At 51.1% G+C, this 70,144-nt stretch overlaps 2 protein-coding genes across 2 annotated transcripts in view; one reads left to right on the top strand and one right to left on the bottom strand.

Moving 5' to 3' along the window:
- The window catches only part of KCTD10 (potassium channel tetramerization domain containing 10), a 28,950-nt gene extending 26,058 nt beyond the window's left edge, over window positions 1–2,892 (bottom strand). Inside the window, exon 1 of the mRNA XM_021007928.1 lies at window positions 2,810–2,892. Within this exon, the coding sequence (XP_020863587.1) occupies window positions 2,810–2,812 (3 nt within the window). The 5' untranslated portion in view covers window positions 2,813–2,892. The remainder of the gene's footprint in view (window positions 1–2,809) is intronic.
- Window positions 2,893–9,607: 6,715 nt separating this feature from the next.
- UBE3B (ubiquitin protein ligase E3B) lies at window positions 9,608–54,031 on the top strand. Its single transcript, XM_021007930.1, is given in 26 exon segments — window positions 9,608–9,774; window positions 10,124–10,247; window positions 12,302–12,361; window positions 13,571–13,675; window positions 14,288–14,384; window positions 16,727–16,812; window positions 17,624–17,710; window positions 18,849–18,953; window positions 19,678–19,802; window positions 22,369–22,545; window positions 26,292–26,464; window positions 28,699–28,866; window positions 29,556–29,727; window positions 31,953–32,071; window positions 33,581–33,695; window positions 34,881–34,980; window positions 36,739–36,858; window positions 39,397–39,573; window positions 39,672–39,782; window positions 42,005–42,142; window positions 42,734–42,799; window positions 43,785–43,843; window positions 47,270–47,452; window positions 47,806–47,917; window positions 50,205–50,297; window positions 51,700–54,031. Coding segments are annotated over 26 exon segments (3,225 nt in total). The 5' UTR covers window positions 9,608–9,613; the 3' UTR covers window positions 51,892–54,031.
- Window positions 54,032–70,144: the final 16,113 nt, after the last annotated feature.

A 70,144-nucleotide genomic window follows, 5' to 3' on the forward strand; every position in this document is an offset into this window, starting at 1 on the left:
GGCTTTATTTATCCCAATCGCATGGGCATCGTAACGAGTTCTCTTTTTTCCAGGGATACCATCTCCTCACTTTCTTATCTCTCCTGCCACCCCCCTCCCCTCCAATAACTCTGACTTGTCTGTTTTAATAATTACATTGTAATTAGCACCATGGGCCCTGCCCTCCCCATCACCAAACCAGAGTGATTCCGTGCTCTAGGATGTCCTTATACGTCTTACATTCCAGAACACCCAGAGATTCATTGCCTTTTTCCAAGAAGGTAACCCCACCGTCCAGTCTGGCCAATGCTTAATGAATGGGGCAGTGGGGGTGTCAGCACTGGGATCTGGAGTCCCAGCTGCAGCACATCCAGCCTGTGACAAGTCACTTCGTTGTGGGCTCCCCTGTAAGCTGAGGCAGCCAGACCAAGATGTTCCTAAAGCTTCTTTCAAGGCTAACCTCAGAATAACGTCTCCAATTCTATCAAAAGGTGCCTAACCATCCGGCCTCCCAAACTGGTAAATTCTCATGTTGTTTCTTCTTCAGCTATGACTTAAGATAAACTATAAGGAAGCCTCTCAGCAAGCATCACTTCTAGAACTGGAAATCAGACAAATTGGATCTACTCCCTTATCAGGGGATATTCGAGGCTTGGGTTCAGACAGCTGGGACTACTCCAAACCTCCCTATCATTGTCAAGGGCATCTCACACCTCTCAGTGCCCCGGGATGGCATGCTGGGTGGCCCCCACCCCCATCCAAGCCCTTGCCAAGGCCCGTGGATTTCACCTTTGTAATATCTCTATCAATTTCACCTGTGCAACATGTCAGCCTTACAACCCCTTCTCTCCTGCTACTGTTACCACTCCAGTTCTGTTCCTCATCAAACCCCTATTGCACTACTGGGCTAGCAGCTTCAGCCTCTTCCCACTCCAGTCCAACCTTCACTCAGCTATCAAAGTGATCTTCTTGAAGTAAGTGACCCCCTCTCCCCATTCAATACACTGCAGTGGGTCCCTATCACCCCTAGGCTCAAAGAGAAACTCTCTGGGCATTCAAAGCCCTTCCTAACCTGCCCCTCCTTCCCAGTATTTTTACTGCTCCCCTCCCCCTGCTCTGAGATCCAGTGACTCTGGCTTCCCTGACTCCTTGTATTTTCACAGGCTGCTTCTTCATGCCTGGGCTGTTTCTCCATGCCTGGAATTCTCTCCCTTTCCCTCCTGCCTTCCTTCAAGTCCCAGTTAAAATCCTACTTTTCACAAGAGGCCTTTCCCAATCCCCCTTAATTTTAAGCCGGTGCCTTCCCTCTATTATCTCCAATTTATTTTGTATATATCTAACTTGTTGGTGTGTCTCCCCCCTTTAAAGTATGAGGTCACTGGGAACAGGGGCTGCCTTTACCTTTCTTTGTACCCTAAGCACTTAGCATGGTGTCTGGCACACACAAGGTGGTAAATAAATGCTTACTAATGGGGCAGCAAGGTGGCACAGTGGATAGAGCACCGGTCCTGAAGTCAGGAGGACATGAGTTCAAATCCGGCCTCAGACCAAACACCTGACACTTACTAGATGTGTGACCCTGGGTAAGTCACTTAACCCTAACTGCCAAAAGAAAAAGAAAGAAAAAAGAAACAAAAAGCTCATTAACCTCAAGATTTTCTGTTTAACCCCTCCCCCCCCAGGCCAGACTGCACAGAAGGGCCCAGTCCCTTGGAGGACTCCTGGACATTCTGAAGCTTCCCTTGGCTAGTCACGGCCATTCAAAGGACATTTCAGCAGGGACAAGGCAGAAGGGATGGTGGGACGAGAACGGGAGGGGGCTGTGGCAAACAGTGAGGCACAGGACCTGGGCAGGCATCTTTATCTCCGGATACCCGGGCACTTAATAAACAAACTTGTCCATAAGATCCAAAGAGGAACGTTCTCCAGCCTCCTCACCTCAGACCTTGAGAAAAAAGGTTCCAATGGCTTTGAAGGAGGGCCCCCAGTTTACTCCTGTAGTGACCCTGACTTACCATCGCCCTGGCCCTCTTTCAGGGTCTCCTTCCCTGCCAGCTGGGTCCTCCCAAACCAGACCCTAATTCCCACCCCTTTTCCATAGCTCCTTCAAGCAAATGCTCTCAAAGACTCCTTGCAAAAGGCCTTGAAAACTGCCAACTGTCCAGGGAGCCCCTCCCCATCATAAAATTACTGTTTAGAGCAGAAAGGCACCTAAGCAAGCCCCTCCTCATAAGGAGATAAGGGGGGTCAAGTGCTTGGCCAGCCTTAAACTGCTACATATAATAAGTGCTAGCGATTGTTATCATTATGTGTTAAACACTCACACAGGAGATTCTGAGTAGAAAGGGACCGAAGAGATCGATTCACTACCGAAAGACCTGGAGCTACAGGGCCCTCAGAAGCCATCTAGTCCCACTCCCACATTTTACAGATGGGGAAACTGAGGCTCAGGGAGCTGACTGGTCCAAGCTCACACGTAATTACGGTCATAGTTCTAGAGCTGGAAGGGATCTGGGATGTCATCTAGACCACTTCCCTCATTTTACAAATGGGGAAACTGAGGCCAGGGAGGGGAAGCGAGGCTGGACCGCGGGCCGTCGCTTCCGCGTCGGGGTGGGCTCTCGCCCCCCGGCCCGCTCCGCCATCGGGCCCCTCCCCCCGCTCCGGTCCGGCATTTACGGGGGCGTAGGCTGCAGGGGCGCGGCGCCCGCCGGGGGCGCCTTCCCTCCCCTCCGCCCCGCGCCTGCCCTCTCGGGCTTCCCCGCACCCTTCCCCCTCCCCCGGGCCGGCCCGGCCCTCTCCTTTCCCGCCCTGCCCAGCCTCCGCTCACCATGAAAAGCTCGAGAGCGCCGAAGCCGCCGAGCCGGGACCGGGGCAGCCAGGAAAAGAGTTGGCGCAGGCGCACGAGGGCCGAACCGGGGCGGGGCGGGGAGGGGCCGGCACTTCCGCCCCCGCTGGCGGGCCGCGCTTCCGCCCCGCAAGGCGTCTCCGGCTCAAGCCTCCGCCGCACGCTCACTTCCGGCCCCCTCCTCGGAACGTCTGTGGCGTCGGGCCGCGTTTCCGGACGGAACTCCGAGGCGCGGACAGCCGTGGGGCAGGATGGCGGCGAGGCCTCGGCCGCTGTCCGGGGCCCGGCGGAGCGCGGGGGGATCGGGCTGAGGCGACCCTGGCCCCGGGCCCGAGCGGGTAAAAAGGCGGGCGGCGGGAGCGCGCGCGGCCTGGGTCCGAAGCGGGGCCGGGCGGCGGGAGCGCGCGCGGGGGGGTGGGGGAGGGGAGGCGCATCGTCGTCGTCGCTGTTGTCGTCGTCGTTGTCGTCGCCGCCGTCGTGGCCTGCCGAGGTCGGTCGGAACCCCCGGGCCCGGGTCCGAGCAGCTTCGACGTCGTCGAGGCCTCCCTCCCTCCCCCCTCCTCCTCGTGTGACAGCCGGGGAAACTGAGGCCCCGAGAAGGGCCTTCTCAGAGGGCCGAGGTCGGAACCAGGCCCAGGACGATTGGGGACCCCAATAATCAGCGCCCGGGGCAGGGCCCGCGTGGGGCTAAAACCCCGACACACTCCCCCGCCCCCCCCCCCCCCCCCCCGCGCAGGATCTCCCGAGGCCGAATTGTGTCCCCCATCTCACCTCCCCCTTCTCTCAACCTCTGGGCGCGGCCCGTTCACTCATTCATTCATTCATTCATTCGTTCATTCATTCAACATACACCCGTGCCCCCGACTCCGATCTGAAGCTAGTTAAGTCAACAAGCATTTATTAAGCGCCTGCTGTGTGCCAAGTGCGGGGAGGCACAGGAAAGGCAAAAGTCGTGGTCCCTGCCAGTCTGATGGAGAGGACACGGATGGAGACAGGACATACTGCAGGTGCTCCGTCCCACCTCCCCTCCAGCCTAATGCCACCCAGGCCTCCAAGAGGGGTGGACAAGCCCCTGACTTCCTTCAGGCCTCTCCATTGGGAAACTGTCCCCAGTTTGCTCTATCTCGTTTGTACACAATTGTTTCGGTGTCTCCTTCCACATTAGACTGGGAGCTCCACGAGGGCAGGGACCAAGACTGGGCCTTTCTTTGTAAGCCCAGCAGCACACAGTAGGGCCCTAAAGGCTTGCCCCCTCGCTTGGCCTTGACCTCGAAGCCCCTCTGCCGCTATGAAGGTTGCATCCACCTCAGGGAGAGCACACCCATTCCCCGCTTTGGGCAGCTGTTGTCAGTTACCAAGTGTTTCTTTACCTCAAACCCAAGTTTGCCTCTTTGTAACGTCTCCCCTTGTTCTACACTTTGGGGCCAAGCAGAGCAAGTCGAATGGGGGAAGGGGAAAGGCATTTATCGTGCCTACCTTATGCCGAGTGCTTTTAAAAAACGTTTACAATTATTATCTCATTAGAGCCTCAAAGGAGAGTACTTCCTACAAGCACCTCCTGTACAGGGTCAATTGAGATGATGCAATGCTTTACAAACATTAAATGCTACATAAATGTCAGTTACAAGCATCCACGCTGCTATTATCTCCATTTTAGAGTTGAGAAAACTGAGGCAAACAGAGGCTAATTGACTTGCCCAGGGTCACCCAGCTAGTAAGTGTCTGAGGCCAGATAGTTGCAGTCAGCAACTATCCCAGCCCCCTTCTGTTCAGTTGATCCTCATGTGACACTATAAGGTGTCACTGTAAGGTGTGTGCCTTCCTCTGGACTGTCTCCACCTTATCAACGTCCGTTCAGAGCTTTGGGTGCCCAGAATTGAACACATTACTTCAGATGGAGGCTGATAATAGTCTTCCACATATGATCCATTTGGCTTCCATCCCCAGCTACCCTTGGTTATTAGAAAGCTAAGCTCCTGAACTTTACAGCTGAGAAAGGAGCCCAACCTCATTGTCTAGAAGAGGCCCCTCAGCCTCGGGGAGGGGACCTGGCGTGCCGGAGGTCAGGTAGGCAGTGACGGTGCAGAGATTCCAACTTGGGTCTTCTGACTCGAGTCCTTGGCCTTTCTCTGGAGCTAGCTGGAGCGTAGCCAGGATGAGGCCCTAGGTCTTCCAATCTGTGTCCAGGGGCAGCCCGACCTAAATAGCATGTTGTGAACTTGGAGTCAGCACTCGATTGGCCCTGGTCATTCCCTAATCTTTGTGCGTCCCTAACTAGAAGATGAGCGAGCATCTTAAAGGCCAGGCATGGTTGTATGTAGGTGGCCCAGGAGCAGGCCATTCATTGAATGAATGAATGAAAAAGCTTGCTGTGCTTGTGTGCTAGACCCTGCCCGAACCTTGGGGAGAAAGAATAAACAGGCAAGGTCCCCCCAGCAGATTGTTTTAAATGCTCATTAACTGAAAAATAGAATTCTGTATTGAGTTTGGTAGATAACTCGTGTGGTGTAAATATCTGGTTGGTTGGTGAATAAAGCTTTACGAAGCATCCTTACAGTCAAGTATTGGGGAAAGAAAGATCGTTAGCCTTGCAGTCAGAAGCCCTGAGATTGAGTCTTGGCTCCAACATGTGCTAACGCACCAGTCCTGACTTCTCACTCTCTCTTAAGACTCCATTTGTAATTTCTTTTTAGTTCCTATGTAATGAGGAGGAAGCCTGGCCATTTGCCTCTGCTCATTAATACCTATGTGACCTTGATCAACTCACTTGTATTCTCTAGGCCTCCAGCTTGGAGGAGATCTCAAGGCTCCCTCGTAGCTCTAAGCTGTGATCCTGTAAGCCCACCCCCACCCCTACACCTGCTGGTGCCTGCTTGTGTCTAAGTGCTGTGCATTTATTTATGTTTCCTTGTTGTAGGTCTGTATGTGTGATTTCTCTAATGTTAGGATGTAAGCTTTCTAGTAAGGCTTGTTTCATTCTTTATACTTGTGTCCCCAGTGCCTAACAGTGTCTGAGATGTAATAAGTGCTTAATAAATGCTTCTTAATTGATTGATTTGAACCATGGGCAAGTCACTGTAGCTGTTATGAGCCTCAGTTTCCTCATTTGTGAAATGAGAAGGTAGTACCACTAGTACCTTCTTCAAAGGGTCATTGCCAGGATCTGGTAAGATAACGTGATGCTTTATAAACATTCAAATGCTATGTGAATGTCAGTTACTAGCCTCAGCCTGTCCCACAGTAGGTGCTTCTTGATGGATTGGTTTTCTAGGAAGGCACCTTGCAGAAGATGAGTTTTGAGGTAGGCTTGGTGGTCAGGAATGTGGTTTAGATGCCTTTCTTCTCCCCTTATCCTGAGGGATGGAAAATTGCTAGTCCCAGGAAGAAGGCCATCCTGATAGGGAGAGTCTTTGTGGTGGATTTCAATGGCTTGGGGCTGTGCTCTCTTAGTTGGCTTCGGCCCCACTTTTGAAGGGTCTCGACATGTGTGGATGTGAAATCAGCTCTCTGGGTGCAAGAGAGTTTGTGGAGGCTTTCTTATCTTCCTTGAAATCCTCGTGATTTCACTAATTCTGGGCTGCCATCCCTCTGAATACAGAGCACCCATTCTTAGATGGTTGCTTTCATGTTTCTCCAAACTGCTGGATATGGTCCTTAGCCTCTGTGGTGGTGAAATCCGTCCCATAAACCTAGTCTGACCTTTTGTTTTATGTTATTTTATTGACCTCTTTTATCATGCCACCTTCTTTTTCAGTCTCTCCTACCTAGTAAGCCATCCCTTTTAACTGAGAATTTGAGAGAGAGAGAGAGAGAGAGAGAGAGAGAGAGAGAGAGAGGGAGGAAGGGAAGTAATTCTGTTAAATATTGGTTCCCTTTAAATCAGAAATCCTGTTGAAATCCAACCTTAAATTTGGCCCAAAGAGGTTAATGAAAAGAGTATGGTGAGGTTTCTTTTTAGCCTTGGTCAGGAAAGTGAGTTATGGGGAAAAGAACATCAGAGCTTAATCCTGGGGAATCTGGACACTGACACCTCACATCCTTACTCTTGGTGTGGACAGTTCTCAGGGAGTGGACTTTTGCGTATTTATCAGAAACATTCACTTGTTTTTATTTCATTTTTTCTTTATTACTGGGAAAGGTTTAGGGAGTATCATTATTAAAATTCCTATCATACAAACACATTAAAGGCACCAACAAAACTTGGACTCAGGACTCCTTGGTTCGTATCCTGCCTCTGGCACTTCTTAGCTGTGTGACCTTGGATAAGTCACTTTAGCCTGTTTCCTTTTATGTAACATGGGGACAACAATAGATTTAGAGAGAGAAGACCTCTTGTCCAAGCCCTTCCCTTCATTGAGGAGGGTACTAAAGCCTAGAGAGATAAAGTCACTAGCCCCAGGTCAGACAGGCAGGAAATGGGAGAGTAAAAGTTTGAACCCAGGTCTTCTGACTCCTTTGCCACTGAACCATGTCCTATCTCCGAAGTTGTGGGGTGGGGTGGGAGTGGGGGAGGGGACTCAGGAAACCTCAAAGCTCTGTAGAAAGGGGAGTCAGGAAATAATGCTTAATGAATTGAATTCAGCCAGTCATCCAGAGTCTTTCTGTCTGGTTTCTTTAGTCTGAGACGACGCTAGAATCCAGATAAAGTGAGATGCTGCCTTAAGTCTCAAGCCCAGCGCTTCATCGAATGAACATCGGGTATTTCTGCAGGAAAAGCAGATCCTCAGGTGAGTTCCCCCTCTTTCACTGCGGGAAGAAACCCCCCCATTTAAAGGGAGCTGGGCGTGGGATTGCCCAGCCAGCTTGGCCAAGTCATTGCTACTGTCTCCTGGAGAAAACATGCCCCCTCGTTAACGCTAGAAGGGCTGCAATTCAGCTCTGCCTCCACAGGCAGAGATTTTTTTAATCCATAAGATGAGGAAACAGAGATCGTAGCATGAAACCTTTTACTTCGAGGTAAATTAGAATCTTTTTTGGCCTTAGTTGATTCAGTGTTGATTCAGGTCAAGGTCAAAGGTGAAGGCTTCTATCCCATCAGTGGGATGATTGCAGAGGGGGAGCCCCCTGGTTCTTAAGTGTGTCAAGTTCTCAATGGATTCAACTTTGTTGATTTGTTATTTTTTTCCTGTGTCTCTTATTTATGTTCCTCTTTAAGTGACTAAAATGGCCTAGCTAGAAAAACAAACGTAAAGAAGTCTGGAGAAACTGGGCAGGACCTAGTCTGAGGAGCTGGGTTCAAATCTTCCCGGTTTGACCTTGAACAGGTGACTAGCTGTTGGGGCCTCAGTTTCCTCTGTAGAATGATCTGGCTCTCTGAGCATCCTCTGATCCTCTTGGTGCACAGGAGGGGGTCTGGGCCTGCTGCCAGCCAAGGCCTGCTCCCTTCACTGGTCAGCTTTGCTTAAATGTTTTCCTTTGGTTTAAGAAAAGGTTGGAGGGGCAGGGGTGGGGAAGGAGTGTGTTGCTTAAAAATAAAAGAAGGCATCTGTAAGACATAATACAAATAACCTAAGCTTGACTCGGACTCTCAGTTTGCTCCCCAGGGATCCCGGCTTTGTTGTCCTTCCTGTGCGCTGTTAACAGAGGCATGCCCTTTGTGTGCATCATGGTGGGTGACTGAATTTATGGGCATCTAGAGCAGTGACTGTCACCTGGGAAGCTGTGCTGCCGTTGCATCAGGCTGCTAGCGCTGGCCTCGCTTTTTGTGACCTACAAGGGTGGCTTGCTTAGAGCTGCCCTTATGACAGCTTTTGGGAGCTGGGTGGTACAAGTCTGATCCCCATTTTACAGATGGAGGAAGTGAGGCTTAGAGATGGGAAGTGACCTAGGAAGCAGCTGAGGTTGGATTTGAACCCAGATCTGCAATGATCTATCTGTTACTCCAGGCTGACTCTATTTATTCTAAAGAATCAACCACTGGTTACCCAGAAGAGTGTAGGGTTACAGTGAGCATAGGGATCTCTTGGATCAGGGCAGAGTGGAGTGGGGCAGTCCCGAGGACCTAGTTCAAATCCTGCCTCTGGCACTTGACCACTTGTGATGCCAGCAGGCTAGTTGCTTTGCCTCTCTGAGCTTCCTTTTCCTCATTTATAAAATGTCGGCCAGAGCTGGGCTCGAGGGCCTTTGAGGCCCTTCCTGCTCTGAGTCTGTGAGGCTTCTTCTGACTCACTGCTCCTGTTTGTTTAGGTAAATAAGGCTGAAATCATAAGACTTTGAGCTGGAAGGGATCCTAGAAATCAGCTGGCCCAAGGCCCTCGATTTATAGATGGGAAACTTGGGCCCAGAGAGGGGAGGAAGCTGGCCAGGGTCCACCTGCTCATAGCCCTCAGCTAGGATTCTGCCAAGCTCTTCTCTCCCTCTCTGTGTTCTTCCACCTTAGAGATTGCTTGAGTTCCTGTGCCGTTAGTTGGCCAGCCTGTTTTATTTGGGCCCAGACCTTTGATTTTGTGATTCTGATATCATGAGTTCTCATATATATGAGAGAGAGAACAGGGTATAATATATATGTTATATACATTAATACATATGTAATGTATGTACTTCATGTGTAATAAAGCATGTGGAATAATGTATAAAGAGCAGGGACCAAAGGTGGGGCCCCCACGGGTCTGGCCTCCTGGTGCCATTATCACTTGCAGCTGGTTCCCTGGGCACTGACAACTTTCTGCCTCAAGCGTATTGACTTCCTGCCCTGCCGTTATGGGCCCTGCCCTAGCCACCTCACACAGCTGCAGCCCATGATGATGTGTTTTGTTTCTGTGTTTGGTTCAGGAAAGGTTTGCAACAATGTTCAGCACATCCCAGTCTGCCCGAGCCCAGTTCCTGGACAAAGCTCGTCAGGCGAGGGAAGAGAGGCGGGGGCAGAAGGAGAAGGAGCGGGCCGCCGTGCAGATACAGGCCGTGGCCCGCGGGTTTCTCTGTCGATGTCGCTTACAGAGAGACATCAGGTGGGTGTAAAATCTCTCTCAGCAGCCTCTGCCCAGCTCCTCCCATTGGTCCATTGACTTTTGGTTTCCCTGCCTCCACCAAAGCCCCCTTTTGATCCCTCACTGGGGTGTGGCTGTCACTCTGAGCCCTTCCAAGTTGTACCTGGGGAGTGGGTCTTACCCGATGTAGGCTTCTGTCATCTCAGGACCTAGCCACCCGGGCGATGAGGTTTTGGCCTTGGTTATACCCAAAGTCCACCTACCAAGCCATAGAGAAGGCGGGCCTCCACCAGCAAACCACAGATTGGAAGGAAAAGGCCCCAGATGTCTTCCTGCTCTGGTTAAACCTCCTCTCTTCCTCCTTTCCCAGGAAAGAGATCGATGAGTATTTTGACACCATTGACCCAACTGGAGCCAGTAAAAGAAGTGCACTTTCTCTTTTTAAGATCGCCCGGAAGCTGTTGTTCATATTCAGAGCTCGAGAGGATGAGCTGGTAAGGCAACCTCTCTCCTGCGTGCGTGCACCCAGCCACCGGCTGCCCTGCCTTCTCCCTGTCTGTGCTGGCTGGTTCTGGGCAGAGTCCTAGGGTGCTGCTGACAGCCTGAGCAGAGCGAGCTGGCTGGGGAAGCTGGGATTGCTGGCAGGCAGCTAGTGATTTTTTAGGTAGAAGAGTAACCTTTGCTGTTGTGTCCTTATCTTGGCCACGGTTCGCGGCCGTGGAGCTGCTCCAGGCCTGTCCCTCTCCCTCCTCTCTCTCTAGAGCAGCTCTCAAATCTGGCCCCTTCTCCCAGCTCTCGCCTCCACCACCCTCAGTGAGTTCTTCATTAGCCCTCCATAGCCTTGTTGTTCTCCCTGAATCGAGGCCCTCCTCAGTCCAGTCCAGCCTCCATCTAGCTCCCAAAGTCCAGGTTTGGCCGTCTTACTGCAGCCCCTCCCTCAGTAAGCATCAGTAACTCCCTGTTACCTCTGAGATCAAACAGATTCCTCTTTTTGTCCTCTAAGGCTCTTCACCAGCTGGCTCCCACTGCCTCTCCAGCCTTGCTCCATGTCCATCATTCTCCTTCCCCCACAGCGGGGCCCAGCCAAGCTGCCCACCACCCTCTTCTCGCACACAGGATTCTGTGTCTGTCTCCAGACTTTTGTGTGGGCAAAATGTGGGTCCACATCTGTAGTGTGTGCCCTCCTCACTGCCACCCCTTGAGACTAAGGCCTTTGACCTGGAACCTTCTTTCATCACACACCCTTATTGATTAAAAAAACCAGAAACCTTTAAGCCCTCATTGTCTCTGTGGGTGATCGTGTGCATTGTAAAACACAGGCCAAATATAGACATAAAGGAAGAGGTGGCAGTCACATCGTGTTTGTTCCTAGAAATGATGAGAAGCACAGGAGTTTATTGATTGGGGAGTAACGTGTGAGACCCGCAGCCCAGCTCCCCCAGCCCCAGTTGGTTGTCACCTGAGGCCCGCTTGGGGGCTGCTGTGTCAGAATCCCTAGTCGACTTCAGAGCCTGGCATGGATGCCACCTCTCACGAAAGGCCATTCGTTGCCTTACCACAAATGAATTTGGATTTTATCTATACGTGTGTTTATGTACATATATGTATGTTTGGTTTATGTTAACAAGCATTTATTAAGTACATTATGCTCTAGCCTGTGCTGAGTGGTGGGGGTACAGGGAAGGCCAAAGACAGCCCCTGTTCCCAAGGAGCTCAGTCTGGTGGCAGAGATGGTGTGAAAATGATATATGTAAGCTGGCTCTCTCTACAGGATCAGTCGATGTAATCACCGAGGGAGGGCCCGAGCATTCAGGGGGATTGGGAGGGACTTCTTGCAGAAGGTGAGATTTTAGCTGGGACCTAGAGGAAGCCAGGACACAGAAACGGGGAGGGAGAGAATTCCTTCGGATGAAGGTCTAGCCAAGGAGATGGAAAAGGAGTGGTCAGGCAGGCAGGAGGAGGACCAGCAGATGAGAGAGTGTCAGGAAGGGGTGACTGCAGGGGGCTGGGGCTGAGAAGGTGATTGTTGAGAAAAGGCCGTTAGATTTGGTGAGGAAGGGGTCGTTGGTAACTGGATATCTGTTTATATGGGGAAATGCTCTTTCCCCTCCTAGAGGCAGGACCTTTCATTGTTGTCTGGATCCCCAGTGCCTAGAACAGTGCCTGGCATATCATGGGTGATTAATAAATGCTTGTTGGCTAATTTTCCATCTTGAGGTGGGAAAGATAATCTGGCACCTGGTGGCTGGTAGGCCGGCAGTGTTAACGTCTGTTTGCCGACATTCTGATCTGACCACAGTGCTTCTCTTGGCCAGTGGATCGTTGAAGTCCTGCCCCGTCTCTGGCATGGTACTAGCCTTAGGCTGGCCAGGATGAAGCAGACCATTGGGTGGCCCTTGTTGGCAGCGTCGAGGCCCGGGAGTGAGATGAGCCTGTCACTTTGTCCTTAGCTGTGCATTGTTAGGAGCTGAGGTTTCCTTAGAATGGGAATGGGGGAGCATCGTCCTGGTCCTGGGAGTCTGTAACCTGTCCTGCTGGTTCTTTACAGAGGTTTGGAATGCTGTGCCGTTGCATCCTAAGCAGCATGGAAGCTGAGAATGACCCTAAGGTGAGTGGGAGGGGGCAGAACTTAGAAGCCAAACATCCTCCGGCCCTCTGGCTCACAGAGCACTTTCTTTCCAGTGGCCTGGAGAGCTGTTTAAGGGTTTCAGAGAATTCTATGCACCTGCTGCTGTGGGATCCTGGACAGATCCCCATCCTGCTCTGAGCCTCAGTTTGGACCAGAGGGTCTCCAGGTCCCATCCAGCTCTAGAGCAGGGATGCTTTGAGATGCAGTGCGCGTGTATCATCATCGTTATTATGATTGCTTAGATGATTGTCTCAGATTATTGATGGTAAAGTTGGGAGGGACCTTAGTGTTCCTTTAGCCTAAGCCCCTGGCTCTGCCCCCAGAAGGGAAGACAGAGAGACTGCGGTTCAGAGAGGAAGCCCATGGTCCCGATTCCCAGTCCAGGGCACTGTCCACTTGCTCAGGCGGCCTTGTTCGGGGCCCAGGGGCATGAGAGGGAAGGAAGGACGCTGTGCTCTTGTCCTTTTGAGGATTCCTTCTTACTGGTCTCTGAAAATTCCTCCTGACAGTTTGATGGTGATCCGTCACTTCCTTCATGGCTGTGTTTTGTTTTCTTTGGCCTGAAATGGAGGCCGAGATAAGCATGGCCAGGGACCCCTGTGGCTTCTCCCCAGGGAGGATGTTACCAGAGCAGGAGCCATCTCCTCCACTGTCAGCAGGCATGCTGGCAGTGCTTTGTCAGGGGTGTATCAGTGCAGTTAGCATTGCCGTGGGGATTTTCATTAGCCTCTTTAGCAGTCCCATGCTGAACGTCATTCTTTTAGGATTTTCCTTTAGAGAGAACGAGTGTGGAAATACAGAGAAGGAAAGAATGATTCTTTAGTCTCCTGACTGTGGAGGCAGGATATACAGTGGATAGATACCTGGACCTGGGGCTAGGAGGAGCTGGGGTCAAATCCAGCCTCAGATGAATTCTAGCTAGGTGACCTTGGGAAAGTCACTCCCTTGCTGGGCCTCATCTGAGAAATGGGGATGGCCACACTTGCAGTCCCTTCCTCCCAAGGGTCTTCCTACTCCTGCTGGCAGCCGTAGCTCAAAAGGCAGAGACTACTCAGGACCCCTCCCCTCGGGGTCTGTGCTGAGGTTGAGTCCTGTGCCAGGGCCACATTCCCTGAGCCCCAGGGCTGAACCCGGCAAGGGTGCTGCTGGCTGGCAGTGGTAGCACAGCAGACTCGCTTGTGCCCACAGGTGTGGTACGTGTCCCTGGCTCTTTCCAAAGAGCTCACTCTCCTCTGGATCAAGCAAATTAAAGACATCCTGTGGATCTGCTGCAGATATCTGAAGTACCTCAAGGTAAGGGGACTCGTCACTCCCACTTCCCACAGTTGAGCTCCGTGTTTGTAAAGCTCCCAGCGCTCAGAAGCAGCGGACAAAGCTGCGCCTGCAGGTGCTTCTGAGGCACGTCCTGGGTGCGGGCCTGTGCGGTGACCCAGGGGTAGGGAGCCTACACTGGGGGCTCCGCTCCAGGACCCACAGCCCTGCCTTCAGAGGCCACTGAAATCTCCTATTTGCTTTCCCTTCCTCCGGGGATCATTTGAAGTTGCTGTGGTCTGGGATATGAGTCCTCTGAGGCCTCAGCATGACAAGAAAGTGACCCCAAGTTCTCAGAGTCCAAAAGGTGTCGGAGCTTGTCATTATTTGTACTGTCTGGAGTGCTGGGGTGGGGGCAGTATGAGACATCCCCCACAAGCATGTAAGTGCCGTGAGGACCTGGCAAAGAGTGCTGTGCCCAGTAGGCATTCCAGAAACGGTGAACTAACCCCAGAGTTACAAAGATGAAGGGAAAAGTCTGTCTTGGTCTAATTTACTGGGATTCTGAGTTCAGGAGGCTCAGCCTAACTGTTTTTCTGATGACCTGGATTGAGAGCTGATCTTTCTCAATACAATTACTTCTGTTGTTCCCAGCCTGACATCTTACAAGACTCTAAACTGATCTCACTGTACCTCACCCTGCTTGTTAACTTCACAGACACATCAACATGGAAAATTGTCCGAGGAAAAGGTAGGGCACCCTTTCGTAAAATCTCTGGTGGCAAATGGTTCAGTACATACGGCTCCGTATACATTTCTTCATTTTGTGTGCACATGCGTGTGCGTGTGTGTGTGTGTGCGTGTGTGTGTGTATGTATGTATGTGTGTGTGTGGAGAGAGGTCCTCTATCCAAAGCCACATGGGTACCCGCATCCCATGTATGAGCGTGAAGTCAATCTCAGCCTCCAGATGAACTCTGCCAGCTGTAAAATTTGTAAGAAGTGCTTTGTCTCTGGTTGGGTTTGAATGTTAGGAGACCCTCCTGAGCTGGAGTGGGCTGCTGGGTTGGGGGGGCTCCACATCCCTCTCTGGAATTCTCCAGGCACGCCCCAGGGGCCCATTGGCTTGGGGGCTCCAGAAGACGTTCTTGGTCAGGCGTGGGGCAGCCCTCTGTGGGATTCTGTTTGCCTTCTTTGAGCAGATGTTTGGTGGAATAAGGTGCTGTCAGGGGCCTGAGAGCTCACTAGTCCACCTCCTACGTTTGACGAAGGAAACTGAGGCCCGGAGAGATGAAGTGTCTGCCAGTGTCCTTCAAGTAGTGACCGGCAGGCCTGGGGGCCTGCACTGCGTCGTACACTGGCTCATTCTTCCCACCCTTTTCCACCCCAAGGGGTTCTAGGCGATGTCAGCCTTGCAGGGAGTTGTGAGAAATCCTGGAGCAGCAAAGAATTCTGTTTGAGCCTTAGAGATTGCTTTCTGGGGCTCCCCTTCTCTTTGGGGGTGTCCTCATCCCCAAGTACTTTCTGCATCAGTGGACTCAAAGACCTCCAGCATCTCTCTACTCTCTCCTCCTCCTGCCTCTAACAGAACAGTCTGCTGTCAAAGTCAGCCCAAAAGGGAAGGTGAAGCCGTTAAACAGTCTTCCATTTCTCCTGGGCGTTGTTATAAATGAAGTGGCAAAAACGGCCTTGGATTGGGAGTCACAGACCTAGGCCTGACTCTTGCCTCTGCTCTGTGTAGAATGCAGAGTTGGCAGGAACCTAAGGCCATTTTGCCCAGTCTTGAGCCCCCTGAGATTCCCCAGCATAGTACCCCCCAATAACCGGTGGGTCGGGCTTCTGCTTGGAGACCTCGAGGGAAGGCTTCTGAGAGACAGCCCAGGCACTTGTGGGTAACGTCCATGACTAAAGTGGACTCCTTATTCTTCCTGTTAGGGCCGAGAACAGGTTGCTCTTCTCCCACCCCCACCGATAGTCCTCCAAAGACTTGAAGATAACTGTCATGTCTTCTCACACTCAGCCCTGAGCCTGCTGGGTTCTAGGCTCCTGCCAACCCTCTGGTGGCCAGGGCTCAAGGCCTTTCCCCGTTCCTGATGTATTCTAGCTTCACGATTGGTGTCTAGCCCTGAATACAATACAGTGGGTGTACAGAGGGCTATGGGGTCCTCACCTTTGTCCTCGTGGATGCTTTGCTTCTCTTCCCAAGTTCAAGACGGCATTTGTTTCTTTACTGCCTTACATGCGCGTGATTCCCTTGGAGCTTTCAGACCACCCCCCACCCCGTGAAAACCTCTAGATCTTTCTCAGACTTCTTGTCCCATCTCATACTTGTGAAGGTGATTTCTTTCTTTCTTTTTTTTTTGGCTTAAAATTAATGTTTATTGACTGACTGATTCCATTATACTTCACCCTTACACACTTGGGAAAGAAAAACAAAACCCTCATAAACATAAATCCATAGTCAAAACAGATTTCTGCATTGGCCGCGTCCCCAAATGCACATCTCATTAAGCCCACCTTGAGTCCACCACTCTTCTCTCAGGAGGTGGGCGTTCTCTGAAATCACGATTGCTCTTTGTGTTGAGCAGCGTTCCCAAGTCCTTCACGCTGATTGCCTTTATGACGTTGATGCTGTGACGTAGATTGTTCTCCTGGCTCTGGTCGCTTCACTTTGTGTCAGTTCTTACAGGTGTTCACAGGTGTCTCTGAAACCATTCCTCTTGCTTGTCCTTCATTCTCCGTCAAGGACCATGACATCAGGAAGGGGATGCTGTGACGTGCAAGTGAATTGGATTGAAGTGAGGCAGGGCTGTGCAAAGTCAGCAGCCTCCCTTTCTCCTCCGGAGCCATCTGGGTCCAGTAGCCAGATATAGATCAGGATGACTGGAGATGGCCCCCAATCCCTTTTGTAATTTCTTAGGACACAGTGGTGTTCCATCGCATTCATATATCATTATTTGTTCACTCATTTCCCAGATGATGAGCATCTCCTTATTGCCAGTTCTTTGCCAGTGCAGGTGATTTATTGAACTGTTGTAGCCTATTATGAGTCATGTATGACTTGTGATTTTTCTTAGACCTCCTATTCTTTTAGGGGAGTCCCTTCGGCCTACCATGAACCATCTCTGTGCAAATATCATGGGACACCTCAATCAGAATGGATTGTATTCTGTTCTACAGGTTGGTTGTTCCTATAACCTAATATTTCTCTGTACCCTGAGGTCCTAGAGGATGTGGCTCTGGATTTGAAGTGGGCGTCCTGGGGGCTTTGCTGATGGGACCCCAAGTTAACTATTAATAATCTATTAACTTGTTAACAGTTATTGATTTATTGATATTAATATTAATTAGTCATTATTACTCATTTGCAGAGAACCCTAAGTTAATTATTAAGTTCCTCGTTTCCTTCCCCTCAGCCTGTTGGGCATTCGTGTTCAGGGTGGAGAGGGGTGGGATTTTCTTACTGAACGACTCTATGTCCCACCTGTTGAAGCCTGCAGTTGATCCTATTCAGGGCTCCTGCTCCCGTTGCTGGAACCTGGGGAGCCCCACTTCTTGTGATCCCCTTAGTCGGTCAAGCACCTTGAATTGTTTCTAATTCTGTGACCCTGAAATTCATAGACCTACTCCGTGTCTCAGTCTTGTGCTTTGTGCCTTGGAAGAGTTGTTTGTGGGAGAGTGCCGGACGAGGAAGTGAGGGGAGAGGAAGGAAATGGGCCCAGGTAGAAAGGGGGGAAGGTCCTGTCTCCAGAGCCAGGTTCTCAGCCCCCTCTGGCAGGCCAGCGCAGGCAGGAAGTGGCACCACTGTACAGGGAGGGTTGTCAGCCTTCCACCAGAGGATGGAGGGCTTTGGTGGCCCCTGAATCCTCCTAAAAGTTTGTAGAGTGCCATCAGATCCTATCCCTTTGGTCCGTTTCTTTTATCACCTGAAAATGGTGCTCTTTGGTGGTAGAATCAGAACCCCCCTTGACACATGGCCATTTTCTTTCAGATCTTATTAAGAAATGGCCTGGCGAGGTCCAGACCATCTCTGACAAGAGGCATGTTGGCTGCAACCTTTACTTTGGCTTCACGGTGAGTCATCTGCAGTGCAGGGGCCGAGGGAGGCCTGGCCAGGTGAATGTGCCCACCCTTGGGAGACTTTCCCTCAGCCCCACCCAACAGGCTGGATTTGAAAGAGCTGCTGTGGGCTAACTCCTGAGGCCCCTCCTCACCAGGAAGGACTCTTGGCAATCATGTGTCCAACCCCTATCCCTTACAGGGGAGGCCACACAGCTAGGACGTGGCAGTTGGGAACTCGGACCCAGCTCTGGAGCTCCAGTCCCCTCCTCCGTTCGTTGCAGCACCCCTTCCACAACCCCCACTTTGAAATCACTAACATGGTCCGTCTGAAGCTTTATCTGCTTCTGATAATAAATAAGTGCTAGCGTTTACAGAGTGCCTTGAGGTTTGCAAAACACTCTACAAATATTATCTCATTTTATCTTAACAGCATCCCTGGGAAATGGGCACTGCTAGTATCCCTGTTTTACAGATAGGGAAACTGAGGCTGAGACAGGTAAAGTGACTGTCCAGGGTCACTACTCATTGTTGAACTAAGATGACGGGAGGAAAGCAATCCAAACAAACCCTCTTGGTTGAGGCAAACGTCCAGGTTCAGCCTTTTCTTTACATGGTTTTTAGGGACAGGCAGCAGCCTGGATGGGATGGTACCAGAGGCCCCTTCTGGCTCTAAGCCAGCACTTAGGTCCCAGAGTGGAAGGGGCTGCCCTCTGCAGCCAGGAGGCTTGAGACAGAAGTCTGGGTGGCCACTTGTCCCCTCCCCTCCCCTCCTGGATTAATGGGACATGGATTGTTGGTGTTTGGGATGCCGGACATTGCACTGACAGTGCCCGGAACGAGCCTCCCCAAATCGCGGCTTTAGCCAGATGATTGCTCCTAGGTGTGTTCTCATGGAAGTTTCCTGGGACTAGAAATGCTGACATTCTGTCGGGCACCTCTTCAGCCCCCTTGGAGCACACCATGTTTGCAAAGCACCGTTTCTGCTTCGGGCACCCCACCCCATTTCTCCCTGTTAGTTTCCCTGTCCTGTTGTGGCTGTCATTGACGCTCTTCTCGAGGAGGCCAGTGCAGGGGCTAGAGAGGTGGTTTTTGAAAAAGTGGGCGGCCCGCCACATGCAAGGCGGTGTGTGATAAGGGTGTCTGTTTGTGTCCAGCCCCGTGATGCTGCTCATTTTTCGGACAATCTCTTACGACCATTCCTCATCCACATTATGTCAGTGCCTGCCTTCGTGGCGCATCTCAGCATGCTTGCCCCCAAGGTGAGTGGACCCCATTGATCTCACCCATGTCGTCTCCTTGGCTTTGTACTGAATGGAAACTTACTTGGTTTTCACTTTCTCCTCAGAGTCTTTCTCCATATATCTTCTTCCCTTTATTGCATTTACACAAAGGCAAGCCTTCCTCTCTGTGTAATTCAGGATGCTAAACAGTCTGAGGTCCCCTGGGAAGGGAGGAGGCTGTCCTCTCAGCCTGGGAAAGGGAGACTGGCTGGGTGTCCCAGCAGCTGCCGTGCACCCTGCGAGGTGCAGTGGACTGACTGGAGAGGCTGCTGGCCCCCCTTGCTGCAGCATGCCTTGACTAAGGTGGTTGTGGCAGGGAGGGGTTAGACCAGGCGGCCTCTCAGGGCCCTTCCAGCTCTGGAATTGTAGGATTCTTTTCCATGCTCTGATCTCAGTCACCCTCCCCACCTCCCATTTCCGTGGTTCTTGGGGATCAGTTCCACTTTCTCTGGGTGATCTTTTGCTCCCTGCCTTGTGAAGGTCCAAATCGGGGCTTTTGTCCTGTGGCCCTAAGCGGGGCATTGGGGCAGAGGTGGCTCATTTCTTCAGAGCATCGTTGCCCCTTCTTCTTTTGGTGGGTGTTTGTGTGGGTTAGCAAAAACCTTTCACATGAAGGAATTGTGGCTGTTGGCCGGTCTTGTTTTTATTCACCCGTGCCTTTCAATGCCTCTATTCTCACTAGTGGTGATTCTCTCCCCGGCAGCGCCTCGTTGTGCTAGAATATCATGACTTTCTTCGCAAATTCATTCTGTTTCTGAGTCGCAAGGATCAATGCGCGGATGTCTGTGAGTGCTTAGAAGGGAGCCACACTCTCTGTTTGCTTGGTAAGTGCCGGGAGCCAGAGGTGGAATGTGTTCTGGGCACACAAGAAAGGCACTGAGTTCTTTGGAACAGCCCAGGAAATGTTCTGAGAGGTGGGCAGAATCACTGTGTTTTGAAGAGGGAAATGGGAGAATGCCATTTTACAGATGAGTAAACTGAGGCTGAGATAAATGAAATTAGTCCAGGGTCACGGGTGTAGGAAACAGCTGAGGCAGTATTCCAATGGAGATTTTCCTCACTTTGTACTTTAACAAGCACGTATGGAGCACGTACCGTGGGTGGGTCCTGTGCTAGGCACAAGAGATATAAAGACAAAAAAGCCATCTGGGCTTTGTCTGCTTTGTCCTGGGAGAAAAGAGCATTGACAGAGAAAGTTGATGACAGTATGTACTCATTTCACTCTCTGAGGGGATCGAGCACAAATCACCAGGGGAGAATCCAGAGAGCTCCCTGTATGAGGTGGCCCCGGAGACATCCTTGGAAGGAAGCTAGGGATTCTGTGAGGCCTTGGAGGTTGGGGTTGCAAAGACATGGCAGTGGAAATGGAATGTCATGTATGGGGCACAGTCGAGTGGCCTCTGACTGGAATGTCGAGTCCTTGAAATGGAGTGAAGGGAAAGCAGCCTGGGTGGCTAGATTGGATCCAGATGATGAGAGATATCACGTGCCTGGCAGAGAGGTCTGCATTTGATTTGGCCACTGAACCTTAATTCGAGCAGGGAAGCCACAGGACTGGCTCACTACTGTAGGACTGTCGATTTGCCATCAGTATGGAGGATAGAGTTCTGATGACTGCGTACAGGTACGTGGACCGTAGGCTCTTGCAGTCAACTCAAGGAGAAGTAGTAAGAGCCTGAACCCTGAGAGGGGGATGGCCTTGTGAGTGGGGAGATATCATGGGTATTGATTTTTAGAAAGTGATTGGATATAAGGACTGAGGGAGAGTAAAAAGGTGAAGATGACGCTGAAGTTATAAAACTGGGTGTCTGGCAGGCTGCTGCTGCTGCCTTCAAATGAAATAGGAGAGTTTGGAGGAAGAGTGCGTTTTGGTGGAGAGGTTTTCTTTTGAACACATTGAGTCTGAAATGCCCATGAGACACCCAGATGGAGATGTCTAGTAGGAATTTGTAACATAAGATTCGAGCTTGTGGGAGAACATTGATATATTAGATTTAGGGGGCAGCTGGGTGGCACAGGGGAGAGAACACTGGCCTTGGAGTCAGGAGGGCCGAAGTTCAAATCCGGCCTCAGACGCATAACACTTATTAGCTGTGTGACTCTGGGCAAGTCACTTAACCCCAATTGCCTCACAAAAAAAAAAAAGGTATGTAAGATTTAGGATCCATCTGCTTTGAGATGATAATTGTACCTGTGGGAGCTGATGAGATCACCAACAGAGAAAGGGAGAAGAAGTGAGGACGCAGGACTGGTGATCCAGCAAAGGACGTTGATAAAGAAGGTCAAACAGGGAAGAAGAGCAGTGAAAGGCTCTTCTCTCAGAGCAGGGCCTTGAAAACCCAGCTAGGAGAGCACATGTGGGAGGAGGGAGGGGAGTGCTCATTAATGTCAAAAACTGTCGAGAGGTCAAGAAGGGTGTGGACTGAGAAAAGGCCAGTGGATTTAGCCATCCCGCAGTACAGAACTCTGCTAGCCACGCTGCTTCCGGAATCGGTTAGTAGATTGGAATGCTTTCAGCCTTCTAACTAATGCGAAGATTCTGATTCTGCAATAAATGAAATAATTGATGTATATTTTGAAAAATATGAAATACTGTATCATTGCATGATGGTATCCTTCCTGTGACTATTTGAAATGAACAGGAAGGATAAAGCACATAGATAAGAGCTTAGCATTTCCCATCAGCTCATCTATAGTGACAGGAAGCATTTAGCCAGCAGCCAAGAGAGAAGCTAGACTAGGCCCTCTTTAAGCAGCCCCCAAGACTGGATTGCCTATGGTGTCCCTGTCCTCTTCTCTCACAGTATTGGGTTGTATTCTGTGTTGTGATGAGGGAGCTGAGGTTCTGTGGCTCTTCGTGGCTGCCCTCTTTTCTTGAGATGACAAAGTGTCTCTGAGAGTGAAGAATCATTTTTTTCAGAGGGTAAGATGCCTTGAGAGCCTGCTTGAGAGCCTTGAGAAAAGCAGTGGATTGAGTCAAGTGACCTGAGTTCAGCTTGAACTCTTGCTAGCTTTGTGACTATAGGACACGTACTCTAGCTTCCCTGAGTTTCAGTTTTGTCATCTATAAAATGGGAATACCTGCTCACATTAATCCATAAGGTTGTCATAAGGAATTGGCTCCTGTTTCTAGAGTGCTTTACAGCCTCACAGGCCTGATCACAAATTGTGAGACATTATAGAAATGTGAGTTATTCGGTTACTAGCACTTTAATTCCTCACCATCCCCAGGAAAAGGGGAGAGAGCGTTGCCACTTCCCAGCTCTGGTTACTGCCTCTTCCTGCTCCTTGGTGTTGCTTGGGCTGGAGCAAGAGTGCACCAGCGAGGCTCATAGATGTCCTCTGTCTGTCTGAGGGCATCTCAGACACCTTCCATTCTTCTTTTTCATTGCAGGCAACATCATACACTTGGGTATCTTTCAAGCAGAGTGTTAGAGGAGGAGACGAAGCATTTTGTGAAAGTGCTCATTGAAATGCTGTCCTACTGCCAGCAGTATGTGTCCCTGAAGAGGTCGAACCTCACCCACTGGCACCCTGTCCTTGGGTGGTTCTCTCAGTCAGTGGACTACGGGTGAGTGCCACAGAGTGAACCTCCTGGGAGCCGTGCACTGATTCTTCACTCGGTCAGTGAGCTGTCAGCAGGGCAAGGTAGTCAGCCTTAGCCTTGACTGTGTGCCAGGCACTATGCTCAGTCTGTGTTGGGTGTACAAAGAAAGGCAACAGGCCGGGCCCTGCCTGCAGGGAGCTCCCAGTCTGATGGCAGAGTTGACATGTGCATATCAAGGCCTGTGCAGAACAGCTCTGGGGTTATCTTAGAGGGGCAGCCCTGGTAGTTGGGGACTTTAGGAGAGGCCTCATAGGCGGTGCTTGAACTGCTCATTAAAGGAGATGAGAGATTTAAGAGATACTTATACAGCTAGGTGGTGCCATTGGGCATAGAGCACTAGGCCTGGAGTCTGGAAGACTTATCTTCCTTAGTTCAGATCTGACCTCAGAGACTTACTAGCTGGATGACCCTGGGCAAGTCACTTCACCCTGTTGGCCTCAGTTTCCTCATTGGTAAAATGAACTGGAGAATGAAAGAGCAAACCACTCTAGTACCTTTGCCAAGGAAACCTCCAAATAGGGTCACAGCCACAGTATGAGAAGGGGGAGCATTTGCATGAGGCACAGAGATGATATGGATTGCCATGTGTCAGACCAGTAAGAGGGCCCGTTTGACCAGACCGTGGAGTGTGTGAAGGCGAGGAGTGTGTAACATGGCCCAGGAGGTGGAGCTGGACTGTTGTGAAAGAGATTGTTGAGGTAGGGAGGAGTTACTGGGCTTCACCCCTGGGCTTTAGGAGGATCTCTGTGGCTAGTGGATGAGGATGGATTGGAGAGGGGAGAGGCTTAGGTCAGCAAGACTAGGAGGAAGCTGCAGCAGAAGTCACCGAGAGAAGTGAGGAGGGCCGCCTGCTCGTAGAGATGGGGGCAGAGGAAGAGAGGCCAGATGATGCCTGGGGCCCAGAAGAGGCCGAGGAGGGGAGGGGCAAGAGTCAGGCCCAGGCTCATTTTGGAGAGGATGCCAGAAGCAGCCACTGTGGGGAAGGGACTAGAGAAGAATCCTGTGAGTTTATCAGTGTCAGAAATGTCCTTCACCTTCTCGGCAGCCTCTCATCTCAGAGAGCTGCCTACAGCACTGAGAAGGGAAATCATTTTCCCAGGGTCACATGGCCAGGATGGGTCAGAGGCAGGCCTAGGTCTTTCTGACTCCCAGCTTTGCTTTCTCCCCACTGCCATGCTGCCTCTTCTAAAGAATCAATTAAAGTTAATAAGAATTTATTGAGTGCTTACTGTATACTAAGGGTTGGGCTAAGAGCTGGAAAGCAAAAGGAAAGCCAGCCCTTGCCCTCAAGGAGCTTGCACTCTAATGCACATTGGAGGGAGCTGGGGGTGCAGAGGTCAGTTGAGGAGGCAGTGCAGGGTTGGGCTTAGTAAGGTGTGAGTGACAGCAGGGTAAGGGGATCAAGGGATTTGAGAAGAGAGCACAGTGTGGAGGACAGTGGGAAGAGAGGAAGGTCAGATCAGAGCATGGGGAATGGCCCACGGAGCCACAGGGTGTTGGAAGGACTGGAGTCTCCATGAGGCCAAGAAGAGGCCTAGAAGGAGGGAGGTCCAGAGAGAGGTGGTGTGTTCCTTTTCTGTTGGTACTCCCAGCACTTGGCACTGTGCTTTGCACACAGTAAGCATTTAGCAGATGCTTCATTCATCCATTGTTAAGTTATGGTCGGGTTCACGACTAGTACAAATTCCCAAATCGTTAGGAAGACACCAAGTTGTTGAAAGCCTCAGGCCCTTGGAGCAGGTAAGTAGCACGTGAGTGTGTGAGTGAGCATGTGAGCGGCAGACAGGGAAGCTGAGGCAGTATTGGGCTACCCACCTAGGAGAGGCGTGGATTTTAGGAATGGGGGGGTAGCCTCTCTGTACCCTGCCTCCGTCAGACATCATTGGGAGCATCAGGTTCTGTTCAGGAAGAACATTGGTAAATGGGAGAACGGTCAGCATGCTGAAGGGGCCTTAAGCCCAACTCATTGAAAGACCCATTATGCTTAGCCTGGGAGAAAGCAGCTTCAGGCACCTAATGGCCTCTGCTGTTTGGAGGCACTGCTGTGTGGGAGAGGGGCAAAAGCTGTAAAGAGACTGGCTGTGGCTTAGTGCTAAGTGTGAGAGCCAGTCGAAGGCGGTCTTTAAGCAGAAGCTCGGGCGACCTCCTCTTAGGGGTGGATTCTCTGAGTGTGGGTCAGGTTCGAGGTCCACCAGGGTTTCTTTCGACTCTGAGATTTCATGAGTCTTTGCTGATTGTCTGCCAAGTGCCTTGTCCTTTTGGGGAGGAGTCTCTGCCTTGAGGAACCAGGAATCCAGGTGGGACGGCGAGTCAGTAATAAGTCTGTGCCTGTGATTGCTTGGACGTAGCTGAGGTCCTCTAAGAGAGCCTAGGAGAAGACAGGGAAGAGCTAGGCATTGGTCGAGGAAGGCTCTGGGCCTTGTAGAACAGGCCCAGAGGCGTGGCGACAGCGAGAAGTATGACATGCTCTTGGAATGGGAAGAGATCAGCTGATCTGAGGCAGAGTAGGGGTGTTGGGGAAGAAGTTGGGAGCTAAATCATAGACCGTAAGGGGGACACTGATAGGGAGCCGTGGAGGGACTTTGTGGGGGGAGTGAGCCAAGCTGCCTTTAAAATTAGTCTGGCTGCAGTATTAGGTTAGATTGAAAGACAGGGAGCCTGGAAGAAGGAAGGCCAGCTGGGTGGCAGGCGCGTTAATCTTGGCCTGTTATCCTCCTGGGCTGGGAGCCCCGTGAAGGCAGGGACATTCTTTTATTTAAACTTTGTATTATCCCCCGTGCACAAAAAAGTGAATGTTTAATTATTATTTGTCGAATGAATGAACTAATGAACAGATGGGTGAGTGTGGTCATCAAAGTGTGGACCAGGGTGGTAGCCCTAGTAAAGCAGATGGAGAAGTGTTATGAGAGCCCCTGCTGGCCAAGCTGCCCTCCTGTAAATCCTTTCTCATGATAGCCCATATCCTCATTCCTGTTAGCTAGAGAAACTAGATTTTGGGGGTGCCTTCATCACCTCTAGTTAAAAAGAAGAAATTCTCTTTGTAGCTCCTAATGTTATGACCAAAGGAAAGGCTTCCATGAGAGGGGAAGCTGAGGTATGGTAAGTTTATGGGTTGGTAATGGAAAGGAGAGGCGGAGGGAGTGGTCTGTCCCTTACAAGGGGACCTGAAGTTACTGCTGGGATGACCACCCATCAGAACCATTGTAGAAATAATCACGCACAGACGTAAGCTGGACCAGATCACTGCTGAGGTCCCTGAGACATTTCAAACAAGACTGACAAAGCCCAAGGCGTGCCTGGAGATGGGGGATGGAGTAGAGAATGGGCCCTCGGCCCACGGGAGAATGAGGATGCTGGCGACTCAGTAGGGAGTGGGGCTGCTTCGGTGGGGACGGGGATAACTTTTCAGTGCTTTGCACCCAGCAGGCATTTTCTAGGAGTTGGCTTGACTTGATTTTGAGGGTGGTTTCAGTGTTGGGCCGGATGTGATGCCATCCAGGGATTTATTGACTACACTCTGTGAAGAGACGGGCGTACACATACGAGGAGTAAAAATCCTTCCGTGCTTCCCTCAAGGAGCCTACATTCGGGGGGGGGGCAGCATTCAAAGGGAGGAGGGCCTGGCACAGTGTCTGCAGGGAGAACAGCCTGATGAGAGGTGGGGAAGTCCTCCCTGAACATAACTGCAGCCTGTGCCTCCTCTCTTTCAGTCTGAATGAGTCCATGCCTTTGCTCACCAAGCAGCTACAGTACCTGTGGGGGGTGAGGGTCATCCGCATCCTCTTCCGAGACATCCTGAGCAAGAAGCTGTTGGAGAATCCCGAGGCCAGCCACGCAGTGGCCACGCCGTCCACGTCCCCGCCCAACAGCCTGCCCGTGAAGAGTGAGTGAGAGCCCCCGTTCCCACCTCCCTCTTGGCTGCCTGCCTTTCCACTCTCTGGGCATCGGGGGTGGGCGTGGGGGCACTTTCACACACTGTGTGAATCAGTCCAGTTGTGTGTGAACACACACTGAACGTGGCTCTGGAGGGTCAGAAGAGCCACACGGACGGCTCTTCACACCAGCAAGCAGGGTGGGCTTGGAATTAGTAGAAGCCACCGAGGGGTGGTTTGTCCTACCAGCCTCCCACGTCTGTCTGTCTGTCTTCCACTCAGCCTGACGCCTCTCCTTGAGCAGATGGTGTGCCTGCATGGCTGACAGAAGCTCTCCTTCCCTCATGAGGCTGAATGCCATGTTGTCCATGGTCAGGCTGGGCTCACACTCTTGGGGGGAGGAGGTGAGCTTGTGCCCTAGCAACCTCACTTTGGAGAACCCTGGGCCAGCCCGAGGCACTAGAGTAGCATCGTAGCAGAGGGTACCTCAGGGCTTGGCAGACCTAAAGCTCTATGTGGATGGTGGCTTCAAACTGCTATTACTTACACTTGTCAGCCCCTTGTCTGCTGTGATTAACATTGGAGTACAAAACTCTCCTGCAAGATACTGATTTGTCTGGAGAGGTGCCCCAGCCTGACTTTTTGAGGTGCTTTTTGAGGCTTTGGGCTTTCTTTGAAAAATCTGCGTGGTTCATGTGTAACTCAAAATGTGCTATCAACATGTGGGATGTCAGAGTTGGAAGAAAGACATTAAGATATAGAATGTTCTGGCTGAGAGATCCCTTAGAACAGGGGATGTCAGACCTGGGAGGGTCCTTGGAACAGGGGATATCAGAGCTGGGAGGGTCTCTGAAACAGGGGATGTCAGAGCTGGGAGGGGCTTTAGAACAGGGGATGTCAGAGCTGGGAGGGGCCTTAGAACAGGGAATGTCAGAGCTGGGAGGGGCCTTAGAACAGGGAATGTCAGAACTGGGAGGGGCCTTAGAACAGGGAATGTCAGAGCTGGGAGGGGCCTTAGAACAGGGAATGTCAGAGCTGGGAGGGGCCTTAGAACAGGGAATGTCAGAGCTGGGAGGGACCTCAGAGATCCTCTGGTTCTGTCTCCTTGTTTTTTTGGACAGTGGCACTGAAACTCCCGAATAGGGCAGAGTGCTTCCCTACAGTTAGTGCCAGATCTAGACCTACAGTCTTGGCCTCTCAGATTCTCTGCAGAAGACAAGAGAGCTGCCTGGGAAGGCCATGTCTTTCATTTGCCTGCACCATACATGGCATTTAAAGTCAGACTTAATGACTAAAGCAAAGCTGTCCACACGGTTGAGCCTTGAATGTAAAATAAGGTGAATTAAGAGCCAGGGTGGACCAGGGAGAATGAGGCCAGTCAGACAGGAGAGAAGCAAAGTCACCAAGATGTTCATTTTGAAGGCCTGGCATATAGCAGGAAGTGCTAGTTCTGGAGCTGGAGGAGCAGGGCCCAGAGCGCTGTGAGCCCCTCCGGGGGACTCTGTTTCCTCATGTGTCCCAGGAGGTTGGATGGGTTCGGCAGGCCTCGTTGAGTACCTCCTGTGGACACAGCCCAGGCCTGCTGTCGTGTCCATCTGAAGACACAGATACCCCGGGCTCTGTTTGGTAGCCCACCTCCCAGGGTGCTCCCTCATCAGCATGTCTGCCATCATAGTCTTTGGGAGCCCAGGCTCAGTTCCAGCCCACAGCAACCACATGAGCTCCCTCTGTCCAGGCCTCTGTAAATGTCAGTACTGGGAGACTGCGCTGGGCTGAGAGACAGGAGGACAGGGTCAGATCTCCCCTCCGATCCTTCTGAGCTGTGCATCCTTGAGCAGGTCGACCCCTCTGAGCCTCTGGCTTCAGCCTTGAACTCATCTCTTAGGTTTTAGACAGCTCCGGAGTAGTATTAATGGTGCTGTTACCAGTGAGGCATCAGAGCAGGGACATCGTGGTGTCCAGCTCACAGGGGCCTTAGAGATCGACTGGGTTTCCTTTATCAAGTCTGTGAAAGCCTTGCAGTGTATAGTTTGTGCTTCTCCAGGGAAGAAAATTGAGACCCCAGAGGTGGCTCTCAGAATAGCCCTCCCCTCATGCCAGTCAGCCTTCGGCCATTTAGAAACCATGTAGGTTTTTCTGACTCTGTCCCTGGGAACACATTTCACCTGCTGTTCAACCCCTCCACTCCTTCATTCAGGGGAGGGCTTCCTGTCCTGCACTCAGACTGGACCTTCCCTCCTGCCAGGTCTCTTCAAGCGTGCATTCCAGAAGTCCTCGTCGGTTCGGAACATCCTCAAGCCCATCGGCGGGAAGCGTGTGGACTCGCCAGAAGTACAGAAGGTCTGCAACGTCTGTGTGCTCTACCAGACCGCGCTGACCACCCTCACCCAGATCCGACTGCAGATCCTCACAGGTTGGGGACCCGGGGTCCTCTGCCCCTTCTCCCATTCTGTCCTTTGGTCTCCCCAGTAGAAATATGCCCCATCTTAGAGGTAGCGACTCCACTCCGCTCAGATGACCCTGCAGTCCCCTCTGGCCCTAAATCGAGGCTCCTTGGGTTCTCCTGGGCATCGGGGCTGGGCAGGGCCCAGCCTCTTTGTACCTCTTTCCTTGAGTCACATTCTTTTTTCTTTCCCCATGGTAGTTTAAGAGGAATCTCAGTCAGGGAGACACCTGATAAATCCATTGTCTCCGTACTGCCGAGCAGGGGTCCCCTCCTCCAAGGCTCACACCCACATTGGGTTGGGACCAGATCCCAAACCATCACTCTCTTCCTCTCCTTCCTGTTCCCTTCTGATTTTTGTTGGGGTTTTTGGGGTGGGAGGGAGAGGGGGGCATCCCAATGTCTGCCACAACTGCAGTGGTGATGCTTTGAGGCCTTTAGGAAAGGATCAAGGGACAGCTGGACTTTGGTCATTGTGGATGGAGGGCACCCCTATCAGTTGAATGGTGTCTGCCAAGTGGCTTTTGGAAGCATGGACCTGCTATAGGTCACCCAGTGACCAGGAGCTAGCCAGCTCCTGTTCCATCCCTCGCTCAGTGGTGCGTTAGGTGATCAGGAGAGGTCTGATCTCGACCCCGGGCTTTTCTCTGCCTTTCCAGGCCTCACTTACCTGGATGAGCTCCTGCCCAAATTGTGGGCATTCATCTGTGAGCTGGGCCCTCAAGGGGGCCTGAAGCTGTTCCTGGAATGTCTCAACAGTGACAACGAAGACTCCAAACGGCTGCTGGCCATGCTGACGTTATTCTGCGACTGTTCACGGCACCTCATCACGTAGGTGACTCCCCGGGTTTAGGCTGCCCTCCTAGAGAAGGGGGTCCTCTGTCTGAGGTCATTCCTTGTAACTGCAGCGAAAGAGAAGGACAATGTGTTCTTGTAACATTGGAAGAGAAGCCTCCAGGCCAGGTGGCGTCCTGAGTGCAGGACTGGATGTGGGCTGAGTGTTGCAGGATCTCAGGCTCACCAGGGACCTCCAAGGCCCCTCCCAGAGAATCTCCTAGATCCAGACTTCCCTAGGAAGTGTCTCCTCACTCCCTCAGGAGGCGGCCCCTGGCACTGCTGGGGAGCTCATCCTTTGTTACATCAGTTCTAAAATGACCTCTTTGCAGCTTCCATGCATTACTTAGGTTTCTGCCCTCAGGTAGGACAGAACAGGTCTAATCGGCCTCCCAGGTGGCAGATTTCTGAAGAGAGCTGTCATGTCCCCAGCCAAGTCCTTCAGCAAGAATCAAAGGCCCCTGGCCATCCCCCTGATCCCTCTCTGGGGCACCTACTGCCCTAGGCATGGCCTAGCCGGAGCTGAGGGCAGCAAGGCCATCAATCACCTCCTTCCCAGAAGGGACCATTTTTACTGCAGCAGCTAGAAGTCCTGGCCTGTCTCTGCTGTCCCGTCCCTGTCCCCCCCGAGGCTTTTTCAGAAGAGCTGCCACCTTGCTATCTCTCCCAACCCGCATGGCCTTATTCTGGGTATTGTGGTGGTTTGTTTCAGAATATTTATCTTTGTGGAATATCCTCTATTTCTTTCAAATGTTTGGCTTTGCTAGTATATAAAGGTACATAGATTCTAATAATTCTTTTTATTTCATCTCGATTGTACTTGTTTATTTTTAATTTTCACGATTTAATCCTTTTCCCTCTTTTTAATCGTTAGCTAGTGGTTTATCAATTTTCCTAAGTCTTTTCAAAAGACCATTTCCTATTTGGTACTTGTAGGGTTGATTTTTTTTTTTTGGTGAGGCAGTCAGGGTTAAGTGACTTGCCCAGGGTCACACAGCTAGTAAGTGTCAAGTGTCTGAGGCTAGATTTGAACTCATGTCCTCCTGACTCCAAGGCCGGAGCTCTATCCATTGTGCCACCTAGCTGCCCTAGGGTTGATTTTTTTTTTTAAAAACTAACAGGCATCTTTTCTTTCCTTCTCATCTCACCACATTCTTTCCCCACTGAAAAAGAAAACTAACTAGCCTGCTTTTCATTTTGGTAGTTAACATCAAACTGGGAGGAATATTCAACATGCTTGATGAGAGAATCCCAAAGATTTTGGCCAAAGATCAGCAATGAGATGATCATATTTATATAGGGCTTTAAGGTACACAAAATGCTTTACAAATATTATCTCATCTGAGCCTTACAGCGACCCTGGAGGTTAAGTGTTGTTATTATCCCCACTTTCCGGATAGGGAAACTGAGGCAATCAGAGGTGAATGATTTGCCCAAGGTTCCACAGCTAGGAAGTACCTAAGGCTGGATTTGAACTCAGGTCTTCAAGACTCCAGGTCTAGCACATTTGTCTGCCATGCTACCGGCTGCCTGAATCTAATGAGATGAAATTTAATAGTAATAAATGTGAAGTCTTGCACTTTGGTTTAAAAAAAAATGAACTTCACAAGGACAGAATGGGAATGACCTGGTTAGCAGTTCTGGGCTTTTGTGGATGACAAGTCCAGCCGGAGTCAGCAGCAGTCATGGTGGCCCCTGCTCTCCTGCCTGCCCCTCCTCTGGGCATTACAGAAGCCATGGAGCCACTGTGCTCTGCCCTACTAAGACTGTGTCCTGACTGGTCAGTTCTGGGGGACGTGTGCTGTGTAGGACCTTGACAGTCTGGGGAGGGTTGCTCCATCCCTAGGAGGGTGGCTTGGGGCATGGTCTGTGAAGGGTGTCTTGGGGAAGAGAAGCCAGGAGAAACAGGGAGGCGTTGCAGAGAGACAGATTGAGGCTCAGTGTCCAGAAAACCATTCTAAGTGAGGGCTGTCCAGTCGTCAGTCAGTGTTTATGAAGTGCCTGCTGCACACCGTGCCCTGGGCTGCGTGGAGGGGGAAGGCTGCCCCTTCCTTCTTGTAGGGAGATTGCGTTGAGCTGAGTGGTCCCTGGCATCCCCCTCCTTTCTCCAGTGCTGGGATTCTGGGGCCTTTTCTGCTGCATCTTTTGTCCTGCAAAAGCGAACGTTCTCCTTGCCATCTTCTGGTAGTTCTCTCAGCATCAGCCCTTTCTTTTTCATTTAGAATTCTCGATGACATCGAGGTGTATGAAGAACAAATCTCCTTCAAGGTCGAGGAGCTGGTCACCATCTCCTCTTTCCTGAACACCTTCATCTTCAAAATGATCTGGGATGGGCTTCTGGGTAAGGAAGAAGAGAATCACTAATCGTCTGAGGCCACAGGCCTTCCCGGAGGCCTGGAAGGCCTCATCCTCTCTCCTTGGGTGACCAGATGTGTCATTCATAACGTTGGAGAGAGGGGCTCCACAGTGAGGGCAGGGACCTGGAGGGGGGAGGTCCCAGTTCTGGCTCCAGATATGTGGTCATAGGCAAGGCTTGTCACCTGTCTGGGCCTTGGTTTCCTCCTTTGTAAAATAATAACTCACATTTATGTAGCACTTTATGGCTTACAAGACACCTTCTCAACAACCCTTTGTGGGACAAATATTATTATCTCCATTTGATAGAAAAAGAAACTGAAGCTCTGAAAGGGTAAGGAACTTGTCTGCTGTCTGGACAAGATTTACACTCAGGTCCAGGACTCCACCTTTCGTGGGGTTAATAACAATTGTGTAATTGACTTCCCAGAATTGTCTGGAAGTCTTCTAGTGTAATAAAAATGGATGTCAGGATTTTCATCCCCATCTAGCCCGGTTGAAAACATCTGGCCTTTTTTTGGCCCATTAGAAAACTCCCCTTTGCTTCAAGACCTTTCTTGGTGGGCCGGCGTTGCAGCTCCGTGTGGTGGACAGGCTTTAGGCCTCCTTCGAGGGCTCTCGTGAGCTCTACGGGACGTAAAGTACTGTACTGACCTGGACACTATTTCCACTCTGACCGTCCTCCTTGTGTGGCGGGGTATAAATGAGGGTCAGCTTTGCTTTGTCCCGAGAGCCAGTAACACAGAACTTCATTTGAAGTGGGAGCCCGGGCAGGGCACATGGTAGATTCAGGCTCCCAAGGTATTTCTTAGTGTTTCATTAAGAAAGGCGTAATCTTCTGTTCAAAAGTGGTTTGGACCTTTGGGTGGGTACGGTCTGGAGTGGGCAGAGGCCCTGGAGAGAGCTTGTCGGGAGACCTCGCTTCAAGCCTGGGCTCTGACACGTGGCAGAAAGGCTTTATTTGCACGGCTCTTGAAGGTTTGCAGAACATACATCCCGTCATCTGTGCCTCTGAGCGGTTCTCTGAGATGGGTGCTTACTGTATTGTTATCGCCATTTTATAGATGAGGGAACTGAGCTTGAGACCCCTGCCCATGGTTCCACAGCTAGTAAGTGGCAGAGGGTGCTCTCTGGACCCCAGTCAGCATTTTTCCACTTACAGCTTGTCTTGGCCAGTCACTTCAACTGTCTGAGCCTCAGTTTACTCATCCACAAAATGGCAGTGATTGTCCTTCGCTCTCTGCCCCACAGGGTATTTTAGGGGAAATGGTTAGCAAACCTCCACATGCAGAGGAGTCTCAGTGGTTTGTCCTTCCTGTCCTGAGCACAGGCCCCCAGGACTCTCTTTTGTGACCTCTCTGGGTGTCTCCCTTAGCGCTGGTTGGGGGTGGGGGGGATTGGATGGGGGCCATCCAGAGCCAGCTTCTTCCTTCTGCCTCTGCCGGCCATAGCCTGTGCTGTCTCAGACAGTGAGACCGTCCCCTTCACCCTGCAGACAACGCCAAGCCAGAGACCCTGGAGTTGTTCTTTTCGGTTCACGGGTGGCTGATGGTGCTGTATGAAAGAGATTGCCGCCGGCGCTTTGCCCCTGACGATCACTGGCTGCGGAAGTAAGTGACGCGGGGGTCCGAGGGGCTTCTGGAAGCAGCCGGGTTTGTGGTGACCAGCCATGGGTCAGCACCGTCAGGCTTTCTGGGCGGGCCCACCTCGTGCTGACCCTCTGCCCCGGCCCTCGTGAAGCATCTGCTGAGAGCATGAAGGCAGCCCCAGGGGTGGGCAGCATCCTGAGCCTTTTCTGTGTCCCAGATTCTGGGGGGGTCTGGTAAAAACTGGGGCCTCCTGCTCAGAATCAGTTTTAAATGCATAAAATTAAATACAGAGGATGACAGTGGAGGTCAGTTATATTGGGATAAAGATGTATTCTTTTCCCATCCAAGTTCAGAGATCCCAAGTTAAGGATCCCTGATATGGGGAGAAAGCATGGGACCAGCAGGCACAAGGTCTAGATTCTGATCCTGCTGCTGCCACCAAGTAAGTGCAGCCACGAAGAAGCCACTCCCCTCTCTGGGCCTCAGATGGTGGTGTCATGTTCACAATGGAGTCCATTCCCAGGTGCTACTCACACTTGTTTAATCTTCTTAAAGAGCATGGACAGCAAGGGGACGGGGTTAGACGCTCTCTCAGCGCCTGTCCATGTCTGAGGTTCCAGGGTTCCTGCTCAGACAGATGCTCTCTGAGAGGCAGGGGAAACACATTAGGGAAAACGGATTTGTTTAAAAGAAGGTGCTGCCTGACTCCTGGATGAGAACTTGTTCTCAGATGGTCTGGGTGGTTGGGCAGACCACATTTCTGTTGACACGAGCCTTACAGAGTGTCCCAGCTGGGTCGTCATCATCCCGTCCCCAACAAGTGGCCTTTGCTCAAGGGCCTCTGGCAGGGAGGACGCCAGGGCTTCCCAAACGCACTGCCCCTTTCTCTTCCTTGGACAACTCCAGTGGTGGGAAGTGTTCCCAGGCCTTGAGCTGAAATCTCTGTGGCTTCAGCCCACTGGGGCCCATTGCTGGAAGAGCTGAGGTTCAGATAACCATGTGAGACCTCAGAGATTAGTGTCTGCCCGGTTCAGGTGGATAATCATTGCTTGCTCCCCACCCCCGACCCTCCAGCAGCCCCAAAGGAGTGAATCTCGTTCACAAAAATGGCAGACTTTCATTTTCTGTCTGTTAGATTCCAGCTGTCATGTAGAATTAGAGAAAGTGATTTTTCCCATCTCACTTACTTATTTTCTCTTTTGTAAGGGATCTCAAACTCAGTGTGCTTTTCCAGGAACTGGAGAAGGACAGGAAGCGTGCCCATCTGATCCTACAGTTCATCCCTCACGTCATTCCCCACAAAAACGTGAGTAGCCGGCGGAGCTCGGTGCTCCCCTCCTTCCTGAGGCGCCGTCTCGACAATGTCCTGATTGTGTCGTGCGCAGCGAGGCTCCTCTTCTAAGGGTGGGGGACTCTCTCCGCCTTGGGAGATGGCTGTGAGGCTAGGAAGGGGCCGGGGGGCGGGCTGTTGTCGGGGCCTAGTGTGAGGTCGGGAACATCGCGGGCAGCCACGATGCTCTAGACTCTTCCTGAAAACCCAAAGCCTCCTCCCAGCGCTCGCTGTCAAGCCAAGTGTCCAAGCGTCCGGGGCCTAGTGTGAGGTCGGGAACATCGCGGGCAGCCACGATGCTCTAGACTCTTCCCGAAAACCCAAAGCCTCCTCCCAGCGCTCGCTGTCAAGCCAAGTGTCCAAGCGTCCGGTCAGCACTTAGGCCGTACCAGGCTCTGGGCTGGGGGCCCAGCCTCGTTGGTTTCTGGGTCAGTTTTGAGGACTATTTTCTCATAGCATATTCCTAACTGATGTCGAGAATGACTTGATCCAGCTTCAGGGCATTTCAGAGACCCTGAGGTCCCGCTGCGGCCTCTCCCTCTAGACTGGACTTCCCATTTCTGCCTCTCAGCTGAGCTGGTTGTTCCCTACATAGGCCTTCGGTCTCCCACCTCCCAGCCTGGGAATGCCCTCCCTCCTCATGCCCACCTGCTGCTAGAATCCTTTCCTCATCCTCACGCTTAGAAGTGCACTCCCTTCCCTCCCCTTACGTCTCCAGAACTGCTTTGGAGTCACCATGTATAGGTGTTGTATGTATTTGTCTGTGAGCGGCTTCTCACCCCTCCCCCATTCCCCAAGAGAGCTCTATAAAGGCCTGGGCCCTCTCGCATTTTGTTTATGGTCCCCTGCCTAGGGGACAGCGCAGGTAAACAGGGGCTTAAGGAGTTCTTGTTGAGTCTGGGAATGGATGAAGCCCCTTCAGTTCAGTGAATGTTTGCTAAGGCCCAGATGCTACATGGTAGGCCCTGGAGGGCGCTGGGCTTCCAGAAGCAAGAAACACGGTTTCTGCCCACAGAGGGAGCATGGTGTGCACAGAGGTAAACAGATGAAAAGAGGCAGGTGCGGGGAAAGAGGGAAGAGTTGGAACTGCCCCCGGAAGGGCTTGACTGGGGATTGCTTCGGAGCGTTCCTAGAGGACGGGATGGAGGACCAAAGCTGCACCGTACTAGGATAACATGGGGGGAGGGATACATTCAGGAAACCAGAAACTAATAAACTTAATATTGATCTGCAACGAGACTCTAAACTGAATTATTCTGCAGAGAAGATATCAAGTCTAAAAATCCCGGGGTGCTAAGAGCCACCATAGAGAGGTTCACTGTAAACAAGGGGTTATATTTATATACTAGATGAAGAAGCAGACACCGAAGTACAGAAGGGCACACCCCCAAGGAAGCAGGGCCAGAGCCAGAAATGGGAAAGGAGCAGGGGCAAGGACAGTAAAGGATGTCTGGCTGCCTGCCTGGTGCTCGTGGACCATCTTCCGACTGGGCCAGGGGCGCATGTGGCTCAGTGATAGTCACCAGCAGACCCGAGTCGCCCTTTGTTTTAGAGTGTGGCTTCCCTTGACCACTGGTGAAACATTCACAGGTCCCACAAACTCGCTTCCGTTGCCAGCTAGACTTGTCAAAACTGGTTGGTGGCAGGTCCTAGGCCCAGGGGTGTCACGCAGTGGTTTTCCCTGGGCCCGGCGTGCTCCATTGCTGACCCTGGCCCTGCCTTTGCTGATTTCAGAGAGTGCTCCTGTTCCGAAACATGGTGATCAAGGAGAAGGAGAAGCTCGGGCTCGTTGAGACCAGCTCGGCATCCCCTCACGTCACACACATCACCATCCGAAGGTCCCGCATGCTGGAGGTGAGTGGTCCCCGTCACTGAGTCAGTCGTGACGTGTTTGCATTAAACGTGGAGAGGAGAGCATTCTGACTCAGTAGAACCTCCAAGCTCTTCACTGGCTCAGATGCACGAGAGCCTTGGGGAAGCGGCTTCTGGGCTGCTGGATGCGGGGGTGGCTTTTCTGGTAGCTGCTCTCGATTTTAGAATCCGGTTGGTTGTGAGATGTCAGGGAACTAGCCAAGTGTGTCTCAGCTCAGGCTGCCTTCTGTATTTCTCTGGTCAGCTGCTTGGGTCTTAGAACCACAAGGCTTGGGTACAGAGTGACGATGTCTGCATGTCACACAGCATCAGAGCCTGAAAACTCGGTAGAAGAAGTGTGCCGGCCAGTTCACACTGTGAAGCGTGCCCTTTGCCTGTCCGAGGTGTTCAGAGCCACAGGGCGTTCCTGAGGAGTGAAGGGTTTAATCCCCGCCCTTAGTCCGTAGTGGCAGACTGCGTCAGGTTCACACTCACTCCGAGTCCTCGGGAATCCCTTTGACCTCCCGCCACCCCCGAGACCGAGCAGGGCATCCTTCCTGTTCTCCTGGGTGCCTGTGCTCCATTCATTCACGTGTCTCACTGCCAGGATTGTAACCCGCTTGTCTGGGTTTCAGGACTAGTTATTAAAGCCTTTTGGGTTTGGATGTGACACCCCACCCCCCGCCCACCTTGCGTGGAGCCCTCCTCATAACAAAGGAGAAACGGGAACCCCGAACATCTCCTTCCCGTCCTGCCCTCTCGGGCCTCACAGCCCCCTGGGTGGAGGGAGGCCTGTCTTAAGACTCTGGGGCCATTGCTGGCTTTCACTTACCCGGAGCTCAGCTCGTTTTTGGAATTATTGGGTAAATTGTTCCTGTTTGCCTAGATTCCTTGGGACTCCTTCCTGCTCAGCGGTATGTGGTGCCCTGATACCATGCTTGCTGAGCAATTCAGTCATCAGGGGGTGGCCTTGGTGGGCCATGTGCCCAGCTCTCACGTTGTGGTCCCGGGTGGCCCAGCCCACTTTTTTAGCCTTATCTCTTCTGGCTCTTCCAGATGCTTCCTGGTTTCCCACCTCTTTGCCTTTGCTTGTGTCCCCTCTCCTGGCATGCCCTCCCCCAGCCAGTCCTTCGGGGCCCAGCTCAGGTGCTGTCTCCTTCAGGATGCCTTTCCCAGCACTCCCTCCCTCAGGTCGATGTAGGTCTGCTGCCTCAGAGACCCTTGGTCCTGCTCCACTCCTGAGCTGGCATGTTGGGTCCTACAGTAATGTGCGTGCAGTTGTTAGCTGCCCTCCTGGCCCGGGAGACCCTGGAGGCCAGCGACCACACAGGGACTGACCCAAAGTTGATGCTCAGTAAATCTTTGTGAATGTGAGCCAGGTGCAGGGTAGAGGGGAAGACATCCCACCCTCCCCACTCCAGCACACACGTCTGGTCTAAAGTTCCTAGCCTATGAGCTATGAGACTCTGGGGAAGTCACTTCACTTCTCTCTGCCTCAGTTTTCTCATCAGTAAAATGGATATAATAATAGCACCTCCTGCCCAAGATCAAATGAGATATTTGTGAAGTACTTTGCAAACCTTAAAACACCATGTAAATGCAAGGAAACACGGGAGGAAGGAAGGGAGAGAGGGAGGGAGGGAGGGAGGACAGGAGAGAGGGAAAGAGGAAGGGAGAGAGGAAGGAAGGAAAGGAGAGAGGGAGGAAGGAAGGAAAGAAGGGGGAAGGGAGGGAGGGAGGAGGGAGGGAGGGAGGGAGGGTTTGAGGCTCATGAATAGAAGAAAGCTTCTTGGCACCCTCACATTCCAGCAGCAAGTGCTACCATCTGTTTGTGTCTGGGGAGCTGGAGGGCTGTGGCCAGGGGGAGGGGGGAGGCTCCTGGGTCTGACCATTTGTCAGAGTGACCTCCTGTTGGCCCCATGGTTCCCAGTGGGGAGTGGAAAGAACATTCCTCTCCACTTGGAGGGCAGGGAGACCTGATTTCTAATCCTGCCTGTGCGGCTGTGAGCAAGTCCCCTCTCCTGGCCAGGCCCGGCGCCCTCCATAGTGAGGCGGATGCTCATGATGCTGCATCCTGGGGCTGCTGTAAGGCCCTCAGCAGTCCAGGCATGTGAGGCTCCGTACTGAGCATTGGAGGAGCAGAGCTGCGGCAGCTTGGAGGACTCAGCCCAGTCCCTGCTGCCACCCCCACCCCCTAACCCCCATTCGATCTCACTGCACAGTTTGCTGTCTTGGAGGCTCGAGGCTCCAGCAGAGGCGAGTTGTCCTAGCTGACGCCGCCCAGACTCCCCTTTTGGCAGAGGGCTGTGCAGGGATATCTCCGACCAGCTCCATCCTTTCCGCAGACGCAGGGATAGGAGCGATGAGGCCAGCTTTCCCTCGCGCAGGTGCCGGCATCACGACTCTCTTGGGGCCACCTGGCCATTAGACTTGAGGAGCAGCCTCGGGGGGAGGGTGGGGACGGCCTGGAGAGCTGTGTCTGAGGGGCGCAGGAGGGTGTAGCGTGGCACTGCTGATGGACTGTCCCTCTGGTCTGGGCAGGATGGCTATGAACAGCTGCGGCAGCTCTCGCAGAATGCCATGAAGGGTGTGATACGTGTGAAGTTTGTCAATGACCTGGGAGTGGACGAGGCCGGCATTGACCAAGACGGAGTGTTCAAAGAGTTCTTAGAAGAAATCATCAAGAGGGTGTTTGACCCGGCGCTAAATCTGTTCAAGGTGCGTGTTGGGGGAGGGCGCTGGAGGGGACCTGTGGCAGAGGAGGGGGTGGAGGGGGCCGGGCCCCGGCTCACCCAGGCTGTCTTTGTGCTTTGTAGACAACCAGCGGCGATGAGAGACTCTACCCCTCGCCCACCTCCTACATCCACGAGAACTACCTACAGCTCTTCGAGTTTGTGGGGAAAATGCTGGGCAAGGCTGTGTACGAGGTGAGCTGTGGGTGAGTGGGGGGCCAGGACCCTGGCTCTGCTGCCCTCAGGGCCTCTTCCCCCTACCCGTGCACCCTGGGGCGAGCCCCAAGATGTGTGGGGGTTGTGGCCCCTTCCAGCTCTAGAGGTGCTCTGATGAGATCATCCAGCCCAGCAGTGGGGAGTCTCTAGGCTAAGCCCAGTCCCCTGGGGACCCCACCTCTGTACTGAGAGGAAGGACGCTGGCAGCTTGGCTTTGGAGTTGGTGCCACGGGGCTGGCGGTCCTGGTTCCGTCACTTCCTGGGCCAGTTCAAGCCTCAGTTTCCTTGTGTGTAGAAGGGGAGCCATTCCATTTAAATGTCAGCCTCCCTGGGCTGATAGGAGAGTCCAGTGGGGCCTCATTCGTCTCATGCTTTGGGACCCTCATGTGCTTTCTTGGTGCCAGGCCGGGATCCCGTGAGGTGTCACTCCAGATTCTTTTCTCTGTTTTTGGTCTCCATGGCTGTTGTGAAGGGAGCAGGGGAGAGTACAGGGAGCTGGAGTCAGCAGACAGGCCAGGGAGGCAGCAAACGGGGCCAGGGCCTAGCATAAACTCCAGAGACGGAGTGAGCCCCTTGTGGGGCAGACTCCCCTTCCTACTTAGACAGCAGAATTCTGGGTAATAGGGTGGGCTCCTGTTATCACTGGGAGGGGGAGGGGGGGGGGAACCAATTCAGATCTTTGAGAACTACGGAAACAGACTAGGCCTCATGGGCCCCTCTCCCCAAATCGTTTCCTGGGGCTGGGGAGTATCTGGGAGCCTGTGCTGTGGTGACCTCCTCAGCAGCGGCCTGAGCAGACATAGGAGAGTTCATTTCATGCTTCATTACAAACGTAAGAGACAATGATGTTTACAAACAGAAGAGCCACCAGCAGGGGACATGGATGTTCCATGTTTCCCAAAGAGTGGGGTGGGGGTGAGAGAGGATCTGGACGAGGGGAAGGGGATGGTGCTGACAGAATGCGCGGAGGGGGAATGCATTGGCCTCCCTCCCTGCAAAGTCTTATTGAATCGAAGAATCCAGGGAGTGTGGAAAGGACCTTGGAGGTCATCGAGTCCGAATCCTCAAGGATTCATCTCTTGGCATCCCCAGCTAGAGGCCCAGAGCCCCTCAGGTTCGATTCCTCCTGGAGACGTCCTCAACTGCGGGAGAGTTCTGCCGTCTGCCGGGAGCCGATGTCTGCCTCCCCGTAATTCCCACTCGTGGCTCCACGCTCTCCCCTCTGTGGCTGAGCCCTCCCCTGAGCAGCTCGAACACCAGCATTTAATGGGGGGCCTGCTGTGTGCCAGGGACTGCACTAAGGGTTAGGGATGACGTGATCCCTGCTGCCAAGGGGCAGGCACTGTGTCAGAGGAGATCCTGTGTGTCCACACACATGTGCACACAGACACACCTGTCTGTGCACAGCGGACAAATACAAGGCAGTTTGAGAGCTGGGACGATAGCAGGTGGAGGGGCCCAGGAAAGGCTTCATCTTGAAGGTGGTCCTGGTACTGACAGCCATGGGGCCCCCACAGTTCTCCAGGCTCACCAGCCCCGGGTCCCTTACCCTGGGATGGTCACGTCGTCTGGCTTTATTTCCTGGAGTGTGTCCTTGTCACTTGCCTGGACCAGCCTCTCTTTCTGTAGCCTTATGTTCGCCACCTGGGTGAACATTCTGCTTTTCCCTTTTGCTCTGTCACTAGCATGGGGCCAGAGACCAGGGAGGAAGGCTGGAATGGGGACGTGCTGAGTAGCTGACGACCCCCTTGCCTTACATTCGTGGGGGATGGTTCTGGTCTGTTTTCTTTGTAACATCATCGCTGTCCCCAGGATGCCATATGGCTGTAAGCGATAGGACACCACAGTCTCCAAAGAATGAGTAGGGCCCCCCAAGGCAGTAGAGACCTTCAGGCAGGTGGCGATGCATTCCCAGAAAGGCGTCGCACCTGTGATGAAATGTGCACAAGGCCATGGCAGACCAGCGTCGGAGGCCAGCCAGTCTGTGTCAAGAGTGCGGGTACTCACGCAGGGACGAGACGTGGACACAGGATAAGAATACACAAAGGGGTTCCCACCAATGCCGGAATCCCGGTAGGGGCTGCTGCCCACCCCCACCAGGATGATCTGGGAGCTGCTGAAGACGTGTTCCCTCCTGCAGCTGCCCGAGGGTCGAGGGTCTCCGGGCACTGTCTGAGGCTTCCTTCTCTCTTGTGTTACAGGGGATCGTGGTAGATGTGCCTTTTGCTTCCTTCTTCCTAAGCCAGCTGCTTGGACACCATCATAGTATCTTCTACAGCTCGGTGGATGAACTGCCTTCCTTGGACGCAGAGTTCTATAAAAACCTCACTTCTATTAAGGTTGGTGTGATTTGAGCCCCTTGGCATCCATGAAGCTGGAGGGGGCTTATAGACGAGTGGGAAGGCCCGAGGAGGAAGCAACATGATTATTAGGAAACGGTCCCGTCCCTTCACTTCCCCTCCCTCTGCTGGCCAAGGTTCGCTGCTGGGAACGCTGGCTTGAGGGGCTGGGGCACTGCCTCCTGTAGTGGCCCCAACTGTGTCCAGTAAAGGAAAAGCCTGTACTGGAGGGGGTTTTGTACGCTGAGGTCGAGATCGGGGGAGGATTGGGTGTTAGGAAGGAGGCACTCAGGGGTCAGGAGGTTGGGGGCTCCCCCTTCTGTCCAAGCTGTGAGCTACCCCACCACTCCCTCCATTCTCATTAAAGTGATTCAAGGTTCATCTTAGTGGCCACTGCAGGCCAGGGGCCCCTTCTGTGAGCTGGATCCGGAGGCTCGTAAGAGCCCATGGCCTGTTTCCAAGGACCTAGAGGGGGAGTTTGTCCTTGCCAAGACAGCTCTTTTTGCAGCCCTGAATGTCCCAATCAAAGGAACACACTCAGGAGGAGGGAGAGCTTCTTGGCCCTGACACCTTTCCCATCTCTTTCACTAGCGCTACGATGGAGATATTAGCGACCTGGGCTTAACGCTGTCGTATGATGAAGATGTGATGGGTCAGGTGGGCTCTTTGTGTGTTCCCCTCCCTCTGTTTGCTCCAGCTCTGTTTCCTCGGCCCTCTGCGTCTGTCCCCAGCCCCTGCACACAGGGCCGCTGGGCGGCAAGGGCCTGGGAGCTCCCCAAGCATGTCCAGGCTGGGCCCTTCTGCTGCTGACTCCTGTGGAAGCCTGCTCTGCAGACCCGGCTGTGCTGATGTCATACCTGGGGAGAGTTCTTGCTGGGTCCGTAATCTTCTCTGGTGATATGGCTGCTGGTTGCCATGGTGAGGACTAGGCTCTGGCAAGCCGAGGATTGTAGGCCTTTTGGTGGAGGAAGGAGCAGGCCAAAGGCTGCCTCTTACTGCTGGCCTGGCCGTGTTTGTACTCCTCAGGAAGAGGGAGAAGGGAGACTCCAAAATGCGGAGGTGCACTGGTGTCTTTCCCGTGGCTCCTTTGGAGAGCTCCTACCTCTCACCATCTCTTGTAGTCCACACAGATCTGTAGGTGTGGGGGCACACATGTACATGCACATACAGTACATGTAGACACACACACAATACATATGCACACATACATGCCACATCTGTCTCCAAGAAACCAGATGTGGCCTGTGTTCACCTTGGCTTGTGGCAGATCCATAAATGGGAAATGAGGTCTCCTGAATTTGTAGGGGAAATTGCCCTCAAGTCTATGCACGAAGGAGTGTTCCTTTTCTATCAAGGGCAAGGGTTGCTTTAAGGGTTCCTGGATGTGCCCCACAGGAGGGTGAGCACTTTTCTTCTAACCTCTCACTCTGTCCTTCATCGTCAAGGCCGAGTCAGGCTAGCTTGGGGTATCAGAAAGGACCCTCTGGGCTCATGTAGGCAGACTGTGACCATGCTGCTTTGTGGGGAGCTAGTTCTAAGCAGTCTGTCCCTGTTCTGTGGTTATCCTGGGAGTTTACCTAGTCCGTCCGTCTCCAGGAAAATGCCCGTCCAGTAATTACAATGCAACCTTCTTCCTCATCAGCTTGTTTGCCACGAACTGATTCCTGGAGGGAAGACCATTCCTGTGACAAATGAAAATAAGTGAGTATCACAATTAGGTTCTTTAGGTCATCACTTGGAAAGACTTCATTCTGTCTCTGCAGCCTTGCACGGGGTATTTATTAAGATCGATGGAAGTAGAAAAAGGCCATAAAGACCGTAATGGAATTTGCCAGTTACAGTTCATAGGCAGAAATTCGATTTGCAAAGTAAGAATTGACAATCTGTTGTTTGCACTAGCGCTTCTGAGGTCAAAGGCGGCCAGGCCGTGGCGTTCCGAGGGGCTCAGTGACAGCTCTAGATACAGACGGATGGATTCTGAGCCATCCAGGCACATGCGCACAGAGGGACCCCTCACCCGGGAATGATAGCTTGTGGCAGGCATCTAAAGGCCCTTCCTCCAAAGGCACTGTGATGAATCCAAATGCTACTTAGACACAGAAAATCAGATGTGCCTTGGAGCCCTGCAGCTATTTTCACAGATAACCAGCTTTAGGAAATCTGTTATCAACATCAGCCTTTGGAGCCTGTGAAAAGCAGGCTTGCCTGCCACACCAGCACTGCCCATCCTCATGCCCAGCTCATTAAACCCACTGATCTGTCTCATGCTCAGGAGTCAGCATTGGCCCCTCTCTCCATCTCCATCTGTTTGACAGCCTCAGATGAGCTTGCTTATCACTACCAGCAGCCTTCCAGTGTTGAGGCAGGGAGGGCCCCCTGAGCTTCCACCTGCTTGGATCCACCAGGCTTGAGGCTGGGCAGATTGGTCAGCCTGGACTGAAAGGGAATCCTTCCATCTCAGACTAAGCCACAAGAGCAGCCTGTTGGGGCTCAACAGAAATTCAGCCTCCGCCTCCCCTGGCCCTGCAGGGCCGCTTGAGAAGGGAGACTGAGACAGGAGAGGCCCGGCCTGTGTTACCTGGCACACACTGCTGTGATCGCGCTTCATCTCACGCTCTACATAGAGGGCCGGGCGAGCTAGCACAGAGAGCGCTCCCTGAGCATCCAGACCGGCTCAGGAGGCCCGCTGAGTGGTCAGAGGAGCCCTCAGACTCCTTCATGCTACAAGGGCAGAAACTGAGCCTGGCCCAGAGAAGGGAGGGAGGGAGGAAACTCCTGCCCATTGTTCACAAAGGATAAATGGGAGAGTCGGGTCCTTGGATGCCAAGTCATTGTGTAGCCACAGAGAGAGCTCACTAGGGTCAGCATCATCTCATTTGATAAGAGGAAGAATCCTTCTGTATGGGTTGGTTGGGGTTTTTTGTGAGGCAGTTGGGGTTAAGTGACTTGCCCAGGGTCACACAGCTAGTCAGTGTCTGGTCGGAGACCGAAATTGAACTCAGGTCCTCCTGACTGCAGGGCTGGTGCTCTATCCACTGCGCCACCTACCTACCCCGATAGGAATTATTTTTTAAAATTATTTTATTTCATTAAATATTTCCCAATTACATTAAAAAAAATTTTTAACAATTATTTTTTTACATTTTGAGTTCCAAATTTCTCCGTCTCTTCCTACCATCCTCCCTCCTTGAGAAGGTAAACGATCTGAAATCAATTATACATGTAAAGTCATGCAAGACACATTTCCGTATTCGCTATATTGCAAAAGAAAACGATAAAAATTAAGAGGATAACAAAACACTTCAATCTGCATTCACAGTTCATCAGTTTTCTCTTTGGGGGTGGATAACATTTTTCATCATGGGCTCCTTTGGAATTATCTTGGATCATTGCCTTGATCAGATAACTAAGTCTTTCACAGGTGATCTTCATTACAATGTTGCTGTTTACCGTGCACAGTATTCTCCTGATTCTGCTCTTCAGTTTGCATCAGTTCATATAAGTCTTCCCACTTTTTTTGGAACCGTCCCGCTCATCATTTCTTATAGCACATTCGTATTCCATCAACATCGTGTACCACAGCTTGTTCAGCCATTCCCCAATTGAGGAGCATCTCTTCAACTTCCAATTCTTTGTCACTACAGAAAGATCTGCTATAAATATTTCAGTACAAACAAGTCCTTTCATCTCTTTGGGATACAGCCCTAGAAGTGCTATTGCTTGGTCAAAGGATATGCATAGTTTGTAGCCCTTTGAGGATAGTTCCAAATTATTCTTCAGAACGATTGGACTGGTTTACAGCTCTACCAGCAGTGCATCAGGGTCCCAATTTCTCTCATTCCCTCCAACGTTTGTCATTTTTCTTTTCTGTTATGTTTGCCAGTTTGATAGGTATGTGGTGGTATTATCTCAGAGTTGTTTTAGGTTTTGCATTTGTCAATATTAATCAATAGAGATTTAGAGCACTTTTTCATGTGACTGTTGATAGCTTTGATTTCTTTTTCTGAAGAATACCTATTCATATCCTTTGACCATTTATCAACTGGGGAATGGCTCTTTATTTTGATAAATTTGGCTCAGTTCCCTGTATGTTTAAGAATGGAGGCCTTTATCAAAGAAACTTGCTATAAATTTTTTTCTTTTTTCTCTTTTCCTTCTAATTTTTGTGGCATTAGTTTTATTTGTGCAAAAAATCCATTTTACGTCCTATGATGCTCTCTATCTTGTTTGGTCATAAAACTCTTCCCTTATCCATAGATCTGACAGGTACCTTTTTCCATGCTCCCCTAATTTGCTTATGATATTACCCTTCGTGTCTAGATCATTTATCCATTTTTGCTTTATCTTGGTATATGGTGGGAGATGTTGGTCTCTACCTAGTTTCTGCCAAACTGCTTTCCAGCCTTCCCAGCAGTTTTTGTCAGATGTTGGGTTCTTACCCCAAAAGCTTGGGTTTATCAAACACTAGATTATCGTGGTCATTTACTCCATTGTACCTCATCTATTCCACTGATCCACCGCTTTATTTCTTGGCCAGTGCCGAATTGTTTTGTACTTGTACTATAGTGTGAAATCTGGAACTGCTAGACTGCCTTCCTTTGTTCACCTCGATATTCTTAACCTTTTGTGCTTAGTAAAACTGATCTTTTGATTAAAGTAAGGCAGGAAGATTACCTCTTGAAAATTTTTCAAAGTGAATGTTGAAAACTAAAATTAATTAATTATCAAAAAAAATAAGAAAATTTTTCATTATTCTTACAGATCGTCTAGTCCAACTCCTTATTTTACAAATAAGGAAGTAGAAGGCCATGGTAGAAAAGTGTGATAGCCATGATCAGAAAATATATTTTGCTTTTTGAAAGCAGGTTTGAAAAATCCACATTATCTCTTGTTTGATAAGAGAGACTGAGAGGATTTTTTAAATTGGTTGGTTTTTCATGGAAATAAGAGAGAGTGAATGTGACGTTCCTCATCGTTTCTTTGGCTGAAAGCATTGTCAGGGTTGACGTACAGAAGGCCTCCTGCTTACAAGGGGATCTCTGAAGTCCCTTCCGGCTCTTTCAAGCACTTAATGAAGAAAACTGGCTATTTTGTTAACCTGAATTGTTCTTCCTTTCTTTGGAACAGAATTAGCTACATTCACCTGATGGCCCATTTCCGGATGCACACTCAGATCAAAAATCAGACAGCTGCTCTCATCAGTGGATTCCGCTCTATCATCAAGTCTGAGTGGATTCGAATGTTTTCAACCCCTGAGCTGCAGCGCCTAATCTCTGGTGACAACGCAGAGATTGACCTCGAAGACTTGAAGTAAGGCAGGGATTGACATCTGCGTGCCCCTTAGAAAGTAGGGTGCCAGGAGCTCTCCTGGAGGGGCTCCAAGAGGCAGAATCGCCGCCCACGTCACTGGGACGGCTGCGGGTCTGGGGCGTGTGTCGGCCTCTGGTGGGGAGCAAGGCCACCCCCCGATGCTTAACCTCAGGGATTCGGGAGACACTGGCATTCCAAAGCAGTGTGGCTTTAAGGGGTAGCGGTGTGAGAGCTGGCTGGCGAGAGAGTTCCCTGAGCCTGGGTGTGCACGTGCATCATGGCTGCAGCTGATTCTGAGTGCTCCAGTCAAACACATTCTGTGCCGAATTTCTGAACAACAAATTCTTTCTCAGGAAACACACTGTGTACTATGGTGGCTTTCACGGGAGTCATCGAGTCATCATTTGGCTTTGGGACATTCTGGCCAATGACTTTACCCCAGATGAGAGAGCCATGTTCCTGAAAGTAAGTTCACCTGCCATCTTGTGTCCTGGGGCACAGACTTTCTTTGTAACCTCCTATGCTAAGGCCACCGTGTCCTGTGACCTCATGAAGTAGTAACTGGTGACTCATCAGACATCCTTCCCCTGTGAAGGTCATGGTGCCAAGCCATTGGATGTGGGGCTTGAGGGATTGAGAGACATGTGGGGGCGACGTCCCCAGCAATGGATCCTGGGGACAACCAGATCCAGCGGTGGGAATATTCAGTCCCACTGGTCTGTCTGCTTAACAGGAAATCCATGAGCCTTGTCTGCCTCCCCAAATATATCCAGGCCTCTCCCTTCAGGGGAGTGTGGAGAGCCCTTGAGCAAGCTTCAGAAGCCGGGCTCCTGTCTTAGCTTTGCCACTTACTAGACAGTCACCTTACTGCCCTCTGCCTCAGTTTCCTTTTATGTAGATTGGGAATAATAATACCAGACTCCCTGACAGGACTGTTATGTGGAGAGCCCTTTGGGAGCCTACAGTGCCCCTAACACGTGAGGTGGTACTTTAGACATACGAGTGACCTCCTACCAGCAGTGAATGGCCCTGTGATTTTCAGGGCTTTGTCGCTTTTTATGACACATTGTCAGAAGAAAAGACCCCACCCCCACCCCTCAGGCCCAGAGTCATCCTGCTGCCCACAGTTCTGCTCATTCTCTCCTGGGACACTGAGCCAAGGAAGAGAAAGAAGTGCAATTATCCAGTAGATGGATGGACAGCATTACATCTTCATTTTCACTACCATCTACCTGAAGTTTTAGCATTTCCTTCAGTTTTGAATGTAGGCAACAGACATTCTTCTGAAAAGGGTCACCAGGCTGCCCCCAAAGGTGAAGGATCACTCCTATATGTTTAATGTTTCGGGGCGTCAGTGCAACAGCCGTCAAGCTCTCTGTCATTCTTCATCCTTGCCGCATCAGCCCACTTTCTTTCCATCATACATTGATTTAATGGCATCCTCTTGTCTCCTTCTTGTGAGGGGGTCACTGCTGGACATAGGTTGCTGCAACTGACTTGTGCCCATCTCTCAGGCTTCCTTTGGGTCACCGACAACTTTGATTTGTTAGAGGTTGTGATGTTCCAGTATTCACAACAGTTTAGCATCATCAGGAGAACATTTTGTGTTCTTAAGTTAGTTTTTTGTGCCATGGAGTAACTTGGAATCATTAGAAGTTCCATTAATTTTCCAAATGTAATCTAGCATGCCCTCTTCTTCCACTTCTGGGCCTAATGCATTGTCCATCTTCGGTGTCTAGCTTAGATTTATGGACTCAGGGATCCATATTCTAAGTACATAATAGGTGCATGAATTGTTTTCATCCATTTTGTTTTTCTTGTGTGGATTGTTAAACTGCTCCTTACTGAAGAATGCTAGATTCCCACCAAGGAGCTCCCCCAGCGCCCTTTCCCACTGCTCACATCTGGGTACCTCTGAGCCAGTGATCTCACGGCCGCAGGTCTGTATCATCGTAGGAGTTGGTTAGGTGTTAAACAGGAAAAAGGAGCCATTTGTACAAAAAGATTCGTGTCTGCTCCAGGGGAAAACTAAGGATGATTAGACTACAGTGATTATGTGAGAAGCCTCAGAGAGGATGGCCAGCAGTAGGAAGAAGGCTGGCCCACACCTGGCCTCACTCTAGGTGGAATTGAAAGAGCAGTGTATACATTGGTTACAGCATAGAAAAGGACCCAGCAGCGATGTGAGCGCAGCATAGTGAAGGCACAGAAACCACAGGCTGGTGGAGGAGAAGGCCCTGGCTTTGGAGGCAGAGAATGCGGGTCTGTCCCTGTTCTGCTCTTTCCTGCCCAGATGGCCCTGGCAGGTTACTGCCCTCTCTGTGCCTGGCTTTCCTTTGTCAAGTCGGGGGTGTGGGCAACATGATTTCTCATGTCCCTCCTAGCCCCAGGCCCTAGAATTGTCTCCAAAAATCAGTTTTATTAGCAATCTTTTTATTAAAGTTAGACTCATGTGTGTGCGTGTGTTAAACAGAAATGTGCATAATGCAAATTTTGTGATTTTGTTTGGGGCCCAATTCCCTATCGCTGATGTTTGGTTTTTGACAACACGGTTTATCATTTTAAAAACCTTTTGAAACAGCAGAACTAGAGAGATGACAGTGTGTGATGGGAACGGCCAGAGTGTAAGCAGACGCATCAGCTGCTTAGTATTTGTTGTTGTTACCTCTTGTGAACATTCATTTTTGTAAGAGACCCAACGTGACCTGGACCGAGGGCTCACTCCCACCTTGAATGTTGTGTTTTGTTCCAGTTTGTGACCAGCTGTTCCAGGCCCCCACTTCTAGGATTTGCCTACCTCAAGCCTCCTTTCTCCATCCGCTGCGTCGAGGTGTCGGATGACCAGGTACTGCCAGGCCCGGGTCAGGGCGGGGGCAGGGTACTGATGCCACCAGGTGAGGCTGCTGCTCCCTCTAGCTACTTCTGGAGCTCCGTCTCCATTTGAGCCTCCGCTGGCTTGGAATCCTCAGAGCAGGCTGCTGTAGGGGATGGGGATGTGAGGAGAGGCATGGTGGTTAGACAGGTGCCAAGCTTGGCCAGGGATATGCCAGTGTGTCGGCGATGTGGCATTCCCTTCTCCCTCAGCCGGCCCTACAGAGATGCATCATGTTGGGGACGTACCTTATGGCAATAACCGTCTGCCAAAGTGAATCCTGTCGTGGAGTGGCAAGGGTGCTCAGTTTGGGGTCTGATGAGCAGGGGTGGGATTCTGGCTCAGCCACTGGGTGACCTTGGGCCAGTCCCTTTGCTCCTCAGGGCCTGTTTCCTCTTCTGTGACCACATAGAGTTCATAGGGTGCCTGGCAGCCTCTGACCCCATTAGGTGGGATCCCCACACACCTCTGCCCTGGGGTAGGAGCCCTAAGACCTTGTCCCGTCCTGTCTAACCTCAGAGGAAGACGAAGCAGCATTCAGACTGTTCTCCATGTTCAGTGTGTGGGGTTCTGGAGGGAGGAGTCCTGGTAGTCTGACCTTTGGGGGGCCTGTTGGGAGCTGCCATCGCTGACTCGGTGAGTCCTCGCAGGTGCACAGCCCTGTGCTCGGCCCTTTGCTTGCACTGGCTCACAAGATGGACGGAACCTGAGAGGCCACTGAACCCCAGCCCCTCCTTTTATGGAGGAGGAAACTGAGGCCCGGGGGGTTAAGTAGTTTGCCCAGGGCTACACAGCTAGTAAGTATCCTGGGCAGAACTGAAGTGAGGTCTTCCTGACTCTGTGGCCCGGCCCCCGGCCCAGTGTGCTACCATGTTCCCTCATCACTTGGGCGCCCGGGAGCACCCTGGAAACTCCCTTAGCCCTTTGCCTTTAGTGAACCCGTGAAACAAAGGTCAGGATGAGGGATTGAAGTAGAATGCATTATGCATCAGCAGAAGTGAAAAATAAAAATCAAACCTCCCAGGATAAGTCATGTTGATTTCAGACAGGACAACAATAAAATCGGAGAGTTAAGACAGAAAATCAGTGCGGCTGCATTCTGCCTGAAGCCACCGCCAAAGTGGAGCCATCTCTGGTGGAGCAATCCGCAGGTGTGCCTGCGCAATGTACATGCATATATGTGCACACGCACGTGCGCAGGCATGCGCCCATGGCGGTCAAGGGCAGGCTGAGCAGCCGGCGGGGAGGCCTGCCTAGTTGCGCGTTGGGGCATAGACAGCCAGCCAGCAGGGAGGCCTAGTAGCATGTGGGGGCCCGTGGCACAGACAGCCGGGCCGGTGCGGGCCAAAGCTCGGCTCTTGTTATGTGTTCACAGGACACAGGGGACACTCTGGGCAGTGTGCTCAGGGGCTTCTTCACCATCCGCAAGAAGGAGCCGGGGGGCCGCCTGCCCACCTCCTCAACCTGCTTCAACCTGCTCAAGCTGCCCAATTACAGTAAGAAGAGCATCCTTCGGGAGAAGCTGCGTTATGCCATCAGCATGAACACCGGCTTCGAGCTCTCCTAACCCTGCCCCGTCTTCCCCTCCCCTCTCCCCAGGCTAGGCGGGCAGCTGTTTGCCCTCTGCCTTCCCAGACACTTGTGCACGGCCCGACTCAGGGAGGGACCTTGGGGTGCCCGGAGCAGGAGTAAGTGAATGGCTGAGGGTCTCCAGAAGGCTGCCGGTGATCGCTTACAAATAAATACTGTCCATGTTGTTGAAAAGGCAGGCCTCAAAAAGAAGAGACCCTTGGGGCTTGCCCAGTGTGGGCTTGAACCCTGGTGTAGACTTGGCCTTTCTCCCCTGCTCTCCCCTGACCTGAGGCCTGAGCCTTGTGTCTGGACACGCTTTGCTTCTGTCCTGTTTTGTTTTGTCTGTTTTGTTTAATTGTCTGGAAGCCCTTCCGAGCAAGGTGGTGCAGTTAACGCCCCGGCTCCAAAGGTCAGGAGTAGGACCTGAGCAGCCCAGGAATCAAGCCCTGCAAGCCTGCTGCGTTAGAGCTGCTCCCCTAAAGTTTCTTCAGACCCTTCACTCAGGTCAGGCTTTGCAGCCGTGATGTCCTAAGCCATCACGCACCAAGCAGAGACCCTCCACCCCCCAGCAGGCACAGCCGCTTGTGGGCGGCTGAACCCATTCGCTCTGCCGGTAACCAAGGCAGCTTTCTGGTGGGGACTGTCTCAGGCAGCCCCGGAGAGCATCAGCCACAACACAGGGACCCCAACGCTGCTTCTTCCTGGGAGTCGAGCAAAGTGTGGGCTGTTCTGCCTGGTGCGATGGGAGAGTTCCAGAGACTCCTCTTGGCTGCTGCTCAGATCCGGCCAGAAGGGCCCGTCCTCCTGCATCGGGGAAGCCTGAGCTCTGTCCGATCCAGCTAAGTCATTAGCTCTGAAAGGTCCCTCTCTCACTCTGTTGAAAGAAAGTACTCCAGCCTGATGCCTTCTTACAGAAATGCCGCCAGATTTTAGATTCCTCCCCAAGGTCAGGGCTGATACTCGCACCGTCCCTCCCCTGTGGCTTTGTTCTCCATCACTTCTGGCATCCCCAGCTGCCCTTGAGGACCAGCTCCTGCCCACAGGTGGGCTTGGCTGCTCCTCTGTCCCAGCTGTTTTGTGATGAGAAGTTGACCCACTTAGCCAGGAAGCCACGGCCCAGCCCAAACTGTCAGCCTCCACACCTCCAACTTTGTATTGTCAGATGAAGCTCAGTTAAATTAAATTAAAAATCCAGTGTCCCTGTGTAGGTGAAGAGCATAGCGTGCTCGATCTCTAGTAGGTGTGGGTATGCGGATTCCCTTTTGCATGGTGGCATCAACACGTTGAGTCTGTTCTCTCTACCACCATCATGAGAATGCTTTTCTTCATATGTAGCTGGGAGCATCTGTGAGATCCGCGCTGGTCCAGGGTCAGTGGCCAGCAGAAGGCCCCGTTCCCCTCTCTTTTGAGCTGGCCGGTGTACGTCAGCATGACGTAGCCACAGGTAGCAACGTCCTGGCTCGTGTGGTGTCTGCACAGCCCCGGCTGCAGAGCTGGGCCGGGCAGGAGCCGTTCACACAAGCAGTGAGGCAGCAGGGCCTCCTGAACTGGAAGGTGGTCAGGGAGTGGGGGTTTGAGAAGGAGCCTTGGTTACCCAACAGGTGCAAGCCTGTGCAGAGGTTTGTTTTGGAGACAGTGTCCTGAACAACCACATTTAAAAGCCACAGATTTCCCCTCCCAAACTTCCTAACATTTGTTAATTTTCTGATCCTAACAAGTGAAAAGATCTCATCGTTTCAACCTAGGATACCACCCCCTTTTGATTCTAATGAAGACTACTCCAAGAGCATGCATGTGTGGACATGGGGACTCGTGGTTTAAAAACAACAGCTTGGTTTTAAGATAGGAAGAGGCAGCTTGGCATCCTGATTTTCATTTCCAGCGAATGGGGGTTGGGGGGGAATGGGAGTGCCAGGCAGGTCGGGGAGGGAGAGGGCTCCATGGAACTGTATAAAACTTGCAACATTTGAAGTATTGCACTATCAAAAACGCTGAATCTGTCTTTTTAGCTGATGTACAAACCATGATTCCTGAATATTAGCACCCTGATTGATGACTACAAAAAGGTTTTTTTCATAACTAACTCCTGTATTAAGATGTGATCAAAGGCTTTATTAAATTTTTACTTCCTTGGATGATTGCTTTGTGCCCCTTCGCCCCCATATCTCCCTCTGGTTCACAGTTATAAAAAGGAGCCAAGAGGGGAAAGATTGAGTGAGCTAAGATGGACTTTTTTTTTCCCTGTAGGAAATCCCAGTGCTGCACTTGGCCTGGGCCTCCCAGAGGTCAGCGGAGGTCTATGGCGAGCGTTTATAGTCTTGAGACACATTAAAGAAGAACTGGCCCAAGACAAGAGTTGTGATGGGGAAAAATGATGGGCCAGTCATGTAGCGAGTGTGAGAATTGATGGATAGGCAGCCCATAGTTTTCCATTAGTTTCCAAAGTGGGAGAAATGCAAAATGAGATTTGATTATAAACAGCCCCTGTCCTCATGGATGTAAGACAAACTCTAATACAGAACTTTACCATAAGTAAGTTAGAAATACAGAGCAAAGTGCTATCTGAGGTCTAAGGGGGTGATGATCAGGGAGGGCTTCCTGGAGAAAGGGGGATATGGGACATCCTAGGCAGAGGGAGCAGCTTTAGTAAAGGAATAGGGGTGGGAAGGCAGTCCGTGTTGGCTAGCCCTCTCTGGTTACCAGCAGTCTTTTAATCGTGAAATCTAATGCCTTTTCTCACTCATCCCTTTGCAGCGTTTGACGTGATTGATTATCTGTCTAGGTTTTTATGATGTTGTTTTCCTGGTTCTCCTACCTCTGTCTGCTTCTCACACTCCTTTGCTGCCTCTTCCTCCATGTCATGCCTACTGACTAGGGGTGTTCCTGGGTTCTATCTTGGACTGTCTTCGTTTTTCCCTCTATACCATCCATTTAGCACTCTTCTCGGTTTCTGTGGATCCAGCCATCATCCCTGTGTTCGTGATTCCCAGATCTACCCATCTAGCCTTAGTCTCTCTCCTCAGCTCTGGTCCCCCCCATCACCAGCTGTCCACTGGACATTTCTAATGGAATGTCCCCTGGGCATCTCAAGCTTAACAAATTTAGCGTGTCTGAAACAGAACTTGTTTCCCCGTCCAAATTTCCCATCCTCCCAAGCACCCAGGTTCACAACCTTGCTTTCATCCTCTACTCGCCCTTTCTCTCTGATGGGTCACAAATCCTGCACTGTTTACAGCCAGCACGTCCCTCACCTCAGAGCCCTTCAGTCCACATCCACGGCCAGGCCCTCTCTCACCTGGACCACTTTAATATTGGTCCCCCTGCCCCATCTCCCCTCGCTCCATCCTTCACCCAGCTGCCAGAGGATTCTTCCTAAAGCCAAAGCCTGACCGTGTCAGACCCTGGCTCGGCTAACTCCACTGGCTCTCCAGCACATCCAGGATCAAATATAAAATCATTTGGCATGTAGCGTTCTTTCCGACTTGGCCCCTTCCTGCCTTTCCAGCCTTCCCTCTCCTCGCTTTGTGATCCAGCCACGGCGTTCCTGGTATTTCTCCAGCAACACTTGATCTCTTGTCTCTGTGTCTTTAGTGAATCCTTTCCCTCCCATCTCTGCCTCCTGAAATCCCTGGCTTCCTTCAGGACTGCTCAGTCATCTGCAGGATGCCCCACCACCCACCGGCCAATATCCTTCCCCTAAAGTTACTGCCCGTCCATCTACTCTATGCAGTGTGTATGCACCTTTGTATACACACTGTCTTCACCATTAGTGTGTAAGCTCCTTGGGGGCAGGGATTGCTTTTCACCTTTTCTTAGTATCCCTAGCACACAGCCTCTTGAAGGATGGATTGTAGTGCCGTCTGTGGAGACGAATACAGTGACAGGTAGAATGGTTCCAGACTGTAGGGGGCCTGGAATGGTAAGTGAGGAGGTTGAATTTGATTCTGTAGGCAACTGGAAACCAGATCTGTCCCTAAGGAAGCTATTAGGGCTGACATAGGAAATTTGTCCTTGAGAGGAGAGCAAGTAGAAATGAAAATGCCCGTTCTAAGGTTCTTGCAGGGTACCAAGGGGGTGATAAAGAAGGTCCTGTACTAGGGCAGTGATGGTCAGTAGGAATAGGGATGAGGGAATAGATGCTTTAAGCGATCAGCAGGACTTGGTCATTGATTATCTGTCCAGTAGAATTTCTCCCCGTTAGCCTTTGTGGTATTTATTGCCAGAAGTGTGTAGAAGGAGAGTAGTGCCATGATCTCTTTGGAATGGATGGATTTCCTGAGGACTTCCTGGTAACATCTGAACTGATTGTCAGAGAGCAGCTAACCAGCTGGGAGTGGTGGCTTCCTTTTGTTTTAAGCAGGGTTTTCACTCCTCTTCAGGGCCCTGCCCCTGCCTTCACTGTGGCTTCTGCTACCATGGCTGGAGGGAGGGAAATACTGAAGAGCAAGGAGATTGCATGTGCCTTCCTTGCTATTAATCAGAATATGAAACAACATCCCATGTCATTTCAAAAGAAGGAATGAGGAAGGAGTGGGGAAAATGAGAATCGATCGTGTGTCCTTCCATCAGCTCCAGGATTCCCAGGGCCTTACATTGGAAAACTCGCCATCAGAGCTGGGAGTGGGCTCACTGGAGGTCCTCGGGTGGACACCGTACCACCATGTGGCAGGAACATTGTAGGGGGGATTGCTGGCTAGGTGGTGTGTGAGTGAGGAAGTCTTCCAGGTCAGATCTTCTCCCACCCTCCCCACCCCTTCTCCAAACTAAACCCCCCACATTCTTCCAACTGTTCCTGGGACACAATCCTCTTCAGTCCTAAATATCATGAAGTCACAGGCAGGAAGTGACTAGAAGAGGTAGAACTTGTTTTTAGAGATATGTAGTAGGATGTATGTTTTAGCATGATGTAGTAGGATATAGGTTGGGATTGAGAATCAAGACTCAGGTTTAAATGGCATACTTAGCGTAGCCTTCAAGAACTTTTAGCTAAATCATTTTGGAACCGTACTGTCATTAACCCCCCCTCCCAGGGCTGCCATGAGGATCAGATGGGACGATTTTTATGAAGTGCCTGGCACATAGGAGGTGCTCATTTAGTACAGACTTAGTCTATCCCGTTACATTATGGCGCTGTGAACTGTATGTTCTGAAGTTCCTCCGTGATATTCCTGATTAAGCCGCTCCCCTCGGCCCGTTTGCTAGCTCTGTGAAAGCTGACAAGCGGCAGAAGCCTGTATCGCTGAGGCCACACGGCTGATGTCTCAGAAACCAGACCGGGGGCCCCTGCTCATCTCACCACACCACCCTGCTGCCTGAATGCTTGAAAAATTAAGCTTTTTTGTGACGGAATCTTTGGGTGGCTCCTCATTTTTTATTTTGTCTTTTTTTTTTTTATCCCCAGTGCCTAACACCATACCTCCATCACAGTAAGTGCTTAATAAATGCGTGTTGGCTCCATTTCATGGGGGACTTAAGATGAGACCTCGGTGGTTCTGCCGCTTAGAAACCCCTTGGATGGAGTTTCGAGATAAACCTTCTTTGTTCTAAATGTTACGTTCTTGTGACTTGTGGTATGAGGAGGCCAAGAAGCGAGTGCCTCCTGGAGAATATAAATTCCTTGAAGGCAGGGATTGTTTCTTTTTTTTTATCCTTGTGTCCCCAGCACCGGGTAGAGTGCCCTGGCACACAGTAGGGGCTTAACAAATATTAATTGAATCGAATTGAACTCGTGCCTAGAGGCACTTGTCCCCAAGGGCCAGTGTCCCAGGAGGAAGCAGCTGGCTTTCTGGAGACCTTTCAGTCAGAAAGTCACAGGAGAACAGATGCTGCTTCCAAAGAATTCTTGGATGAAACTGGGCAGTCCTCGTCCCCAAGCCGAGATGCCAACATGAATAATGGCCTTAGGCAGAGCTCACCCTAGACTCACAGATCCAAAGGAGAAGTGAGCTGGGCTCTCCCTTGTCATCAACAAGTTTTATCTTTTTATCTTTTTATCTCTTATCATCCAGGCACTGTGTTAAGTACTGGGGATACAAAGAAAGGCAAAATCCAATTTCTTCCCTCCGAGAACTTTATCCTAAGGTAGAAGGGAACAGGTAAATGGCTAGGTACATACAAGGTCTAAACAGAGAAGATGGAGGGTAATATGGAAGGCTGCCTGCAGCAGGTGGGATCCGAGCCGTGTCGAAGGAAGCCGGGGTAACCAGTGAGAAAGGGTGAGGGGCCAGAGCACTCCAGGGCGTGGGGAGCAGCCAAGGCAAAGGAGTGGAGGCAGCAGATGTCAGCCCGGAGAGCCAGCCGAAGGTGTTTGCCACTGCTGTGGAAAATGTCCAACGCAGAGTCTACTTCAAAAAGGCAGATTGTGTTCCCCGTCCTAAAAATGTGGATGGTCCCACACCGTGCCTGGCACCGCGTAAGGCTCCGTCTGGCTGAGGGGAATCTCAGAAGCCTGTGATAACATGTCCATGTCAAATGTAAGCTTCGTGAGTAAGGAAGGATCGACTCCTCTTTGTCCCCATGCACCTAGCACGGGGTTCCTGGCACACAGTAGATGCTTGATAATTGCTTGCTGGTTGAGTAACAGGGTCCCCTACTCTACACATCGATTGCACGCTCTGTGTTTGTGTGTGTATGCAAGAATGGACATGCCTGTACTGCCTTGAAGAGGAGAATGGGGCAATGGAGACAAGCAGGCGGAAGGTCAGAACTCCTGGGGTCGGGTGCTGATTCTGCCACTGATTACCTGCAGAGCTCAGAACAGTTCGCTTATCCTGTTTCTAGAATAGATGGTGATACTAGTTCATGCCTAGACCCACCTTATCCAAGTTCTTCTATTCAGTCTTCTCGACAGCCTTGTTTAGCAGATAGCGCAAGGATGATTACTCCCATTTTGATTGATTTAAACGATATGCCCGAGATCGCACAGTTAAGTAAGGGGTAAAGTCAGGACTTGAACCCAGGTCTCATGAATCAATAAATCTATCAGTCAACATTTATTAACCTCATGTCTTTAGCTTAAGCCACAGGAATGAGACTCAAAGTTTAGATGAGACAGTCCCTGCCCTTGTGGAGCTTACAGTCTAGTAGGGAGACAGGAGTCCCCCAGAAAATATTCCATGATAATTGCTTTATAGTTGTATACGGGGAAATACCATGGGAAGGAAGTCTGAGAGAAGGCATGTATTGGAATCAGCTCATCCTGAGATGAGAGTGGATTGCTACATTTTCAGTGTAGATGCACTTGCCTCAAATCCAGAAACACTGCATATCGGGGCTTGGATTGTCTGTTAATTGTCTAGACTTTAAAAAATGATGGAGAAAATATTAATAATGCAAATTAAACTTTAAAATGTGTCCTGTGTGAATTCTTCCCCCCTGCAGAGCTGGAGAATGTTGAACATTTACCAGCACCTCTGTCTGACAGAGAAAATCATTACCAACCGTGGGGGGAGGAGGGGGGTGCAGATCAGGAAGGGCATCCTGGAGGAGGTGGCATTTGAAATGGGGAGGACTTAAACACGCAGAGAGAGGGAAGAGGTACCAGCTGGAACAAACACAGAGGCAGGAGAACACAGTGTAGTATGAAGGGTGGACGCTGGACCAGTCGGGTAGAATGCAGACCAGTCCAACTGCAGCATGCCGGGGATTCGATCAGCTACTTTTCTAGATGAGCTCCACGTGCCTACCATGAGCCAGGTGCCACACTGGACACTAGAGGTACAACAAAAATGGACCATCCGTGCCCCTGCAAGGGGAATACAACATGTATACAGATACGCAAAGACAAAATCATTTGAGGGAGGAGGGGAGTTCCGAATGAGCCAGAGCCTCGAAGGGACCATGAGCCAGAGGTCCCTCTCCTCTGCCCCAACTTCTCCCCCAGCAGCTGCCTGGCAGCGTGGGTTCAAGTCCTTAGCCTGGGGCTAGAGCTAAGGTCACCTCGTCCTCTGCTTCCCGTGAGGACCTCAGGTGGAGGAGGGTGTCCGGTAGGGTTCCAGCTCAGGAAGGATTTGGCCGAGCCAGATAACATTTAAAGGAGGTGACCAACGTGGTAAAGAGTCTCCTCCCTTTCCCCTTGTCAATCTATTCTCTCTGGGTGGGCGCTCCCAGGACTAAAATCCTTTGACCTGGCAAATCACTTACTCTGTATGGAAGCTCTTCGAAAGGTATAAAGGGCTCTCAACAGATCCTAGGTCCAGAGCACCTCAGCAAGTCATCTAGCCCAGCCCCTTGCTAGTTTTACAGATAAGGAAACTGAGGCCCAGGAAGTTAGGTGACTTGTACAAGGTCACACAGATAATAAGCATCAGAGCTCTCTGACTCAGGGGCCATGTCTGTTTCTGCTATACCAGGTCCTTAGGGGTTCTCTAAGGGATAAAATGAAATGCTATGTGTGAGATGCTTTGCAAACCTTAGATTTCATGCTAGCTGTTAGCTATCTGGTCCTTCATTTTAACTTATTCCAATTCAGCATTTATTAAGCATCTAATCTGTGCCTAGCACTGTGCTAGGAGCTGAGTTTACCTCAAAGCTTTCATTCACCTAGAAGGAACACAAAGCAGCACAAAGAAGGAAATAGAAAAAAAAATTACACAGCTCAGTGAATAGGAAGTATGTGGAAAATAACCCAGTGACATTTTAAGGAGGCAGCATTGACAACCAGAGGAGAAGGGACCAGGAGACCCCTCAGGTGGCAGGTGGCTCTTCTGCTGTGAGCTGTTAAGCCCTCAGTGCTTAGCACAGTGCCTGGCATGTAGTAGGTGCTTAATAAATGCTTATTGGATTGGTTTGTTGAAGGGAGAGTTTCTAAGAGGTAGAGGTGTGAGGAAAAAACATACGGGATGCATCTGAGTTGACTCTAGAAGGAGGAGGGAGATGGTGCCAGAGCTGTATCTTGCTTGGGATTCCTAGAAATCATATAGAAGGAGTAGAGAGAGACCTCTGACCAAGCTCCTCATTTTACAGATGAGGAAACCGAGGCCCAGAGTGGTCAAGTGACTTGTTCAAAGTCACAGAGAGAGTAAGGGTCAGAGGCTGGATCTGAACATGGTCTTCAGATTCCAGAGCCACTGCCCTTTCCCTTCCAGCCCACCCAGTCTCCCCAAATTCTGGAGCAGCATAGAAACATTATGGTGTCCCAAGGTGGACTTCCTCTTCCCAGGGGACGTCCCCCTGCCCTTGTATCTCCCCTGGTATACCTGGCCCTCTCCTGGCCTCGTGGGTAAAATTTTCTAGTTAAGAGTCTGCTTTGGGGACTTTCTTGAAAGGTGGCCCTGAGAGCAGCCCTCTGGTCTGCGCCCTGGACCCTGGGCAGCCGCTAGATGGCGGGCAAGCAAAGCAATCCCATCCTGGCAACGCCTTCAGAATGCCCAGTGGTTTGCAGGAGCTGCCTCTTGTCTGGAAGGACCTCTCTACCCAGTGAGGCTGTTTGTGCATCGAAAAGCCTCAGTATCATTTTGCAAAGAGACCTGGGCTCGTATGCGTTTAGAAAAGGCCCCAGTGCCTTCCCCCTTCCCTCTGGAAATGAGAAGTTCCCAAAGCAGAGGCTGATGAATCGGTTGTTTGGGCTCCACGGGGAGAAATTAGGCTGGGCAGAGATTATCGTCCGCACTTGAGAGATGCTGAGACCTTGGAGGCTCACCGAGGTCAGGTAAATCAGCCTTTATTAAGAGCCTACTCTGTGCCAGGCACTGTGCTGAGCATCGGGGATACAGATAAAGGCCAATGAACAACAAAAAGCATTCTCTGCCCTCAAGGAGCTCCCAGTCTGATGGGAGAGGCAACTTGCAAAGGACTGTGTACCAGCAAGATACAGAAAGGAGAAATAGCGGTAGCCTCTGAGGAAGGCAGGAAGATTGAGGAGGACGTGGGAATGGTGGGGTCTTAGGTGGGATGTGAATGAAGCCTGGGAATCCAGGAGGCTGAGATGAGGAGGGAGAAAAGTCCAGATATGGGGGATGGCCAGAGTGCAACCGTGGACTGGAGACAGGAGAGTCTGGAAGCAGAGGGGCCCCTTGGGAGAATCCCATCGTCCAGGTTGTTAACGGTTCCTACCCCGCTCTGTGTCAACTACCAAACTGCTATGGGCACCATCCAAGCCAAGGGGCCCAGAAGTGAGCACAGATCTCTGGGGCACTCCCTGGAGATCCCCTTCCCCGCCGCCCTCATTAATCCGTCCACAGGATCGCAGGTTTAGAGGCAGGAGGGACCTTAGAGGTAATCGAGGCATAGTAAATAATCAATCAATAATAATAAATCCCTTTATTTTAAAGATTAGCGAACTGAGGCCAAGTGAAGTTGATAACTATCCTTTGGGTTCTGAATGGGGACCTCAGTTTCTTCATGTGTAAAAAGAGGGCCATGGATCAGGTGACCACCGGGGTCCCTCTCAGCTCTAAATCCCCCGATCTTGAGGTCTTGTCCTAAGCCTTGGGCACAAAGGCCTTCAGACTTTCTTTTCTCTGGGCAGGTGTTTTGCCAGAAGGCTCTCCACCAGCGTTTGGCAGCAGCACCGCCAGGGGTCATTAAGTGGTTCTCTTTGTCCCAGCCAATGACATTACCCAGGTGAGCCTGGGATTGTCCTGGGTGAGGAGTTGGGGGAGGGGGAGGAGGGAGGGTTCCTATTTGCAGAGTTTGTTGGGAGTCTGGGTTCAGACTGTATTGTTTTGACATCCTAGCATATGGCACAGTGGGAGCGGCAGCCCCTGGCAGCCTGCCCAGTCGTAGTGTTGGCTGGTAACTGGGAAAGGGAGAAGTGGCTTTGACTCAGGAACTCTGAATCAAGGGCACAGAAAAATGTCCCAACCGCTCCAGGAAGGGCATCCATCCTCTGTTGGGGTGGATTGGGTATCCATGAGCATGGGCGCTGCTGAGATGCTGATTCTAAATGGGGAGAGGCACCTGGGTGGATGGAGTTGGTAGTGCCACAGAGCTGGCTGAGCCTGGTTCTAGGGGCCGTGGGGCAATGCCTGGAGTGGAGAGCGCTGAGCTTAGAACATCTTCCATTACTGTTGCATTTAGAAGGGCATGAGGTGCTGGCGAGGGAGGACAAGAGCTGGTTTGGGTCGTTTTACTCCCATTTTAGAGATAATGAAATTGGGGCTCAGAGAAATTGGAGTGACTCCATACACTGTTAACTGCAGGGCATGGTGGCACCTGGTGGTGCAGTGGGCAGAGCTCCTTGGACTTCAAGGACTTCAAGTTCAGCCTCAGGTACTTACTAGCTGTGTGACCTGTGGCAAGTCATTTAACCATGTTTGACTCAGTTTCCACATCTGTAAAATGAGCTGGAGAAGGAAATGTCTGAGGTCAGATTTGAGCTCAAGAATGTGAGTTTTCCAGATTCCAAGCCCAGCACTCTATGCACTATGGTGCCACCTGGCTGCCCGGTCCATTTTACAGATAAGGAAACAACTCAGATTCAATGACTTGCCCAGGGTCATACAACTAGAATGTATGTGTCAAAGACAGGACTGAAATCTGGGTCTCTCTGGTATCCCAAGTCTCTCATGCTCTCCACCTCATCGCCTCACTTCTCACAGATTAGCTTAGCTAGATACAGTTGACAAGCGATTCAGCTTCTCTGGCTCAGTGTCTTCATTTGTAAAAGACGGAGTCTGAGGCCCTGGGTTTGAATCCTGACTCTTCTGCTTCATACTTCCTGTGTGTCCTTGGGCAGGTCACTTACCTTTGTGGGCCTTAGTTTCTTCTTCTGTAAGATGAGAAGGCTGGACTAGATGGGCTCCAAGATTTTTTGCAGTTTAAGATCTCTAATCTTGGGTCCAACCAGGACAAGGATTCTTTTTTTGTGTTGTGGTCCCCTTTGAGGGGCAGTGGCTGGTGAAGCTTTGGGCCCAGGCCCAGAGTCATGTTTTTAAGTAATTGAAGGAAATGCTAAATTTCCTCCAGAGTTCAGTGAAAAGAATGATGGAATTTTTTTTTTCCCATTCAAGTTCATGGATTCTCCTGAAATCTACTCACAGACCCTTGAGGGGTCCATGGAGCCCAGGCCAAGGACTCCTGGATTAGATGGTGTCCAAGGTCCCCTCTAATCCTAACATGTATGATCCTATGGGTTTTGGTCTTCTAACCCAGACTCTCTATATCGCCTCCCCTTCAGCCCCTGGCACCCCACGTGGTCAGCCTGTCATGTGTCTTTGATATTGTAATCTGATACTTCACCCTAGAGCTCCAATGCCCACCTGCTTCTCAGGGACCCCTTAAGCTATACCTCAGGAGAGTTTGAATGCTGTAGACATTGGAGGAACACCAGGGCTTCATGGAGAAGTGACATTTTTCAGTAGATTTCATTGTGACTTCCTTCAAGAAATGTAATTACAACTTCTGTGTCACAGCAGGAAGCCTCGTCTGAGCTGACTAATTAAGTAAGCAGATTTATAAAGCTCTTGGTTGGAGATGATCTATAACCTTAAAATGGTTGAGAGGTTACCCTCCTGCCCCTGGCAAGTTTGTCCTTTGGAGGAGACTTCTGCAGGAGGGAAGATCTGAATGGCACACCATGGGGGCTTGGAGGTGGGGAAGGTCACTGGGGAGGTGGCCTGTGACAAGCCAAGGTCAGGCAGAAGCTGCCCAGAAGGCTGGCCACCATGTGCCCACAGAACCTGGAATTGCATTGCTAATTTTTGGCTATTCTTTCTAAAGTCTCTTCCTGAAGCTCTGAATAGTCTGGGGGGGGGGGGTGGGGAGGGACAAAGACAGAGACACAGAGAGAGGAAGAGAGGAGAGAGAGAGGGAGAGGGGGAGAGAGAGAGAGAGAGAGAGAGAGAGAGAGAGAGAGAGAGAGAGAGAGAGGAGAAAGGGAGGAAGAGAGAGAGAGAGAGAGAGAGAGAGAGAGAGAGAGAGAGAGAGAGAGAGAGAGAGAGAGAGAGAGAGAGAGAGAGAGAGAGAGAGAGGGAGAGGGAGAGAGAGAGAGGCAGAGAGAGATAGAGAGGAGAAAGGGAGGAAGAGAGAGAGAGAGAGAGAGAGAGGGAGAGAGAGAGAGAGAGAGAGAGAGAGAGAGAGAGAGAGAGAGAGAGAGAGAGAGGGAGAGGGAGAGAGAGAGAGGCAGAGAGAGAGATAGAGAGGAGAAAGGAGGAAGAAGAGAGAGAGAGAGAGAGAGAGAGAGAGAGAGGGAGAGAGAGCGAGAGAGAGAGCGCGAGAGAGAGCTGTGACCTTGGGCAAATCACTTAACATCTGTGAGAGCTCTCTTCCTAATCTGTAACACGAGGACATTCTATGAGATGGCTGCTAAGGTCCTTTTCCTGACCATTCTAGTCTACTCCATGACTTTGCTTTTCTGTGTAGACCATCAGCTCTACCTCCTTCCACACTAGGAACTTGTATTTTGCTCCTATGTCCTCCTGCTCTGATACATGAGCTTTTGCCCTCTCTCTCTCTGCACCCAGCCCTCCGCATATGGCTGGATCCACACTGCACCTTGGAGAACGTTCCCTTCCCCCTTCTAGATCTCCTTGGTGTGTTGTTTCTGCCTCCCCCATTACAACATAAACTTCCTGAGGTTAAGGACCATCTTCCTTATTTAAATTTTATCCTCAGTGTTTAATATAGCCCATGGTAAATAGTAAACACTTAATAAATTATCTATCTACCAATCTATCTCTCTTTTTCTGTCATCCATGTATCTACCTATTGTCTATTTACCTACCTATAATCTATATATCATCTATCTATCTATCCCTACCTATTCATCTATATCTATTATCTATGTCCATCTGTCTCTTGTCCATCTGTCATCTGTCTGTCTGTGTCTATGTCTATCTATCCATCTATCCCTACCTATTTACCTATATCTATCATATATCTATATCCATCTATCTGTCTATCTATCTTTGTTTACCTATCTATATCCATAGATCCATTCATTTAACATCTATCTATATTATCTATCTTTATCCATCTATGTATCCATCCCTATTTACCTTTTTCTATCTTGTATTTCTATCTGTTCATTTATCCATCTATCATCTCTCTGTCTCTCTCTGTCTCTCTGTCTCTGTCTCTGTCTCTCTCTCCCTCTCTCTCTCTCTCTCTCTCTCTCTCTCTCTCTCTCTCTCTCTCTCTCTCTCCCTCTCTCTCTCTCCCTCTCTCCCTCCTCCCTCCCTCCCTCTCTCTCTCTCTCTCTCTCTCTCTCTCTCTCTCTCTCTCTCTCTCTCTCTCTCTCTCTCTCTCTCTCTCTCTCTCTCTCCCTCTCTCTCTCCCTATGATCCTCTGGACAAGCCCGAGTTTCCCCACAGCTTGGAGAGGAATGGAAGCCACATTCCCCAGGCGGTGCCTCATCGGCAGCTCGTTCATTTTTCTTCCCCTCTGCTGCTGTCACACCAGACTGGATGCCACGCTTTGAATCTCAGCCCCGGTCCCTCTCTGTCCTGTGCCACACAGGTACCATGGTGACGGCTGCTCCGCTCCAGGCAGCTGGCTCTCACTCGGATCAAACAAACACATCTGGTTTTCCCCGGGCTGCTGGCGCTGGCCTTTTGGAGGGACCTGAGCTCTCCATGCCTGGAGATGTCAGTCATCTCTCCGCACAGGCCGGGCGGGCTGATGGGCTTCAAGGCTGCTCGCCGGCACTCCCTTGGCACACTAGGGGCTGCCCCTTCCCACAGACACTGCTGTTCCCTGGCAGGAAGACTGCCAGCTTCTGTCCTCCCCTTCAAGTTCCTGGTGGAAACTGACGTTAGATGCTTTCTTAGGGTGCTTGGGAACTCTCCAAGGTTCCCCCAGCAAGCGTGCCCAGGTGGCTTGATCCCTTAAGACCCCTCTCAAATGATTTGAGGCCTTTTACTCTCTATAAAATGGGGGGGGGTAATGAATCACAGAATCTGAGAGTTCAAAGGAGTCTCAGCCACATCTTGTCCAGCCTATCCCTGAACAAAGAATCTCCCTCCCCCGCCGAGTAGACAGGTTGTCTTTGTTTAAGTATCTCCAGCGATGGGGAGCTCACTACTCCTCGATCTCCTCATTCCAACTCTTCTTGTTAGGAACGTTTTTTCCCTTTCTCTGAGTCAAAGTATTTTGTCCCTCCTACTCCTTGTCCTACCCACTGGAGCCAAGGAGAGCAAGTCTTGCAAACGTTTAGAAGGCAGTTCTCGTGTTCCCACTAGGTCTCTTCTCCAGGCTAAATATGTCTCGTTCCTTCAACCAGTACGTACGTGGTATAGTCTCCGGTCCCCTCCCAGTCCTGGGGAATCATAATAATGATGATGATAACAGCTAGCATTGATATCGTGTTATAAGGTTTGCAAAGCGCTTCACAGATATTGCATTTGATCCTGAGACAGGTGTTCATATTTTCACATTTTACAGATGGGGAAACTAAGGCAGACAGTTTAAGTGATTTACTCAGGGTCACACAGCTAGGAAGTGTCTGAGGCAGGATTTGAACTCAGGTCTTTTTCAGCACTCTTTGAGCTGCAACTCCTAGAAAGACTGTGAGGTCCCTCCAAGCTATACCATCCTGTGGGAGTAAAAACTCCAAGTCCTAGACATTTCCACAGTGTCTGAATAGGGAGCTGGGTCCCCTGACCCAGGTGACCTATATCCTCAGGTGGTCTTGAAAGAGTGGCCAGATCTGATTGCAGAGTCAACTGTCAGTGGTATTTGAGAGATCTTGGAAGATGGGAGAAGATGGAAAATGCCCTGATTAAAAACAAAAAAAGAGGGGGAAGAGGACAGGCTGAAAAGTGTAGATTTCAGAGCCAGGAAGCTTGACCTTCAATCCCTGGGAAAATTCCAGAATGGATCATTAAAGAGATGGTTCATAAATATCTAGAAAGAGGAACAGTGATTACAAAGAACCATGATCCCAAAGGATTCTGACAGGCTATAGCGTCAGGCTGGATCAAATAAATTCAACTGGAATAAATAGAAAGTCTTGCATTTGGGTATTAAAAAAAAAAATCAAAGCCAGAAATACAAGACGAGGCAATGTGGCTAGAGAGCATCGTTCTGAAAAGGATCTTGAGGTTTTAGTGCACCACAACTGGCCGCCAAAGGAACTAATGTAGTGTTGAGCTGTATTGGGGTGGGCGAGGAAGGGAAGGGTGATGGTCCCACTGCACTTTGCCACGGTCACATCACACCTGGACTGTTACTGGGCTTGGCTCTGGACGCTGAGGTTTAGGGACGAATGGGCCAGAGAGTGTCCTAAGAGGAGCAACTAGGATGGGAAAGGACTTTGAATTCAGGACATAGGAAGATTGGTTCAGGGTCCAATCCCTGGACCAGACCTTGGACGTAATTTTTTTTTTTTTTGCATTTAGCTTCGGGTGGGAGGTGAGAGCGGTGTTCAAGTGTTTGAAAGGCTTGTCACATGAAGGAAGAATAGTACTCGCTCTGTTTAGCCCCAGAAGCATCAGCAAAAGCACCTACGGATGAAAATGGTTGCGGAGCAGAAGGGCGAGCCTTGGGCGGGAGTGTGTCCGTCCTCGTGGAGGGACCGGCTTGAGCCGAGTGGCCTGGGAGGTCCCTCGCATCTGAGACTTTTGTGATTCAACAAAACGCCTGCATGCGTATGTTCTCGCCCGGCACGTCAGCGGTGTGCCGGCGGCTTCCGCCCTCCGGCAGGGCTGAGGAACGCGTGAGTTATAGTTGAACTTAGCTCATTTTACAGTTCCTACAGTGTTAACAGATGTACGCACGTCTGATCCAATCATGCAGCAAGAGATTTGGGGGGCAATCCTTCCAGTTTTGACAGTGTGTAATCTAGGAGAAGCCATAAATTTTACAAACAAGAATAAACGACCCTTAGCAACATATGTCTACCCCGACAGTTCCAAGGTAATCGTAAATAAAGGAACCTTGCGCAGCAGGGACACATTTGGGCTCTGCATATGGTCAGTGAAAGGCTTGGAAGGAGCCGGGTTGCCAGAGCATCTGCTGGAGAAGCCCTTCTCTCCTCTCCCAGCCGCGTTAGAGAAGAAAGTCTTCACTGTGCATCCATTGGGCAGAGTAATTAAATCGGATCTCAATCAATAAACGTGTATTAAGCACCTACTATGTGCCCCACACTGTGCTGAGTGCCAGATCTCTTCTGGATTCGCCATGGGCCATGGCTGTGTTCTTGCCAAGACGCTGTGCTCCCTGCCTCCCCATCCCTCAAGTGGCTACATTGAATCCAGGCCAAAATGACCTCAGATATCTGGGCAGATTTCTAAATTTGTCTAAGGGTCATTGCTTCTTCCTAGCCAAGGAAGCTGTCTGTAACACTAACTCTGGTGCAGTCAAACCGACCTTGCTGTTCCATCTCCTGTCTCCAGGGCTTTGCAAAGGCTGCCCCCCACACCTGGAAGGCACACCCTCCCCAGTTCCTCCTCTGGGCTTCCATCAATGCTGAGCCCAGGTGCCACTTTCTATAGGAGGCCTTTGCTGATCCCCACTTCCCTCAGCCCCCAAAATTGTTCTTGTATTTCTTTCACACACATGAGCGCGCGCACACACACACACGTTTAAATGCATATGTTGTCTATCCTCAAGGAATGTAAGCTCCCTGAGGGCAGGAAGTGTTTCATTTTTATCTATGTATCCCCAGTACCTAACACAGTGCCTGGCACACAGTAGATACTTAATAAGTCTATCAACAAGCATTTATTAAGCACCCACTCGGTACCAGAAATTGTGCTAAACTACAAAAACAAAAGTGAAATCGTCTCTGCCCTCCAGGAAAGCTATGATCTATATACCTACAACAAATGCAGAAAACTTTATATGTTGTGTATGTATGTGTGTGTGTGTGTGTGTGTGTGTGTATACATATATAGGTATATGCATATGTGGGGAGGAGAGAGAGGGAGCGGGGAGAGAGAGAGAGGAGAGAGAAGAGAGGGAGAGAGAGACAGAGACAGAGAGAGAAAGGAGAGGGAGAGAGAGAGAGGAGAGGGAGAGAGAGCGAGAGAGAGAGAAACAGAGAGAGAGAGAGAGGAGAGAGAGGAGAGAGGGAGAGAGAGAGAGGAGAGGGAGAGAGAGAGAGAGCGAGAGAGAGAGAGAGAGAGAGAGAGAGAGAGAGAGAGAGAGAGAGGAGGGAGAGAAAGAGAGAGAGAGGAGAGGGAGAGAGAGAGAGGAGAGAGAGAGAGAGAGAGGAGAGAGGGAGAGACAGAGAGAGAGAGAGAGGGAGAGACAGAGAGAGAGAGAGGAGAGGGAGGGAGAGAGAAGAGGGAGAGAGCGAGAGAGAGAGCGAGAGAGAGAGAGAGAGAGACAGAGAGAGAGAGAGAGAGAGAGAGAGAGAGAGAGAGAGA

This window comes from Phascolarctos cinereus, unplaced genomic scaffold (genome assembly GCF_003287225.1).
Source record: "Phascolarctos cinereus isolate Bilbo 61053 unplaced genomic scaffold, phaCin_HiC Scaffold_4;HRSCAF=312, whole genome shotgun sequence".
NCBI lineage: Eukaryota > Metazoa > Chordata > Mammalia > Diprotodontia > Phascolarctidae > Phascolarctos > Phascolarctos cinereus.